Genomic DNA, 72,089 nt, shown 5'->3' with positions numbered 1-72,089 from the left:
AAGGAAGTGACAGATACACGTCTTACTATGTGAATAAACTGTTGTGTCCAACCCCTAAACTAATAGTACGCTTCAGGGTCCATGACCGGCAATCCTTCCGCATACTTTCCTGTTTGTAGGGTTTCTAATTTAATCAGAGCAGGGCCCCCCATCCTCATCCTCCTCCATACTCAATATCAAACACCTAAAAAATGTTTGATTTTGCAAACCAGATGCCTTGGGACCCAAACTGGAGCATTATGTAAAATGTACATTACTTGGCTCATCCAAACACTCTTTAGTTGGTTCAGCCTGCCAATGACTGGGGTAAACTATGCCACATCTTCCCCTTAAGTTTAAATGTAGGCCTAAGGGATTCGAGGCAGGAACATTCACGTCCAGATATACTTTTTTTTTTTTTTTTAAGCCTTTTTTGCACCTCAAGGGAATATCATTTTTGTCTAACTGCAGGGATTGGATGTCAACCAGTAAAATTAGTTTATTTCCCAGACCTGAGAAGGTGCCAAACTGATATTCTCCATTGTATTCCCTGAAAATGACCAGCGTCTGCTAAAAACGGAAGCATGTCCTCCACTTACAAGGCTAGTTTCTCCTCAGTTATCCCTCGCCTAAAGTCCTGACAACCAACGTGTGCCGTAATACACATTGCTAGTGGCTTGATGGAAATTTCAAAGAGCTGAAGAGATGAGGCAACCCAGCCATGGGCTCCTTCCCAATGAGATTGCTCGCTACAGTACATCATTAACTTCTACCACTACCATAGAGTAGTTATGCTGAAGACCTGCATCTCCCATCGCCTTGTGCATCCCCGGAGGAGGACCAATCATGGCCATAGTCACCACTGCCTTCCGTAGTTCTAGACTTGGAGGGGTCGCCATCTGGCCTTGTTCTTCCTGTGACAGTATCAGGTGGTAACACCATCCAGATAGGAGGCTCAAAGCTAATACTGCATATTGCCAAAAGAACACCATACCCACAGTGATGCATGGTGGAGGCTGGATTATGCTTTGGGTTTTTTTTTGTTTTTTTTTTCTTTTTTGGCAGCTGTAACTATGGCTTCAATCAAAGTGGAGGGAATTTATGAACAGTTCCAAATGTGAGTCAAGTCAATTTTGCAACAAAACCTTCAGGCCTCTGCTAAAAAGATGAAGATTAATCTTTTAAGCATACCTCTAAATCAACAAAAGTATGGCATTGGCAGAAGAAGATAAACCTATTGGATTAGACCAGACCTGGATTCAATTGTTAATCTGTGTGAGACCTGAAGAGGTGCTGTACATAGGAGATGCCCTCTGAACAGATTTGGAGCTACTTCAAGGAAGTGCCATGCTTTCTGATAAAATCCTACCCAACAAAGACTGAATGCTGTCATAAACTCAAAGGGTACTTTAAAAAAAAAAAAAAAATGTATGTATGTTTTCTACCACCCGAAAAGATTTCCATTGAACTGTAAAGATTATGGGTGACATTAAAAGTGGAAAGTTCTAAAAAATATTTTTTAGTGTGTGTGTATATATGTATATATATATATATATATATATATATATATATATATATATATATATATATATATATATATATATATATATATATATATATATATATATATATATATATATATATATATATATATATATATATATATATATAATTAATTTATTTTTACCTCCACGACAAACCTAGCAGCTCAGGTGGACTGTGACAAACACTTAATATCTCTGCTACATATCTGCTTTTTTTGTGTACGTCTTTTGCATTTGCTTTTTATACATCTTTTATGGTTAGGTCGGCAGCAGCGTCATCATCCTCAGCATTTGCTAACGCGAGCACCTCGGCAGGTTCTTCATCAGCTTCATCTTCCTCTGCTTCAGTGCCCAGTAAGCATTCTTATTACTTATTCTTACTATTAGATCTTATTACTTTTGACTTTTCTTTCTTACAAAATATACAGCATTTGGCCCATGAGAATGTTGCCTGTGCTGATTTCTGCTTGGAATATCTGCAGAAGGTTTACAGTAACAGCCATATGAAATCCTCTCTGAACTCTGCCACAACCACATGCAGATCTTCCTGTAGATTTGCAGCCTGAAAAATCCACTGCTTGTTGACCCAGCCTTTAAGGTTTTTTTTAAATTATTTATTTTTTTAATTACGTTTTTCAAATAAGTTTTAAGTTGGCCAGGTTCATGTGATAAGTCTGACACTTATTTGGATTTATTAACCTCACATTAAAGCATCAACCTGACTATGACTTGAATTATTACTGAGGACGATATCTGATTATCCCAAGGATAGCTTGTCCTTTTAATGTACAAAAATGTAAAGCTTATCAGTCACTGCATTTTATTTTTTGATACCTGCAACTTTATGACTTTGAAAAAATCTAAATGGTGTTTCTGGTGTCTTAGACCTTCCAGGTTTTTACTATGATTCTGAAAAGAACAGATACTTTCGCTTACTACCAGGACACAATAACTGCAACCCCCTGACCACAGAGGGGATAGTGAGGAGGGTAATGGAGGTGAAGAGGCTCAAGCACCTGGAAGAAGATAAGAATAGGAAGGTGAATCTTGCTATCATTGCTTTATACTTGGAAGATAATTCATCTGTCTTATATAATGTTACATTTCTACACTGGAAACGCCTCTTGGATTCAGACATTATTATTTTTTCTTCTATCAGCAGGTTTTTGTATCCTAATCTGAGAGCAGCATGATGTAGGTGCTGAGACTGATTCCATTGATGTCACTTACTGGGCTGCTCGGTGCAGATTTGGTAAAATCCGTTTTCTCAGCTGCAGATCTCAGTGCTCTGAATGCTGAGCTGTGTATAACCCTGCCCACACCCCTGATTGACATATTGTCTTCAGTGTACATAAAGATGCCAATCAGTGGTGGGGGCGGGTTACTGGGTAGCTGACCAGGAGGCACGAGACTCCTAGTCCTGCAGTGATGATCCCCTGCTGATAAAATACTGATTTTTATTGAACCTACAACACACAGCCCAGTAAGTGACATGACTGGAATCAGATTCTGCCCCTGCATCATGCTGCTCTGATTACATGGCAAAAACCTGCTGACCGATTCCCTTAAACTACAGTAGTGTTGGCCACATTTCAGTTCTGTAAAGAGCCATAATAGGGATTTTATTGACTTGCATAAGCTCATAATTAACCTTAATGTTACTTTTAGCTTGATACAAAGGGGTAATTTTTTATTTTTTTACCTTTTTGGAGGGTAAAATTCCAAGGGGGCAACTTCAGTTGTTCCAACACTGTACAAAGGTGGATGTATTGGCTCTCAAACAGCATTACTTTATATATATTTTTTTTACTATCTTGGTAGTTGTACTAGTTAATTTATGTGCCTGAAAATGAAAAGGTTTTTTTTGCCTATATTGCCTAACATCTGGTATCATTCCATGCAGAAATCGAGCAGACTTGGATGTAACGCCTCATTGCTACTTCGTAAACAACAGATTGGTTTGCTGCCCTCTACAACCTACTGCAGGTGTGAAAAATCTGTATAAAGTCGCCAAACACATTATTATAAACCATGAGCAAATCTAAGAGATGCCTCTAATTGGCATATACCAGCTGAGGCATCTTCACATCCATACTAGATTATACAAGGATGATAAAAAGTGACCGTGCTTCTTAATGAATTAATATCAGATATGGTTCATAATATATGGAAGGAGACCACACACGTGCTTGGTGCAAAAATAAGTCTGAGGCCCTCATTCACGTGTGTTTTTATTTCACCCAATTCATTTTGTCTCCCTTTAAAAGTTTTTTTTTTTTTTTTTTCTGTGTGGGCGGCGTATAGTGATTTCAGATGTTTTCACTTCATAAGTTACGAGTTTTAAGCAAATTGTAAACGTTGCTACAGTCCTCTGTTCTGCCAAGTTTAACACTCAGGTTCACATACGGCTTTAAAGAAGACAACCCCTTGCGATATAATGCAACTCTATTTATAATGGTTGATTTTAAAAAAATAACAATTCTTAAACCTCATCCGTCTGGAATATCAGAGAAGCAATCACCAAGACGGAGAACCCCTGGAAATATCACAACACTGCATGGGCAGGTATCGCATACAACACTACACATCAGTGCAGGTACAAGGCTTCTGTCTCAGTAATATTTCTCTGGCCTTATATAGTGAATGTACACTAGGTCTAGTTCACCTTTCCCCCAACAGTGGCCAACCGTCAGGAAAAGATAACTCAGATACCGGCTCTCACACAGACAATGGTGGGCAATAAACCAACAGCATTGAAAAGCTATTGGTGGTCACATAAGTAAAGTAAATACAAAGGTTAAGTAAATCTTCATGCTTTACAATAACAAACTGCACTATTTGAGAGTTGAATCTTACAGACAATGTGAATAAATAGTTCTCAAGATTTTGTTATTTAGGCTGCGTTCACACATTGCGTATTTGCGCGCACTTTTTCAAAATACGCGATGTGCCTTGTGTCTGCCAGCAAAGTGAATGGGAAATTCACTTTGCCGTTCAGACACTGTGTGATTTTACGCAGCTGCGTCCTGCGCTTTCTCCTATTGTGCCCATTATAAGCGATGGAATTACGCAGCGGTGTTCACACACTGCGTAATTCCAGCGCTTTTTTTATGGAGGCGCAGGAGAAACTATGGATACTCGCCTATTCGATGGATGGGAGAGCTGTCCTGTCCCGCGTTTCCAGCATCTGCCGGTGAAGCGATCAGCTGTAAGCTAACAGCTTGTAACCGGCTTCTGGTCAGCTGATTTACAAGCCGGTCACGTGACAGTCAGCTGATTGCTTCACGGCAGATGCTGGAAGCCACGGGACCGGAGCAGACGCCTCTCCCATCCATCGGGTAGGTGAGTGTCCATAGTTTATTTCTTTTAAAGCAGTGTGTATGTACTGCAGCCAGAAGCTGTCTGTACATACACTGCTAGGGGGACACACACACAGACACATACATTACACATGTCACACTTCATTTCGCTCTGCGTTTTTTGCTGTGCTTTTTTACGCAGTGTGTGAATGGAGGTGCTTTTTTTTTTACCTGCGTAAAAAAACGCAGGGAAATACGCAATGTGTGAACGCAGCCTAACATTGTCTTGTGCCTAAACATCAAGTAAGGCTACAATGGAATGAGCATTACCTATCTGTGAATATGACCAGACCAGTACTGGTTTGAATGCATTCTGTATATTTCCATATGGACTCAAAATATCCATTTTTATAATCACACTACATCCTCCCCTAGTGTATTTGAGTTCACCAAAACTTTGGTGGAATTTTTGTGACTTGGAGCCGAAAGCCATCAAAAAGTCAATTTTTTTGCTGTGCGCCATTTGATGAATATGGCATAAAAAAGGCAACCAATACCACAAGACAAAATAAAGGGGACTTAAAAAATAAAAAATAAAAAAAAATACAAAAGATTAACATGGGCCATAACTTAGAGAATAGTATGCTTCCATAATTTGTATTGCTGATGTACTAATTATGAGGAAACCCACACTAAGTGCATAGTGCACCCACCCCGAGGAAGCAACAAATATACACGTGAAACGTTTGTTGGGGTTTATCTCCCTGTAACCTCTAGCATCCACCATGGGCAGGGGTGCAAAAATATATATTATATTCTTTGTCCTTCTTTTTTCTGTGTGGTTATTTCTATTTTTCATGTGTTTTCAATTAACTCCTTTTGTGTTCTAATTGAGATATAGATGGATATATATTTTTTTCTAATTCATAAGCTTACGTAGGCTTTAACCAAACTCTTGCTAAACATGTCTAGTCAACCTGATTAGACTGTAATTAAAGGGAAATTGCCTCCTATTTTTCAACACCACTTTCGGCAGCAGTCCCGTAGAGAATGAAGGGAGTTGCAGTCTAGCATACTGATGGGTGAGAGCCTCTTAATCCAGGATAATATAATAGTCTCACAGTCCATTACATAAACCCATCCACAGATTTAGCCTGTCATCACATAGTAAATATGATCGAATCGTACATTGTACCTGTACTCTTAGTTTCTTCTCCCTGCCGTCCTGTAGACGCATGCATGAGCTGAAGGTGAGCTGTATGCAGAAGAAGGACGTCTCTATCATTAACCCTGAGCCGCTTGCTGAGGACACGCACACCTGTGAATTCATTGTCGTAAGTTTCTCTTTATTGGGATTTATTGTAGATGAGGCTAAATCTAGTGACCGTTTCTGATATTACAAGCGCGCCCATCCTATGTACCCATCAGACAGACTCCTCGGGCCAAAGGTTATTTTCCGTGAACGACTTGGACAATGGATATTGTAAATACGGCCTTCTGGAACTTAACGGGCTCTGGAAAGATATCCCAACAGTGGAGAATCACGAGACTCTATTTTTCAGCAATCAGAAGGTAATGCGCTGACACTGAAATCATTTCTTTGATTTGGTAAATGGTTGAAAATTTCTACAAATAAGAAATATATTGACAAAGAAATAAAAAAAAAAAAAAAAAAAAAAAAGTCAATTTTTTTTTTTTTCTTATCTTGCCAAATAAAGTCTGCACTAAGATCCCCATGTCCAAAACCACCCAAGTTCTCACTCCCAAAGCCCTGGAGGGACAAAATAAAAATAAAAAAACTCCAAAGGGGGTTATTGCCTGAGTGAGCAGTGGCAGGCCCGTGTCGGAGAGCTTTTTTTTTTTTTTTTCGAGATGGGACTTACAAACTCCATGTATTCTAGATTAAAAATTTTAAGTGATGGGTCTCTTTAAAGCTGTAATGTATGATGTGTTTTTTTTTTTTTTTGTCCAAAGGTGATTACTGCCTGTTGGGCCTCAATGAATGTACAAGATTCACATGTTTTGTATCCTTTTACATTACTAACTATAAAATGTTTCCGGCATTGTCCTGATCTCCTATATCTGGCCATCTTACCAGTGATCTGCTGAGTTACTCATCCTTAATTGTCATTCAGAATCTGTTTTCTTGGAAAACCATCTGCCCCAGGCCGCGTCAGTCTTATCCCTGCAAGCCGTTTTGGAAGGTTTGAAGATGGTAATATGTTTTTTTTTTTTATCAACTTGTAGAAGAAAATCTCCCATTCCCTATACCTGTACCATGTGTAGATCTTAAAATTGTAAAAAGTCTGGTGGGGTCTTTAGTTACTTTTTTTAAGTTTTAGTATCTTTGTAGATATCAGTCCAGAAGTGGTGTACAATTTTCAGTTCTCGAGTGCCTGGACGTCGGCGTGGTGCTCTAACCCTCAGATGGAATGTACTTTTGCAGCAGGTTTGTGACCATCGAGCGGGTATGATCTATTCCTATCTTTAATTCTATTTTATGTTCATTTGACTTACTATTGAGGTGACTTTCAGGACTGGCACAGTCAGACAGCCGTATAAATCGGACCAAGATCGGAACACAGTGCACGGACTGGCCGGCGGCTCTACTGACCCAAGTGCAACAGCTGCATAGAAATACATGTAGCGGTCACGTTCAGGAGAGTCGCTGGCCAGTCCGAACATTGCTGTCCGATTTTTATACAGCAGTCTTGACTGCATCTTAGAAGGAATAAATCAATAAGTAAATATGTTCTTCCAGTCACAGCAGGTTGTCTCCCTATAGGCCGTGTCTGGTACTGCATCTCATCCCATTCCCTTTAAATAAAGTCTAACATTTTTTTTTTTTTTTTTCGATAATTTATATAATAACTTTTATCCCATTTAAAAAGAAAAAAGTTTAAGACAATTCTTTGTTTTTAAAACACTGGGGGATGCAGCTGCTGACACTTGGTCAGATCACATCCCTGTCGGGTAGTGGAGAGAGATTTTGCTTGACTACAATAACATGGCACTGGGCTCCACCTACTGCTGTAAACTGCACATGCCAGGGGGGCTCTGACACGAATACCAATGGCAGCACCCAGTGGCTCAGTTCAATAAAGAGCAATTTGGTTGGGATAGTATACCCTATTCTGTGGATAGAGATGACTTCTAAATTTGAGCAAACCCCTATAATTGCTGTGTTTTTTTTTTTCTGTGACAGCCCTTGTAATTTGTAACTGGTGTTGCTTTTCATTTCTGTGCATTGTTGTTTGAAGTATTGCTTTTATATGGTTTGTGTCCGACATTAATACAATAAATAAAATCTTCATAGGCCCCCAAAATATAGGATATTTAGATGACTTAATTTGTAGTGTTTCCATCGAATTAAGTGGTTATCACTAGGATACGGCATCACTTTGTGACTGGTTAGGGTCTGACCTCTAACCCCCCCCCCCTCCTCCTCACAGATCCTAAGTATAAAGGGTCAGAGCACAGATTTAACCCTGCATCCGCATGCTTAGGGGTTGGACCCACATTGGTTGCACAGTGATGGCTTAGTCAGAATTTTGCCATTACTTTAAGATGAAAAGAAGTTTCAAGTGGTTAGTCTACCTTGGACACTTATGGCACATCCAGAATGATCGGTTACCAGAGGATATGCCATAAACGTCTAAGGCAGCAATACCCCTGTAAATACAGCCATGGGTAATTTTTAAACCTACTTAACCTGCTCCAATATATATATTTTTTTTATTTCTTTTCTTTCTCTCGCCCCCTTTTTATCTCCTCCTCTTCCTACCACCCCCCCTTCCCCCGGAAAGGCCTGCAGAACCAAGTCGTGGTCCTGAACATCTATACAGACATTCAGTGCAATTTCCTAACAAACAGTGCTGTTTTGGCTCAACAGTTTGCTTCCCAGGTATGTTGGCAATAATTGAGGGCGCTTTTTTTTTTTTTCTGTTTTATGGTTGAAATTTTTGAACATTTTGAGCAACTTATTTCTTTGATTCTGATTTGCATGATTTCCTTTCCTTGTACAGAGAAGAGAAAATTCACATGCACTATAACTTTATGCCAAAGGCAAACCTAATACATAATCGCACGTCTTACCTGCAAATTCTTGATTTGTGCAGACTTCACCCTCTGCATGCTAAAATCTTCAGCAATTCGGTGGCATATTTTCTCCTAAATCAGCTAGAGCGATTGGCTATTAGTAACTTCATAATTGTAATACTGATGGCCTAAAATGTTCCCTTCCTTTTTTTTCTTCCTTAAACTTGATGTTTTATTAGACATTATACTTATGTTTTCTGATATATTAATGCTGATAGTGTTGTTTTGTTTTTTTTTTGTAACTGAAAATTATTTAACCTTTCAATAAAAATTTAATTTTGAATTATCAGCTAGAGCTACAGTTGGCTCTAAACCAGTCACACACCCATTAAAGTTATTTGCATCTTTTATAAATGGATATTGTCAGCTTGTATTTACAACAACTATTTGGCAATTTACTGATTATTATAAATTTCAGCCGTTTTTTAGACATTGACTTTTGTTAGCCTTGGTACCATCCACCACTGCTAGATGGCAGAATATTCAGTGCTTACAAGCCCTTTTATAATGAACTTGGAAGCACTGTTGTGAAGCTGGCAGGATCGCTGAAGCGCGCAGGTAACTTCTAATGCTGGACGTACTTACAAGCTACAGCGGTGGTCTGTCTCCTAAGCAACAAGCTGTTAATAAAGGAAAAGTGTTTATCTCTAGACCGGCTACAAATTTTAATAAGCAGTAAACTGCTAAAGTGCTTGTTTTTACAAGAACTATCCAACAATATAACCTGTTCAAATTCTCCATGACTGTTAGATTTTAGTGTGTAGCAGGACATGCATAGAGAAGTAGAAAAGAAAATTATCTAAAGTGTGTGTGTGTGTGTGTATAGATAGTGCTTTTACTTAAAAAAAAATAAAAAAAACTTTAGTTGGTGGGGCAGTGGCTAATAGATTTTTTTGTTTCTTTTTTTTCTCTTTCCCCATGACGGCACCACGGAGAGAGGGGATCCGCCCTTCAAGGACAGGCAACCTACAGATAAAAAGGGTGGCACCTCTCTCCCGCATCAGTTGGTTTCCTGTCCTTGACAGGGACCTGCGGATGAAAAAATCCTGAAGAAACGAAGAAAGAAGATTTTACTTACCAGGCCCAACCAGTCTGACTCAGGCAGTGGGGGTTCCCTGCCTCGGCTGGTGCGGTGTCCTGAAGTGCCACAGCTGGGGTCAGCGGGCCTCCAGGGTGGCAGGGAGATGCGAAGCTGAGCCGCGGTCTCCTGTGGCGTCGGTCCCAAGCGGTAAGTATAGGGGGTTGGAGTAGGCCTGGGCCCTGGGCCTTGTGCAGCGCGCACCCGCACGCCGAATCGCTATCCGGCAAGCATGCAGGGCGCTCCCCCACGCGCCGGAAGTGACGCAGGAGGCGTCTGGAAGTGACGCGGCCGCAGATCCCTATGGATCCCTATGTTCAAACGCGCGCGCGGGAAAAGCCTAACATGTAGGACACAGCGGTGCCCTGGCCAGAGGGGGGCGCTCCCCGCATCGGTGTTGGAGGGGGAGGGGGCGGTCCCCTGCATAGCTTAAATAGCCAGGGAAGCAATGGGAAATGCTTCCTGGCATACGTTGAGATCAGCAGTATGAGTGACCAGGAGCCCCAGGAGGTGCAGCCCCTGCGCCCCCACTCGCCATCGCCTCAGAGGAAATGCATGAAAGGACCCTCCAGCGGCCCTCCGCGTCAACATACTCAAGGTGATGGAGGAACCGGTCGGTCCGGCAGGTCTTCTCAGCGTGGCAAAGATTCCGGCACGGCATCAGCCTCGGCGAAAGACCCAGCAGCTACCAGAGCAGATTCCTCTTCGAATGCGGTATTCCCTCTCTTTCGTCTGGGCGGTAAGTGATCTTCGTGAAAGTTCACTTGTAACTTGGGCCCTCCCCCCTCCCTTTTTTCTTCTTAGGGAAGGAAGAGCACGGGGAAGTTTAAACACAGGGCCTGCGCACTTTGCGCAGCGGATCTACCCACCACATGGCAAAAGAGACTATGTAGCTCATGCATCGAGCAAACCATCTGTGAGGAGACCCCTAAGTTTGCTACCGAGCTCAGATCCCTGATAAAATCGCAAGTCGAAGATACCTTTAAATCCCTCCAAAAGGGGGGGGGGAGAAGCATAAAAAAACTAGGTACCTTTCCCCGGTGTCAGTCTAGTAAATCAGATGAGGAAGTTGCGGCATCTGAATCATCCTGTTCATCATCTGCTTCCTCATCTTCAGAGGACGGGGTTCGTAACTGTTTCCCTATAGACAGAACAGATAGCTTAATCAAAGCAGTTAGGTCCACCATGGGGTTTGTAGACCCTCACCCCAAAAAGTCCATCCAAGAGATAATGTTCAGTGGCTTAGGTCAGAAAAGAAAGAGATCCTTCCCTCTTAATGATCAGGTACACGATCTGATTAAGAGAGAATGGAAGAAGCCAGAGAGGAAAGGGTTGTTGGCCCCGAAAAGGAAATACCCCTTTGAGGACCCTGTATGCTCTTTCTGGAATAAAGTGCCAAAAATTGACGTGGCGATAGCCAAAGCCTCTAAAAAATATTCCCTGCCATTTGAAGACATGGGGGTACTCAAAGACCCTATGGACAAAAAAGCGGACTCCTTTCTGAAAGGAGCCTGGGAAGCGGCAGGGGGGGGGGGTAAAACCTGCAGTGGCAGCCACTTGCACAGCCAGATCCTTGATGGTTTGGCTGGAAAAGCTGGAATCTCAGCTAAAAGACAAGGCTTCAAGGGAGGATATTATAGGGGCCATCCCTGTGATGAAAGGCGCAGCGGCTTTTCTGGCAGACGCCTCAGCCGACTCCGTCAGACTGGCAGCCAGAGCAGGGAGTTTTTCAAATGCAGCTAGGCAGGCCCTATGGCTCAAATGCTGGCCAGGCGACCTCCAAACAAAATCCAAACTGTGCTCCATCCCGTGTGAAGGGGAATTTTTGTTCGGATCTACCCTGGATGACATCCTGGATAAAGCCGGGGATGACAAAAAACGATTTCTGGTCCTCTCCAGTTCATCATTCAGGGAAGGGTTTTCGGAGCAAAAAATTCATGCGAAGGAGGCCCCCCAAAGATCAGGATAGGTGGGAAGATAGGAGACAGAGGAAGGCCAAGGGATTTATGTTCAACAGGCCCCTTAGTGACAACAAGAAGCCCGCCCAATGAAACGCAGCCCCAGGTGGGGGGAAGACTGCTCCATTTCCTCCCAGCCTGGGAAAAGATTTCAAATGTGGGCTGGATTTTGGGCCTGATAAAATCTGGGCTAAAACTCCACTCCTTGAGGAAATTTCACAGTAACCCCCGTAAGGTCCTCAGTGGTAGAGCAGTTGACTCTAGAACAGGAAGTCCTAGACCTTGTGGACAGAGCAGTCCTGCAGGAGGTCTCAGCTCAGGAGGCAGGCGAGGGTTTTTACTCCCCCCTATTCCGCAGGAGAAAACCGGACAGTACACTCAGGACTATCGTGAACCTGAAGAAATTGAACAAGTTCTTGAATATACAACCTTTCAAGATGGAATCAATAAAAACTTGTGTGAAATTACTGTTTCCAGGCTTTCATGACGGTCTTAGACCTAAAAGACGCCTACTATCATGTCCCCATTCACAGAGACTACCAGAAATTCCTGAGGGTAGCAATACCAATAAGGGGCACAATCAGACACTTTCAGTATGCGGCTCTTCCCTTCGGGTTAGCAATAGCCCCAAGAGTCTTCACGAAAGTGGTGTCGGAAGTCATGGCTCATCTGAGGGAGAGGAACATCCTGATAGTCCCATACCTAGACGATCTACTGGTTATAGGCAACTCGTTCAGCCACTGCAAAGACCAGCTAGCAGTAGTCATGGATTCTTTGACGAGTTTGGGATGGCTTCTAAATCTAAAAAAATCCAGATTGGAGCCAGTTTAGCTACAGGAATACTTGGGTATCCTGTTAGATTCAAGGAGTCAGGAATGCCGTCTTCCGGAAGGGAAAGTCCAAAATATGATAGCCCGTGTCCTATGTGGAAAAGCATCCGGTTATGACACTAAGGGGAGCAATGTCCCTCCTAGGTTCTATGACTGCCTGCATCCCGGGTGTCCGCTGGGCTCAGTTGCACACCAGGGTCTTACAATGTGAGATCTTGGGGGCGGAAAAATCTCTAAGAGGGCACTTAGAAGGTTGACTGACCTTATCCTCAAACTTTACTTTCCCTAACATGGTGGACAAAGGAAAAAAATCTAGGCAGGGGCGTCCCATGGACAATATCGGCACCCCAGATTCTGACGACAGATGCAAGCCCCAGGGGGTGGGGGGGCTCATCTAGACAACCAAGTGGCTCAGGGGGTCTGGGCAAAGGGGGTGGAAGGTTCTTCCTCCAACATGAAAGAACTTCTGGCGGTGAAGTATGGCCTCTTGGAATTTCTAAACGTGTTTTAAAAGGTCACCACGTGAGTGTTCTCAGACATCCGGGTAGTGGTGGCATATCTAAATCATCAGGGGGGTACCCGGTCCATCTCCCTTCTTGAGGCGTCAAGCTCCATCCTCCACATAGCAGAGAGAAATTTAGAGTCCTTATCAGCTCTGCACATAAAAGGGTCAATGAACGTCACGGCGGACTTCCTAAGCCGGACCCAGTTGAGACAGGGCGAATGGGAGCTGAACCAGCTAGTGTTCAAAAAGATCACGAGGGCTTGGGGAATCCCATGTATAGACCTATTTGCCAACTGGAAAAACAAAAAGGTGGACACGTTTTGCTCGATCGACCCCAGGGGGAACCCAGTAGCACTAGACGCTTTTTTGATTCCATGGGACCACCAGCTAGTATATGCCTTTCCTCCGATTGCTCTCATTCCGGCAGTTCTGAGGAAGATCAGGGAAGACTAGGCGAATGTGATCCTGATCGCCCCCTTCTAGCCAAGAAGGCCTTGGTTTTCCTGGCTGAGGATCATGTCCGTCTCCGACCCCTGGGTCCTTCCGGAAGTTCCGGACCTGCTGTCTCAGGGTCCAGTACTCCACCCGCAGGTAACAAACCTGCACTTGAGAGGTCACTCTTGAGGGATAAAGGGTTTTCCCCCAATCTAATCTCTACCTTGCTGCAGAGTATGAAACCTGTAACTACTAGGCTCTACGGGAAAACTTGGCAGAAATTCCTTTCCTTTGCGGGTACGGATATAGTAGGGGAGGCCCCCGTGGTTACCATCCTGGAGTTCCTTCAGAGGGGGTTGGAGCTGGGGTTGGCCATGAGCACGCTGAAGGTTCAGGTGGCAGCTCTGGGAGCCCTGTATAACTTTAACCTGGCAAGGGATAGATGGGTCTCCAGGTTCATCAGGGCATCTCATAGATACAGGCCCATCCCCTCCCGGAAGGCTCCTCCGTGGGATTAAAATCTTGTTCTTTCAGCCCTGACCAGAGGCCCCTTTGAACCACTAGGGGAAGCGTCCCTTAAAATCTTGTCCCTTCTGGTAGCCCTCACCTCGGCTCGCCGCATTAGTGACATCCAAGCATTATCCGCGGGACCCCTCTTTACGCAGATTCTAGACGACAGTGACGCTTAGGATCGACCCACCGTACCTTCCTAAGGTGGGATCCCTTTTTCACAGGTCACAGGAGGTCACCCTCCCTTCCTTCTGCGCAGCCCCAAAAAAACAAGGGGGAAGAGGCCCTTCACGCCTTGGACGTCAGGAGGTGCATTATGCAATATTTAGAGGCCACACGGGAGTGTAGGAAGGACGGGGCTCTTTTTGTGTGCTTCCAGGGATCTCGGAAGGGACAGAAAGCTTCCAAGGGAACCCTGGCGAGGTGGATAAGGGAAGCCATTTCCCTGGCTTATTCCTTAAGCGGGGATACAGCGCCAGTGGGCCTAAGGGCTCACTCGACGAGGGCAGTGGCAGCCTCCTGGGCGGAGAAGGCCGGAGCTTCAATCGAGCAGATATGTAGAGCGGTGACCTGGTCTTCTCCCTCCACGTTCTTTAAACACTACCGGCTGGATCTAACATAGTCTTCAGATCTTACCTTTGGCAGAAGGGTTCTGGAAGCGGTGGTCCCTCCCTAATCTTCACTGCTCTGCAATCTCTCCGTGGTGCTGTCATGGGGAAAGAGAGTAGTTGCTTACCGGTAACGAAATTTCTCTGAACCCATGACGGCACCCGTACATTCCCTCCCCCTTTTTTCTTACACATGGGTGTGCACAATCGTTACTACCTGTTTTGTTTAGTCACAGGGTGTGTCTGGAAAAAAAATAAAAAAAAATAAAAAAATATATAAATAAAAATGCCATATTTGGTGTTACTAACCTGGCGGTCCTCTCGGTGCTCTGTAAACCAACTGATGCAGGAGAGAGGTGCCACCTGTTTTATCTGTAGGTTTCCTGTCCTTGAAGGGCGGATCCCCTCTCTCCGTGGTGCCGTCATGGGTTCCGAGAAATTTCGTTACCGGTAAGTAACTACACTTTTTTTTTTTTTTTTTTTCCCCAACCTGCTTGTTTCTAGCTCACGCTACTGATTTGTGGATTCTTCATATTTTACAGCTGTCATGGTTCAAAAAGAAATGATTCAAGAGCAGTTTCTTTACTTTTTAGACTTTATTGCTTTATAATGGCTGTCGCTCTGGAGAAGTGTTCTCTATTGATCTTCGAGTCCCCCATAAAAATTGGAAGAAAGGGATATCTTTCTCGCAAAACTCCAGCATCTCATGTCTGCGCCTTCTCAATGATGAGAACTACATGGTGGTGTCTGATATGTCTGGGCAGGTAAGAAGTGGCTTAATATTTTAAAAGTCCTGTCTAGTCTTGAAATAGATGGAGAAGGGTCGCCAAACACTTGTTTGTCACTACAAAAAACAGTAGCACATTGCCCATTTGTAAATGGGGAATATGCTGCCAGTAACATGATTCTGATTAATACGATGGTTCTATCCTCATTCTCCCTATAAATCTTCTTCCCCCTGTATGATGCTGACCAATCATAAGCGGGCAGGAACACTCAAAGGAATGAACTCCTATTAGATAATATCCGTGGTAGGGCAGGAAAGAAGATTAAAGCTATTTCACTTGTCTCATACACTGAGAAACATGCTGAAAGCTATTGTGGGGGCGTGTTCTTTCTCCAGTGTGTTGCTGCCTGCTTATGATTGGTCCACATCATACAGGAGAACAAGTGCATGCCACCAGTGAAAACTGTCTAATTACACGCACTTGGACTTAAACTAATCTTTCTTATTAGGTGCCAAATACTTTGATTGCTTGTAGCCACTACTACATTGTGTATCCAATTAGAAAGGAAAAATATGGTGAAGGGTCCTCAAATAACGTGTATAAAACTTCTTGCAAATAACTTGTTTAGTTCTAAGCAATAGAGACATCTTGTGTACTATGGATCTTAGAATAAGGGAGTTTTACTGTTAATTTTAATGTGTTAGATTTGTAAAGAATTTTGTAGGTAATAAAATATAAGGATTAAATTGCAGATTTTTTGTTGCACTCTGTAGATTAAGCTGTGGGATCTGCGGATGGTAAAGCCTGTGCGGAGCTATGAAGGACATGTTAACAGTTATGCTTGCCTACCAGTGCATGTGAATGAAGATGAAGGGTTGCTTCTTGCAGGTACAAAACGTGCCCAAAATATCTCAATTCATATAGTTCTAAGTTTTAAAGGGCTGGCTTGTGTGGACAACCTTTACTTCTAATATACTTTTCTCGTCTTTTGGCATTAGCATGAATCTGCTGGCTGATTCTTTTTTTTAAAAAAAAAAGTTTCCCACGGAAGGTTAGACATTATTCTGATGTGAAATGCACAAAAGTGAAACAAACCTATATATTTTTATTTTATGCCTGCACCTCCTGGTGCAATTTTTGGTACTTTACATCTGCCATACAGTTCTAGCGACATGAACCTTTTTTATGGTGAAGGAAAAAATTACAGCTTCAAAAAAATTGCAAACTTAATTTTTTTTTTAAAAGAATACTTTTTTTTTTGGTCTTTAGCAAGGGGGTGGTGTTCATAAGGTAATTATGCAAAACAGTCTAAAGACACGCCCCAGAGGATCCTGAGAGTCACACAATCATTGTGCCCTGTTTGGTGGGGATTATAGAGATCTTAAATGTACAGTATAATTTGACACTCCTGCAAGGGAGGGGCCTGAGGGGCAGGGAGTGACATACCTCACAGCAGCTGTGAGCTGTACAGGACTACCTCCTGTGGACTCCAAGCAATGCGGTCCTTTGTGTCAGGTATTATAATTCAACACAGAGTTATGGGAACATGATACATCCCAGTGATACACCAAGTATATTTTTGGAAACCTAAGAGAATGGTGAATGTCACCCTGGCTTTCAGCACCGTCCAGCGCGTAGGGAAAGGGAGATGTGCAGCACAGCCATGCGGGAGCCTCTAAGGGCCCAGTGCTTGGTATCCATGCGTAACGGGGGCCCGGCTGGATCCGATGACACCAGAACGACTCATTAGGACCGTCCATTAAGGAGGTATAGCCCATTTTAGCTTTTGGGAGTTTTTAGCTGAGTGACCAGGGGTGGAGATTTCGGTTCAGCCAGGAGGAAGGAGTGTGAGTGGCCCAGAGGGATAAAGAGCCCAGCTGCCCTGGCTCCATTGTCTTTTTCCTTTTGGAGGCCGTGACAACACGTTGTGTGGGAGAAGACCTGCAACAAAGAGAGAGGGCCCCACAAGCTTCCCATGTAGCAGCCCTTCCCCTGAAAGCCAGGCCAGCCATCTGACTGGTAACTGACTCTTAACTGCTTTATATCTTTTGTACCCTTACTATGGTGTTTGCAACTCTGACCATTGTGTATGTATAACCCTTATGTATTTAGTACATTGTCTAGTGTGCCCCTAAGGCGATTAAATATAATTGAACGTTGGTCTGCTCTTTTATTTCGATCCATGAACTCGCGTCCATTCGGTCCAACGAACCCGCTACCAGGCTGGTTTCTAGCCCGATGTAATTCCGTAATATATAAAAGAAACTGGCAGCTCGACCAGACTCTGCTTCACTGGAGCTAGTGAAGGAGCCTCTCAGCCTGACAGGGGTGTGAGCGAGTGTGGTGCCACATCAGTGACTGAGTGGACCTCCTCCTCTCACTCCCGGGTACCTTCCTGTACCCATGTGAACAGGGGCTGTCTGTGTAGAACTGTACCAATCTGACCTTGCGTGTCCTCAAGGGGGTGCAGAACGTCATGTTGGTGCAAAGGGCAGATCCGTGTCACGTGATGCCTCAGGTGGGTGGGGTGTGGATCAATCACATGTGGTGGCAGCAGTGGGATTCTGCGGGGTCTCTGCTGCCATTTCTTCACACACCCCATTCAGTAAAGGCATAAAAATTGGCATCAAACCCATGTCTAGAACCGTATGGAGGATTAAAAAAAAAAAAAAATGCAAGAGAGCAATGGGAATAAAATGAGGGCAAAATTGGAAGATTTTGACCTGGCCAAAAATATTTTACAACGAACCTTTTTGTAGCGTTGAAAAAAAATTAACATATGCTGGTTGCAGGGCTCCAGACTTCAATGCATTTTGTTTGAGATCACTCAACTTAGATGCAGAAAAGTGTAATTTATTGACTTATGCAGTGTTATAAAGGGTGAACATGCTTTGGTTAAATGAGTTGCTGCTCCCAATCTGCAGTTTGTCCAACCCTGAAAATCTGAATTTAATGCATTTTGAAAAAACAAACTTGTAGAAGCGGAAAATGTTTTTTAAAGGAAAAGTTAATTTCTAGTGTTGAGCGAGTATGTTCCGTCTGAGTATGCTCGGGCCGAGCTCCGAGTATTTATAGCTGCTCGGTGATCTGGTTGAATCGCTCCCGTGTGCATGATTTGCAACTGTTTGACAGTTTTATTACATGTGAGGAATGTCTATTTCTTAACATGTAATAAAGCTGTCAAACAGTTGCAAATCATGCACACGGGAGCGATTCAACCATTTCACCGAGCAGCTGTAACTACTCGGAGCTCAGCCTGAGCATACTCCGCGAAAGGGTTAATAGAACATACTTGCTCAATACTATTAATTTCCAGTTCACATGTCCAATGTAAGTGTTCTGGGCACTCTTAGGGACTGCAATTGGCTGATTTTTATTAACTTTCCATATATAATGTTAAATACTTAGCCAACAATACAACTAAAGTTGATGCATTTTGCTTTGCAGTTGGACAAGATTGTTATACAAGAATATGGAGCTTCCAGGATGCCCAACTTCTGAGGTCAATCCCATCACCGTATACAGCCTCCAAGGAATTTATACCAAATGTGGCATTCTCTGCCTACCACGGCGGGAAAAGACCTGTACCTGGATTACTTATGGCTGTCAAGACAGAATTGTATCACTTTACTTACGACACCCGGGACTTTTAATACCACTGCAGAACCTGTTTTGCAGTGACTTTAATCCAGTTTATACTTCAGTATCTTCCTGATACCGGACAGCCGAGCGTTCTACTTTTGGATAGAGCATACCGTATGTATTTTAAGCAGCATAAATCATTTAATTTCTGAATGATTTTTAAGAGCTTTTCAAAGCTAGCTATTAAAATTATATTTTTTACTGTATTTGATGTTTTTTTGTGCTTAACACTATCTTCATGTACAGCAACTTACACTGCTAGCAGTTGGTTAGAATATAAGTAACTTGCCTTTGACATGGGGTGGGGGGGGTGGCCGCCACTGGAAGTCAATGGAACAGCTTAAAGCTATGGATTTGAAGCAGAAATTTCCTGAGCGTTTCTGCATCTCCTTGGCGAGAAAAACGCTGTGGAAATTCCACACTTTTTTTCTCCTCTCTCCCGCATCAGTTGGTTTCCTGTCCTTGACGGGATCCTACAGTCCGGAGGAGGCATACCTGCGGGGTGCCAGAAGATGGACGTCGTGGGATGCCAGGCCCAGCCAGTCCGATCCAGGCAGCGGGAGTCCCCTGCCGCGGCTGGTGCGGTGTCCTGATGCACCATTGCTGGGGTCAGTGGACCCTTAGGGTGTGCTTAGGGGGGATCCGGACGAAGAGGCAGGGCCTGTCGGGGCCGTTGAGGACTGTGCTGGAACCCCCTGGTTGCGGAGGTGAGAGCGCGGCCCGGCGGTGTGCATTTCAACTTCCAGGTCTGCCGCGCGGCACCGCAATGCATGATTGGGTGGCAGGTGCAGGGGAGGAGGGGGCGTCGGGTCACCACAGGCCCTATGGGAGGGATTCCCAGTGCCTTAAGACAGCGAAGGATGCCAGTAGTTGCTCATCAGAGCTCTGGCACGCTATGTAAAAAAAAAAAAAGTGTAATAGGGAGCAAGAGCTACCTCCTCAGTCGCCACCGCCAACCCAACGAAAGAAGAGACCGGGCACCAGGACCGGAACAGTGGAAGCGGGCGCTCCTGCAGATCGTCGCAGCAAGGACTCCACCTCGACATCTTCCAGGAGGACTCCGTCTACAAAGATGACTCCACCTCCTGAACCGGTACCCGCTCTTCCATCTGGTTGGTAAGTGAGCTTCGTGAAAGTCCACTTTGTAACTAGGGGCCCTTGCTCTCTCTCTTTTGTCTCCTATAGGTAAAGAGTACAGGGAAAACAAAAAATAGGACTTGTGCACTATGCACTGAAACCTTGCCCACTACTTGGGATAAGAGACTCTGCAGCTCCTGCATTGAGTAGACTATATGTGAGGGAACCCCGAGATTTGCCTCTGAATTTAGAGATCTGATTAAATCGCAGGTCGAAAACACCATTAAATCTTTTCAGGGGGGCAAAGGTTAAGGAAAACTAAAAACATATCCCCCAAGTCCAGGTCTAGCAGTTCTGAGGATGGCGGAGATTCGGACACTTCCACCTCTTCCTCCTCCTCATCTACAGATAGAGGAGGATGGAGCTGTTTCCTTATTGTGGAAACAGCCTCCTCAAGGCTGTCAGATCTACCATGGGATTAACAGATCCCCGGCCCAAAAAATCCATACAAGATGTGATGTTCAGCGGTCTAGAACAAAAAAGAGATCTTTTCCACTCAACGAACATGTTCACTCGCTGATTAAGAGAGTGGAAAAGACCGGAGAGAAAGGGCTTCCTTTCCTGTAAACGAAAGTACCCGTTTGAGGACCCAGCATGTTCCGTTTGGGAGAAAGCACCAGAACTGGATGTCGTCATAGCCAAGACCTCAAAGAAATACTACCTTCCATTTGAGGACATGGGCGTCTTAAAAGACCCCATGGATAAAAAGGCAGACACCTTCCTAAAGGGTTCCTAGGAAGCCACTGGGGGGGGGGGGGGGGTTAAAACCCGCGGTAGTTGCCACGTGTACGGCCAGGTCACTAATGGTCTGGCTGGATCAGCTTGAATCACAACTGAGGCAAAAAACATCGAGAGACACAATCCTTGAATCTATCCCGATAATGAAAGGGGCAGCGGCCTTCCTGGCTGACTCCTCGGCGGACTCGAAGTCAGGTTAGGTGCTAGAGCAGCAGGGCTTGCTAACGTGGCTAGATGAGCCCCCTGCCTCAAATGTTGGCCCGGGGATCTGCAGACTAAATCTAGGTTGTGCTCCATCCCCTGTGAGGGTGAGTTTCTATTTGGGCCTGCCCTTGATGATATCTTGGATAAGGCTGGGGACAAGAAGAAGCGGTTTCCTATCTTGTCTAACACTACTTGCAGGAAACCTTTTCGGAGTAGAAGGTTTATACGTAGGAAGCCCCCTAAAGAACAGGATAGGTGGGAAGACCAAGGGATTCCGATTTAACAAGCCCTCCAGTGCTAACAGAAAGGGCCCCCCCCCCCCATGAAGATTTACCCCGGGTGGGGGGAAGGCTATCAAGTTTTCTCCCGGCCTGGGAGCTAATATCCGACAGCTCATGGATTCTGAGCCTAATACAATCAGGCCTGAAACTCCAATTCCTCAAATTCCCTCAGCAAAACTTTGTTATAACCCCCGAAAGGTCTTCAAAGGAGGAGCAACTGGCCTTGGAGCAGGAAATCCAGGGACTGGTAGGGAAGGCAGTCCTTCAGGAGTTCCCGGGGGGAGGGGTGGAGAAGGGCATGGGCTTCTATTCTCCATTATTCCTGAGAAAAAAAAACAGATGGGACATACAGGATTGTGAATCTAAAAAAACTGAACAAACTGTTGAAGGTGGAAGCCTTCAAAATGGAAACAATAAAATCTTCAGTAAGAATGCTGTTTCCCGGTTGTTTCATGGCCGTCCTGGACTTAAAAGACGCTTATTATCACGTCCCGATACACACCGACTACTGGAAGTTCCTCAGGGTAGCAGTTCCTATGGGTGGAGTGGTCAAACACTACCAATATACAGCCCTCCCATTCGGCATCGCCATAGCCCCAAGGGTCTCCACCAAAGTTGTTGCAGAGGTGATGGCTCATCTAAGCGAACAGAACACCCTGGTCGTCCCATACCTAGACGACTTCCTGATAGGCAGCTCCTTCCTAGACTGCAAATCCCACCTGAAAAAGGTCATGGATTCCTTGACTCGCTTAGGATGGCTTTTGAATCTTTAAAAGTCCAAGACAGGAATATCTAGGCATCGTGCTGGATTCAAAAGGTCAGGAGTGTCGTCTCCCCAAAGGGAAAATTCAAAAAATCTTAGGCCAGATATCACGGGCAAAGTCCCACCCGTCTATGTCCCCTCGGAAAGCCATGTCCCTGTTAGGTTCCCTGACAGCATGCTTTCTGGCCGTCCAATGGGCTCAAATACATACCAGAACCCTTCAGTGGGAAATCCTAGAGGCGGAAAAAGCCCTAAAAGGGCGTTTAGAAGGGCTTTTAACGCTATCTGCAAAAACCACACTTTCCCTAGAGTGGTGGGGGAACATAGACAATCTAGCCTGGGGGATTCCTTGGACAATCCCAACACCGCAAGTCTTGACCACAGATGCAAGTCCTGGGGGCTGGGGGGCTCACCTCAACAATCTGGTAGCTCAGGGGATCTGGACAGAACGCCTAAAACTAATGTCCTCAAACATGAAGGCGCTCCTAGCAGTAGAGCAGGCACTCTGGGAATTCATGCATACACTACAGGGACATCACGTGAGGGTCTTTTCAGACAACCGAGTAGTAGTGGCGTATCTGAACCACCAAGGGGGGTACACGGTCCCATTCCCTAATGCAGACTACAGAGGTAATCTTTCACTTAGCCGAGGAGAACTTACAATCCCTATCCGCTCTACACATAAAAGGGATAGAAAATCGCACCGCAGAGTTTGAGTCGGACACAGCTGAAGCAGGGCGAGTGGGAATTAAGTCAAGCAGTTTTTCTGCAGATTGTACAAAGGTGGGGCCGGCCCTCCATAGATCTGTTCGCCAACAATCAGAACAAAAAAACACGCTCTTTTTGCTCCCTAGATCCCAAAGGGAACCCCCGTAGCCGTGGATGCCTTCATGATCCCATGGAATTATCCTCTAGCTTGCGCTTTTCCTCCGACTGCTCTGATTCCAGCTGTTCAGAGGAAAATCAGAGAAGAGGAAGCAAGGGTAATCTTGATAGCCCCCTTTTGGCCAAAGAGGGCATGGTTTTCATGGCTGAGGAGGTTATCAATCTCTGACCCATGGGTTCTTCCGGAGCTCCCGTACCTTCTTTCTCGGGGTCCGGTCCTCCATCCTCAGACGTCAAGCTTACACTTGACAGCCTGGAATTTGAGAGGGCTCTTCTGAAAGACAAAGGTTTCTCCCCAAATCTTACAGTATCGCCACACTACTTCAAAGTAGAAAAACAGTCACCACCAAACTGTATGGGAAAACCTGGAAGAAATTCCTTTGTCTCAGGTTCCAGGTTGGGTGGGGAGGTTCCATTGACAGCCATCCTGGAATTTTTACAGAGGGGGTTGGAGCAGGGCCTGGCCACAAGTACCTTTAAAAGTTCAAGTTGCGGCCCTGGGAGCGCTCTATAATTTTGACCTGGCTAGGGATAGATGGGTATCTAGGTTTATTAAGGCATCAGCTAGATCCCGTCCCATCCCATCCCGAAATAATACACCCTGGGATTTAAACTTGGTCCTTTCAGCTTTAACGGAGGCCCCCTTTGAACCCCTGTCGGAAGCATCCCTAAAAATTCTGTCCCTAAAGACAGCACTCTTGGTAGCTCTCACATCCGCACGTAGGGTTAGTGATATTCAGGCTCTATCGGCAGGCTCCCCCTTCACACAAATCTTGGAGGATAGGGTTACTCTGAGAACTGACCCTGCCTACATGCCAAAAATGGCGTCAAGATTTCACAGGTCCCAGGAAATCGCCCTTCCTTCTTTCTGCCCTAACCCTAGGAACATGAAAGAGAAGGTCTTGCATACACTAGAGGTCAGAAGATGCCTAATCCAATATTTAGAGGCGACACAAGGGTGTAGGCAGGCTAGTTCTTTGTTTGCTTTCTGGGTCCTCGTAAGGGGAAGAATGCTTCTAAGGGCACGCTGGCCAGATGGATAAGGGAGGCCATCACACTATCTTACTCCTTACGGGGAGAAGCTGGCACAGAGAAACTGAAGGCCCACTCAACAAGAGCGGTGGCAGCCTCCTGGGTGGAGAAGGCCGGTGCTACGATAGAGCAGATATGTAGATCGGCAACCTGGTCTTCCCCCTCTACCTTCTTTAATCACTACCGGCTACACTTAACCTCTTCTTCAGACCTTACTTTCGGGAGAAGGGTTCTGGAAGCTGTGGTTCCCCCCCCTTAATGAGTCACTTCTCTGTAATTCTCTCCGTGGTGCCATCATGGGGGAAGGAGAAAGACGTAGTTACTTACCGGTAACGGGATTTCTCAGAGCCCATGACGGCACCCGTACATTCCCTCCCTTCACGTGTGGGTGCGCACACTTATTAGTTACTTGTTGTAGCCACGTGGTGTGTCTGACGAGGTCTTAAATTGTAAAATTTTGTATTACTAACCTGGTGGTCCTCTCATGCTCTGTAAACAACTGATGCGGGAGAGAGGTATCGCCCTTTTATCTGTAGGTTTCCTGTCCTTGAAGGGCAGATCCCCTCTCTCCGTGGTGCCGTCATGGGCTCTGAGAAATCCCGTTACTGTTAAGCAACTACGTCTTTTTTGTACATAATCAATGAGTGCTTTTTGGCGCTAAATAAAATTATTTGGTGGGACATTGCTTAAACCTTGGATTAACATCAGAACTGGGGTGAGTATATTGGTTAATTTGAATGATTAAAGAATGTGTCTGTTGTATTTCAAAAAGTGTTTACTCTGTGTTTAACACTTTACTTTAATTGGGTTTGGTCATGAAAAGGTCTGGCCCCTTTTCCACACCAAACAAGAGCTAGGTGTCAGCTAATCCTATACACCTAGTCTTCATTAGCACTTCTATTCATGTGATTTATGCAGTAGCTGTGAGCTGCTATTTTTAGCCTAAGAAGGTGCCATTTGCAAACATGGTCCCTGGCTATAATTAACCGCTCACAGCTGTTTCCTTAGCCACTATGTCATGTGTCCCCCCCCCCCCCCCTCCCCTCCCCCGATCAGCACTCAGCAGATCTTTGGAAGAAGCACATTTTTATTGCATCCAAAACGCTGTGTTCTAATTCCACACTTTTGTTGTCAGTACATGTGAAGCCACCACATTATGACCCTTCAATCGGTCAAAATCTGCAGCGGAGACTAGCGTGTCTGCTACAGAAGTTGACATGCTGCAGGTGAGTTTGGGTACGTGGCCACAGTCAGGAGCTGCTGCAGGTTTGATGCCGAGTGTTTAAACAGCGTCAAACCCGCAGCGTCCAGATGTTACAACATAGTGGATGGGATCTCAAGAAATCCCACGTCCACTATATGTGCATCTGAGGCTGCAAATCACCTGTGGACACTGACATGTAGCTCTTCTTTCATGACCGCAGTATGTCAAATTCTCTTGTGAACTTTAGTCTCTAACAGAAATTTTTTCACTAGAATGTATTGAATTTGGTAAATCCGCATGGTTCAGTGAACACATGTGGATTTACCTGCGCTCAATAGAATGCAATGTTTTGGACACAGCAAAAATATGCATCCAAAGTGCTGCTAAGTCTGAATCGTGGGCACAGAGCCTAAATTTATTTATTTATTTTTTTTAACAAAAAAAGTGTGGGCTCCCATGTCATTTTTATAACCAGCTGGGGGCTGATATCAGTAGCCGTGGGAAGGGGGTCATTAGCCCAAAAAAATGTTCCCTGGCTATTAATATCAGCCCACAGCTGTTTGGCTAGCCTTTATTGGCTAGATTACTGGCGGAACGCAGAAAAAAAATTGATGTGGGGTCCTCTTATAATTTCTAAACTGACAGCTATGGACTGCTATTAATAGCCAGGGAAGGGGCCCATGAATACTAGCCCCCTCCACAGCTAGTAATATCACCCCGCAGCAGTCCTAGAAATGGCGCATCAATAAGATGCGCCAAATCTGGCGCTTAGCACCCGCTCTTCCCACTGCCCTATAGCGGTGGGGTTGGGGTTCACGTCAGCCTTGTATTGGCGGCTGACGTGAAGCCCAGGTTAGTAATGGAGGGCGTCAGTAATGGGGGAATCTTTTATAAACTGTAGTAAAGTGGTCGCAGCTTTTAAAATAAATGCACGGCCAGAATAAAGTATTTTAATGGGGGGGGGGGGATACATTTCTTGTACTGGGTCCGCAAAGCCATCGATCTTCTGAAAAAAATAACTAAAAATATTCCTCACCTGACCGCCGTCACAACACAGTCCACGATTACCGCCAACTATTGTCCCTCGGCGATCCAGGTCACTTCTATAGCGGTGACATCAGCAATCACTGATGTTACTGCCGTAGAAGACGGCAATGCATACTGACAGTGTAAAAATCACTCCTGTCAGTATACATTGCTGCTGCAGGAGGTCCCTGGGGTTCATCAACTGATCAGCCCCGGTGACCTCTCGCTACCATCACCCTGAGAACATTCTTCAGAATTTTCCCAAGGGTGATGTCACATGAATGATCAGCTGCTCGCTCACGTGACCGCAGGTCCTGGGAGCGAGCGTGCTACCAGCAGTATGCCGCCTGGGAGAGAGCAGCACCGGGGACCAGGAGGACAGGTGAGTATAAGGCTGTGTGCCCACGATGCGTTTTTTAAGCGTTTCCGCAGCGGCAACGCATTAAAAATGCATGGTAGAAGGTCTACCATGTTCCCCAATCATAATCCGCATGTGCTGTGCACATGCTGCGGACATTTCCGCTCCGGATTATCATTGCGGAAAAAAACGCAGCACTACCAATTATTTTGCCATAGACTTGCATTGAGCCGCTTCAAATCCGCAAGTATGTAAAACTACTTGCAGAATTTTAGTGCATTTGCTACGATTTTGGAACACAAGACCGCAACTAATGGGAAGTGACCTCATGCTGGGATATTCCTGCCATCCCAGACCATCCCACAAATCCAGGAAGACGAGAATCCCATACCATTCCAGTCTTCCTGGATCATGGCTGAGCATCTGGGGTGGTACAAAAGGATGGACCTGAATGTCCCGGTCATGATTAGTGTGCGGGCGCTCTGTGCGGTGTCTCCGTGCAGGCAGACATAGGCCGATGTGACACTACTACTCCCATCGGCCTATGTCTGTCCCCTGTCCACTAGTGCCAGCAGGATCAGCTCGATGGGAGTAGTAGTTCCCATCAGCCTGATCCTGCTGTTAAAATTGCCCTAATGTGTCCTTTAAACTGCCCCCATAGGTTTATATTTTGCCCATATATCTTTTTTAATTTCTTTTTATGCCCCCATATTTTTTTGATTTTACTTATTTATTTTTTTTATAAGTTACAGTCCCCTTTTTTTTTTTTCTTTGGTCCACAAATTTTAAAAATTTCATTGGTTGCCTAAAATAAATTTAGTTTATACATTACCTGTCCCCACCGATCGCCACCTAAAATAAAGTAAAAAATAAACTACACCTAATTCCCCAAAGCCATCGATCTCCTGTAATAAACTATAAAATAATAAACCACAAGAGTATCCTTACCCCTCCGTAGTAGTCCACGAGTGTCCCACAAAGATCTCCAGTTTAGAGCAGCCACATAAAATGTGGCCGCCGCTACAATGACGGGGCCGTAAAGCAGCCCCGTCATTGCATAAGCGAGTTCACCGGAGTTCAGGCAGCGCTGCTCCGGTAAGCTCCTTTACGGCCTTGCTGACCGTGAGAAATTCCCACGGTACAGCAGGGCCGTAAGGAAGGTCACCGGAGCTGCGCTGACTGAATGCACTCCGGTGACCTCGGTCAGGGGCTCACGCTGCCGGGAGCGGACGTGTTCCCGGCAGCGTGAGCTTACAGCAGCCATGCACAGCTGTCACCATCTCCAGATGTGACAGCTGTGCATGGGAGATCAGTGCAGGAACGTGGACAGGTAACTATTTTTTTTTTTTTTTTTTTTAACTCTTTGTAGGTTAGTAATGGGGGGTGTCTTATAGATACCCCTCATTACTAACCTGGGCTTCATGGCAGCTGGCGCTGACATGAACCTCACCATTATTACCCCCTGCCACCGCACCAGGGCAGCGTGGAAGAGCGAGGCTAAGCGCCAGATTTGGCGAACAAATATGATGCGCCAAATCTGGGGTGGCTGAGGGCTGATATTATAGCCTGGGAGGGTGCCTATAACCATGGCCTCGTTATAGGCTATTAATATCAGGTCCCAGCTGTCTGCCTAGCCTTTGCTGGCTCCAATTTATAGGGGGACCCTATATATTTTTGGCTTTTTTTGGGGTCTCCCTGTAGAATGGGCAGTAAAGGCTAAGCTAACTGCTGCGGCCTGATATTAATAGCCTAGAGAGGGGCCATGATCCTTGGCTACTTCCCAGACTATAACATCAGCCCTCATCCGTCTGCTTTCCCTCTGCTGGCTATTAAAAATATGAGTGAGCCAACCCAATTTTTTTTTATTTTTAAATACATTGAAATGTAAGATTATTATACAGCGTGTGCGTGACCAAGCATACATTGAAATGGGTCTGTGTGTGTCTCTGGTATGTGTGGGAAAAAGTCATCACCACTTGTACCGGAGATTCTGATGTGTGAAAGAGCCTCAATTGGATATTGGGGGGGGGGGAGGGGTTGCCCATGTGTGTAGGGGTTTGACTAGGAAATGACATCAAATTGGCCCTTTTTTTTTTTTTTAACTTTTGTAAGCTTTTTTTGAAGCCAAATAAACGCATGAAAAACACATCAAAACCGCACATAGAATCCGCATGGGTTTTCGGGCAAGGAGATGCAGAAATGGTCAGGAAAATTTCTGCATCGTGGGCACATAGCCTTAGAGTGTGTGTGTGTGTTGGGTTTTTTTTTTTTTTACACAGCGTGGTAGATTGGCTTGGTTGGTAGACTACTGCTCCTCTCAGCTGTGCTGCTCTCGCTGTTAGCAGTGGCAGTTGGATGAGGAGTAGTGGGCCTCCTCTCCCAACCTGGGTACCACCTGCAGCGTTTCCCCTGCGAATTTGCGGCCATTGGCTTTAATTGAAATGCATCAAATCTGCAGGTATGCATATACCTGTGGATTTGATACGGTTCAATTAGTCAATGGGCATGAATTTGCTGCAGAAACACCCGCACAATGGTCATGCTGTGTTTTCTACTGCAATGGTAATCCTAAATGGAGATTTCTGCATCATGTGCACAGCACATCAGGATTACCATTGCAATACCTAGCAGACCTATTTCTGCAGTGGAAAAAATGCAGTGAAAATGTATTAAAAAAAAAATGCTTCATGTGCACAACTTGAGGGAGGTGTTTTTTTGTGTCAACCAGATCGTGCCTGCTGTCAACAGTGTAACAGATTAACAATCTCAACAATATAATAGTTCCTAATTAGAGCCTTTTAATTTCTAATCCATGAACACTGGCATCGTATTGTGCTACAACGCATCTAAAGCAGGGATGTTTAACTTAAACACAAAGATAACATTAAAAACTTGAACAAAGTTGCGGGCCAACCAGCATACAAAGTAATGGGCTCCATGCAGAGTAATGGGCCCCCCTAGCGGGGTGGCGGTTCTGGTGTCACAGGCCAAATCTAACCACCCTGTGGCCCACATTTGGCTTACAGGGCAGAGTTTGACATGTATGATCTAAAGCTTCTAACAATGGTTTAAAAAAGTGTAAAAATCAGATGCACATACATGTGTAGTATGGAGCTGCAACTGACAATCAGTGTGCATGAAGCTTTAATGTGTTGTCCAGTGAAACAATTAAACTTTTTTTTAGTTACCTTAACTCCAGTATATCTCGAATGCATATCAATCACATTTAGTGTACACCATTTATTACGATTGTCCAACATGAAAGGAATAAAGCAACTTAATTTTAAAGTTGTAATTATCATTTAGTGTCCTTATTGTACTAGATGCCAATTGGCACCCTTTCTGACAATTGGTGTAGCTGCTGAGGCCATCATGGGATAATCAGCTGAAGTCCCCATTATCTTCATCTTCAGCTAAATATGTGAAACCCTAACAAGCTCACAGAGGGAAAGAAAAAAGGATTTTTTTAGCTGCATACATGCCTCAATTATTAGGCTTTGAATCCACTAATCCAGCATGTTATAAATCAGACTCCGCTTAGAGCATTATAGTGAAATTGCCAGTGTGTAATAAAGTTACAATTCATACCAGGAGCAGCAACTGCACGGAGTCATTATAGTAACACACCCCTCAGTGTTGGCTGAGTTAAAGAAGCCCTCCCATGAAGGCTGTTTTTTTTTTGGGCTATATATAATCTATATATGCACATAGTGTAGGGATCCAGCACCATTCTGCTCCGCTAGTTTCTAGTGCTGCTAGTTAGGTGGCATCCTTGTTCCAGATGCTGGGGTGTAACTATCACGGTCACAGCGGATAGGACCGTGAACAGTTCCGTGTGGGAGGGGGGCCCACCAGCGCCTACTACAGTGGAATGTGTGTCCAAGGAAGCACATTGAGCTGAAATGTATTGCTGTGAAGAGACCCGCCAGATCCCTGCACTGCAATACACGCTGCCGGCCAATCAGAGACCAGCAGCTAACATCATGTCAGTCACTAGCGGCGTATGGCAGTGACACCATGCACCTCCTGTGCCGAAACGCTGAGCTCCGCTATAGCAGAGGATGCTGCACGTCCTGGGAGCGGAGGAAGGTAGAATTATTTGGGTTTTTTTTGTGTTGCAAAACATCAGGATGGGTAATATTATACAAGGGGGTCTAGGATAGGAAATAGATAGGGAGAGGCTGAGGACAGGAGAGATTATACCAGGAAGGGGCACAGGAGGGGAGAGATTATACCAGGAAAGCCTAGTATGAGAGACATTACAGGATGGGGGAGATTATTACAGGAAACAGCCAGGCCAGGGGACATAACATTGGAGGCAAACATAGGATCTAGAACACTACAGGAGCCCATACATCCGACAAACATGCAGGCAGGGGCCCATCAGACTCTATCACTTTACTTCCATGCACTGGTGTAGCTAGAGTTGCTTTATTGCTGTCATTAGTACAATATAAACTCCTGAGCAATATGATCACACCTAGAGCTGCAACTTTGCTAAACAGGAGTCTATATATAATTCTTGCAGTATGTTCAGTCATTAGGCATGTGTATTTAATCTCTGAAAGAGAATCAATTACTCTATTTTTCACTGATCACAAGGTTTACATTATTTAGCTGAACATAAGATAATGGACTTCAGGTAATTATGCCATGTAGCCGCAGCAACTGCACAGTAAGTGTCAAAAAGGCGCTATTTGGTACCTGTTACAATAGGGATACCATATGATCATTTTTAATTTTGTTACATTTTAACTCCTTTTTCACATTGAGCAAGTTATTACTTATCGCCTATCCTGTGGATAATTTCTTGATTGGTGCGGATCTCAGTGGTCAGACCCCCACCGATCGGCAGGACGGGGTATGGAGCTGCAGTGCGCAAGCTCCTTCCACACCACCATAATCGGTAAATGATCACCACCTGGGGACAGAACATTAGAATGGGTTGTCCACTTAACCTCCCAAAAAAAAAAAAAATTAAATATTTTTTAAGGACTTTGGTTACAGCAGCTCAGATCGGATTCTATGTTTCCTATTAGTGTTGAGCGAGTATGTTCTATTAACCCTTTCGCCGAGTATGCTCGGGCCGAGCTCCGAGTATTTACAGCTGCTCGGTGATAAGGTTAAATCGCTCTCGTGTGCATGATTTGCAACTGTTTGACAGCTTTATTACATGTGAGGAATTTTTATTTCTTACACATTCCTCACATGTAATAAAGCTGTCAAACAGTTGCAAATCATGCACACGAGAGCGATTTAACCTTATCACCGAGCAGCTATAAATACTCAGAGCTCGGCCCGAGCATACTCGGACAAAATATACTCGCTCAACCCTAGTTCCTATACATATGAATAGAGGAAAGGAAGGTGGAATTAACTAGAAACTAGACTTTTTTATCATAAAAGCATGACCTGCAGAAGCCGCTAATAAATCCAGAATTGCTAGAATAAAAAGCATCCCCAGATTGCCCAAAAAATAGAACTTGATAACAAAAGACAAATCTATAAAGAGAAATCAACTGCAGCATTTATGAAGTACCGCTGAAAAGAAAACAAAAAAAAGCTTTTTTTTTTTTTTTTACAAAGTGGCAAAAAGGCACTTACAGGAAAAATAATTTACTAGTTGCTAGTCCTGTATGTTATCATACAATAAATTAAAACAAAGCAACAATTCAATCACTTAACAAATACTATGTTCGCATGTTCCCCCACCCCTCTTGGAGTAAGCAAAAACGACTAATAGAACTCGGGTATATAATATATATTTTTTTTTTTCAAGATAACATTCTTTGTGATTAAAGAAGAGAAAAAGACACCTAAATCAAGGATGGATTCATAAGATTCTTGTGACACGGGCAAAGGGCTGACATCCATGATCAACACTACTAACAGAATCTGTAATTTTTCTATGCTATGGATTAAACCCTCTCCTGCTGCCAATGTGAACCATGCCTTATTTCTGGACTAGAAGACCGCATAAGCCATATTTTAAAAACATTTTGTGTACATAGAAGATAGGAAGCCGGATGAGAGTACAGTGTCCGTTTAATCTCAGCCGCACAATCCTCTGTATCTGCCCTGCAATGTTGTCACGTGGCCAAATGACACTATATTGCTGCTACGTTGCATCATAATGCAGGTGCAGGTGGTCGCAAGAAAAAAAAAAAAAATGCAATTGGTTAATACTTTGTGAGACTTGTTTGTGGGAGCCAGAATACCTTGCGGGTTGCAATGCGTCCCCAGTTCACCTGCATTTACAGAGCAATGTATGTTTCACCCAAAATCGCTGTGTGGCCCTATCCTAAAGGAGTTGTCCAGGATCTGAAAACAAATGCTTTCAGCCATAACAGCATCGATTGGTGCATAGCCCAGCCGTAATAAAATGAACGGGATCAGGTGGCATAAGATACATCTGTGGACAGTTGTATGGCGCTTTATTTGGAAAAAGGCCGCCAAGAGTTTCTTGTACAACCTCTGTGTCCCGTCGAAGAAACACCATTCAACATCAGTTATACGCCTCTTTGCTGGCATTTTTTTGTTTCCCCAGATATATTGATTGCCTAGTTTTAGGATAAGTCACCAACATTCACTTAATGGTGGTATCTGACACCTGGCGCCCCCACCGATCAGCAGATACTTGGTGCTGTGGCTACACCATTCATACACCATGCACGGAGTAGACACACCGCAGCTCTGGACAAGGTTTAATGTCTGTTCTCAGGTGCTGCAGTCCAGATCCCATTCACTTTAATAGAAACTGAGCTGCAATACCCCCCCAAAAAAAGCTACACGATGCATGGAGCTGTGGTGTCATTGCAGTCCCTGATAAACCCACTTAAAGGGAAGCGATCATCACAAAAATGGCCCAGTAAGTCGCGTTTTTGTGTTACGTGTGTTCTTAAAACATTTTGGATTTTTTTTTTGTCAGATCACGGTTTTTATTACAAAATTAATTAAGTAGTCTTGCAATTTTCACAGTGGCCACTCTGTTTTTTTTTTTATTTTAGACTCCTAAGAAGAGTTTTCATCAGGCTCCTTATCAGCAGAATCAGGATTACAATGACAGCTGATAACACAGAATCCACCAATCACAATGGGCGATGTCACAGCTCCGCTGCTCCTCCTCCCCCTCCCTTCACACACAGATTAGTGGCTTCAATAATAAAAAAAGATAAGGTCAGAATCTGTTGTCTTTTTTGTGAGAGGTTTTTATGGTTTCTGAAAGCATTTAAACTTTTACTAACAAATACATCAAGTTTATGCAAAGACTTAATATTTACAGTGTTGCTCCTTATTTTTCAAGACTCCTGCTCTTCACCCTGGGTGAGGGCTTTTCATTCATGGAGGGGAGTACACTCGTAATTTAGCCTAAGATCACCGCCATGAATAAAAACACTGAAAAATAAGGGTCAACGCTGTAAATATTGAGTCTGTGCATAGACTTCATGTATTTATCAATAAGAGTTGAAAAACCTATTAAACATCTGACTAAAAGATCTAAAACCCCTGAAGTAGTAAACTTTGTGAAAACCAAAACTTGTCAGTCTTGAAACATTTGACTACGACTAAATAAGCTTCAGTGTAAAAATTGCAAAATTCCTAATTTATTTATTTTTTTTTAAATAAAGATCGTGATATTGTATTAAAAAAAAGGCTTTTTTTTCTCACAACTAATACAAAAATGTAATTTTAACAGGTCATTTATTTCAATGATCGCTTCCTTTTAAGGCCTCCAGTACTGTAGAACACTATGGAAGCCGTTGCGTTCATTGTCCAAAAATACATTAAATTGATTTTAGATATTTAAAACAGGGGATAAAAATGGTTCATGTAGAAGCAGCATTACATATATAATTTTTTTTTTTTTTTAAGATTTATTACTGATATTGAGATATTGTGGAAAGCTGACGTTATAGTATCGGCTCATTATTTTAAAAAGTGTGACATTTGGGTTACACCTAATATTCCGTACGACCCATGCTTATAATAAATGGTGAAGTGACTTTTATAGTGAGAAAAAAAAAAAAACATTTTAACAAATTTAAAGAGTTTCACATATAAATTAAACACACATCCACTTAGTTTTAAGTAGTACTAGAGCTCTTCTTATGATTAAAAGTTGGGGAAATGCCCCCTCCCCCCCATATTGAAAAGGTGCTAAAATAAAAATATGCTCCGGTAGGTAGAGAGGTATCTTTAGCTTTCATACTGAGAAGGAACTGCAGAAAAGATCCTGAAATAAAAAAAAAATAAATAAAAAAAGAAGAATATCCTAATGTGGTGGAGCAGCAAGGTGCGTACGAAGTTGATTTTTATTCCAACGTTACAAAGTGCAGATTATATGCTTTCGGGATCTCCTAAACAGAGTGCAGTTGGTGCCATTTTGTTTAATATGATAATAATGGTAATAATAAAGAGGATGACGATGATAAGAGAGCACAGCTGCTAGGTCAGAGCATGCATTGGTAAAGAAGCCTATGGATGAAGATAGGTTCCATTATTATCTAGCCCTGAGTAGGTACTGAATTGTGAATTATGGTATTGGGAGCATGGTTATAGGTCGCCGGGTTTCTTATTGCAGGTAATACAGACACGCACAGGATGATCCCATCCCCGGGATGGTACTGGTCTGTTATCACTAGAACATTCGCCGCAGAAGCCTTGTCCACAAGCCCGACAGTGGTGTTTGGAGAGTTTGATGTTAAATTCTTTCCTGCAGTTGAAGCAATGTGTGATCTCGTGGTCTGGAATCCAGTACGTAGGTCTCGCTGCGTCTTTCATTAAGCCTGGAATTCAGCATTGAAAATAAAAAGTATAATTATTGTAAAAAAACAAAACACATGGATAATAAATGACATTTACCTGCAGTATTTATAAAGGTTGATCACCTAAAGATGGTGATGTGATATGAAAAAAAATAACTGTCAAAAACACAAAGAACTGATTTGAAAAATAAGTCATTTTCTGGTGAAAGATTCCCTTTAAGGATTGTTATTTTTGGTAAATGAAGCACATTGTCACAGGAAGGTGAGAATAAAATGGGGAGGGAAAGCATAGTCTGCAAGAGAACAAGAGAGAAAGAACAAAACGAAAAGAAGGGGCCGAGAGAAGACGGGGGGGCCGAGAAAAGACGAGCGATCAGTCTCCTCAGGTGGCTTCTCCTCTTCCATGGGGACACGAGATAGGACATGTCGAAATTCAAAATGCCTGACCTTTCTATCCCCTCTATATACTGGTAGCCCCTATGCACATAATCTAGTCAGCTGATCAGTGGGTTTTGCGGACACGGACATCACACCTTTAGTATTGTCCTACTTCTACCTAATACACTTTATCTATACGTCATCTTACCTAAAGGAATGTCGATGGCTGTTGCCACTGCTCCTAACGTGTTCTGTACGGCTTCACCAACTTTTCTTGCGATGACAGTACCTCCTTCATCATCTTCACTGCCATCAGCTAGAACAATGCAAATACAAAGCAGTCACTCAGAGATCAATAGTAAGGTGTTCTCCAGTAATCCTACAGCAGGAGCTTTCTGCATTATCCAGTAAAACATACACTAATACATTACAATATTGTTGGCAATGAAGTGTGAAAACTTTGTGGGTATTCCAGTCATCTTTATATAGAAAGGTCATCACATGGTGCTGATTACAGGTTTTATACGTCTATAAGCCCCCATACACATTAAGGTGGCTTGGCATGCTGATATTGGTAGGATCGCCTCCTGATTCTCCGGACAGATGATGTTGGGGGAGATCAGAATCGGCAGCCATTGCATGACATGGCCAACTTTAGGCTGAGCTTCATTACCAATATAACAGTGCAGACCATTTCATTTGACATGCAGGGACAATGAATGACAGTCTTACCGACGTGTGCTCCTCCTCTCAGGTCATGGCAGCAGTCACACACACGAACTGGGGACAGTCCCCAACCTCGTTCAGGCACGGGGCGGCTTTTCGATGAACAGCTGTCACAGAAGCCCTCTCCACAGGCTCGGCAGTGATGTTTGCTGTCATTATCTTTAAAAGGGGTTCTGCATTTTGTACATTCCTGTAAAGGGAAAAGGCCATATAACCAGGAGCATGAATGGGGAAAACCCCTTACATCACCTTCTGATAGGATTCAAGCTGATCGGTTGGGGTGCCAGTTTTCAGACCTTCATTGATCTACTATTGATGACCTGTCTTGCAGGTAGGTCATCAATAGAATATGTCTAGACAATCCCTATAAGCCAGTTTTTAATGTAGATGCATTCAAAAATATGGCATCCATGACAAAAGCCATATGCATTATGTCTGAGCACCTTTTTAACAAAAATTTAGTGCTGTGTCCCTTTCTAATTTTTCCTTTCACGGCAGCGCTCACACTAAATAAGCCGCAGCACGGCCCCTGGTAAATGCACATGGGGGGCCACCACACAGGGAAAAACCTTGAACTGAACACAGCACTAAATTAAGATTTTTGGTACTCACCGTTAAATCTTCATTGGGGGGACACGGCACCCACCCTTAGTTGCATTTACTTTGGGGTTTTTCTCAAGGTGTAATTGTATTATTTTCTTTTTCATGCTCTAAAGAGGTTGTCCACCACTTTTACATTCATGCCCTATTAGTAGGATAAGGCATCAATGTATGATCGCCCAGGGTCCCGCACGCGGCACCCCTGCCGATCAGCTGTTATCGGTGCCGGCGGCTGGAAGTGCTCACCTGAAGGGGCTCTGCCGTCAAGTGGTAGTGGCCGCCGCGGTGTACTGCACATCTGCTTCATATTCAATTCAATGCGGGACCCCGGCCGATCATACATTGATGCCCTATAATACGGATAGGGCATCAATGTAAAAGTAGTGGACAACTTCTTTAATTCTTTTTGCTTCTCTCACTAACCTGAGGAGCCCGGTGCTAGCAGGAGAGGTATAGTCTGCCGGGGAGGAGCCCATTTTCATTTAGGACGTAATAATAGTGTCAGCCTCCAGGGTGGCAGCAGACTATTGCATGGTTACTATGTCCCCCAATGAAGCAAGTTCTGCAGCACTTTCTTTCTAGGGGTCAGCACTGTGCAGATTCTGCAACTTTCACCGACCTATAAAAAGATGGGGCCACGGTCACTTGGGCCACGGTCACTTTGGCCACTTCCAACCAGATGCGTTCAGAGTAAATGGCACAGATGTAGTAGCCCGTTTGTTTCCCTGAGGGCCACCACTGATCAGTACATGATGGTATACAGCAGTGATACGCCAGCTCTTACTATTGTTGAGTTAATGGACTGACTCCATAAGAGCCGAAGTACACTGGTAAGCTTTATAAAGCCCTTTAGGATCAAATAATGCATTTAGTTACAAATCAATCCAGTCTATGAGTTTAAAAGCAAAAAAAAAAAAAGCTGAATAATCACAATTTTACCAGAATTTGTGAGTTAGGTTTCCAGTAGGCCGGAGCAATCTGATCAGTCAACCAAGATGTCACTGCTTTTGTGGGTCCAATACTTAGTTCAGTCACGGACTGGGCCATGAAGTTCATACCATCCAGTAGACGCTGTGCGGCATTGTTGTTATCCTTTAGGAATCCATCAGACTAAAGAATTGAAAACAAATTAACAGTTAATTCAGGAGTTTTGTGGGGAGAGGCGTCATCCTAATTCCGTCTTGGACTCGCAGCTCAGAACTTTTGGACCATGTAATTCTGATACTGTAGTAAGAGGAAGATCAAACTGTTCTCAGCAAGATTTCTACCTGCTTATAGATCATGCATAAAACCCGCACAACCGCAAAATCTCCTGTTTATTGGCAAAAATGAGATGCAGCTTAATGGCATGGCTCAAACATTTGGGGACTTTTTTAATTATTATTATTTTTTACTTACAGTAGGTGTATGTAACTGGGGCTAAAAAGAGTTTTAGCTTAAAATTTTGCACCGTTTGCCTTCTATAGTCTTTGTGTTATGCTATTGCTGGCTACTGAATGAGATAACTGAGAATCTGTCAGTGAGCTCTTTATGACTGTATGACTCGGAGATTGTAACTCTTAGCTGTCTTTTTCTGAGCTCCTCTCAGCTGATTTATGGTCACAGATCACATTGAAGTTGAATGTGCAGGAAAACAAGAGCATGTAAAAGCCGAACGGTGTAAAAAATTTTTTTAATGAAATCCAATTGCAAAAATTATTTGTAGCCCCAAATACGTGCATTTAAAAGGGGCTGTGTGGACCTCTGTATATGACTGCAGACTTGTGAATCCTCACAGTGCGCACACTGTGACGGCATGTATGCAAATCATATACTTGTGGTTATGCGCCCACCCGTTCCTGGCGACGGCACATCCTCGCAGTGTGCACGCTGTGAGGATTCACAAGTCTGCAGTCCCTAAGTCCAGACAACTCCTTTAAGAAAAAAAAAAGGTGTCTCCAAAGGATGAATGACTCACATCTGGCCAGACATGTTGTATCTCTGTGCGCACAATGGTATCAACCGGATCCTGATTTCCAAACCAGTACTGGCGACTACGGTAGATCACCCCACAGTCTGGACACTCAATCACATACCTAAATGTAGAATAAAGAACATGTACAAGTAAGAAGACTCATCTCAATTAAACATTGCAACTAATCGTCTAACGAGAGGCAGAGGACATGACTTACCCAGACCAGGCATACTTGGCAAGCCCCAACCATGGGGAGTCTGTGGATGCAGAGGTCTTGGGTACCACATTCATCTCTCTCCCACTTTCATAGCAAGCCTGAAAAAGGGGAACGCAATGATTTGGATCTAATAGACAAAACCAAAATCTAAGAGGTCGTCTCTGCTCCTTGTGCAACCTTGATAGGCTCATAATGGACCTGAATATGAGTCAATGGGGTCCGGTCTGGTAACTGGTATACTTCATTAAGAGGCGCACGACACTTCGATGCATCTTATTAGCTGCATGTACCTCGCCAGAAATGTTACTCCAGTCAGAGACTGGAGTAACATTTCTATCATAAGAAACACCACGGCTATTAATATATTTGAAGGGAGCGTGTTGACAGGTCTCAGCCTTTCCCCAGTTCCCCCCATTTCAGCGGAGCTGCATGAAACTTTGGCGAAGTTTCAAAACTTTTGCACATTTTTTTTTAAAAGTGTTTTACTTCAATTTTTCTGGCAAAAACACTTTGATGAATCGCTCTCTAAAAGTGCTGGAACTGAAGAGGCAGAGAATACCCGAAGTCTGTTAAGATGATGATACTGATAGCAAATAAAAGATGTTCTGTGATGAGGTCCGCAGGGTGATATTAAACTTCAATGGATTAAAGTGGAGGACGAAAGTAGCCAGGAAAAAGTGCAGAATATAAAATGTACAGGGTCTCTGTACACTTGAAAAGGGAGTCCCAAAACGCGTCGTATTGTGAAATTGTACATTTTACATTCATTTAATAAAGAAGCCATTTTTGTTTGAGATCTTCTACATCTCAGCTACTAATCTGATCTTAAAAACAATAGATAGAAGACCTCCTTGGGAGCACTGAGGGTCTCAGTCGTCAGAATTTTGTGACCTGCCTATTCAGTAGGAATGTGATTAGCACGGTAATGTGAGCACCTTCGGTTATAGATGTTGTGGGGAAATCCTTTTCGGCGTGTGGCTTTTCTGCATATTTACTACAGCAGATATTCAGCTTCATTTTGGACGGAACATAAGACGCTAAAGCCGTATAGACGGATTGTGGTGTGGGGTAAACACAGAGTGACCAAAGTAGGTCCGAGGAGGCAGGACATCGAAAGGAGGTCCGATACTCTCTGCAGAGTTACATCGATGGGGACTTTCACCTTTTAGAAATAAATATAGCTGCTAGCGATCCCACTGATTTTCTCACTTACCTTACAAGTGAAGACTCTGTTGTCGAATTGGTGCGAGTACCGGCAGCGTCTTGACGCTTCGTGAAGAACTCCTTCCTTGCAGTGATTCATACTGTTCTTACATCCTGCTCTGGAGGACACGAGATGGGAATAAGACCGCGCTAACAGGAATAAGACCGCGCTAACAGGAATAAGACCGAGCTAACAGGAATAAGACCGAGCTAACAGGAATAAGACCGAGCTAACAGGAATAAGACCGAGCTAACAGGAATAAGACCGAGCTAACAGGAATAAGACCGCGCTAACAGGAATAAGACCGCGCTAACAGGAATAAGACCGCGCTAACAGGAATAAGACCGCGCTAACAGGAATAAGACCGCGCTAACAGGAATAAGACCGCGCTAACAGGAATAAGACCGCGCTAACAGGAATAAGACCGCGCTAACAGGAATAAGACCGCGCTAACAGGAATAAGACCGCGCTAACAGGAATAAGACCGCGCTAACAGGAATAAGACCGCGCTAACAGGAATAAGACCGCGCTAACAGGAATAAGACCGCGCTAACAGGAATAAGACCGCGCTAACAGGAATAAGACCGCGCTAACAGGAATAAGACCGCGCTAACAGGAATAAGACCGCGCTAACAGGAATAAGACCGCGCTAACAGGAATAAGACCGCGCTAACAGGAATAAGACCGCGCTAACAGGAATAAGACCGCGCTAACAGGAATAAGACCGCGCTAACAGGAATAAGACCGCGCTAACAGGAATAAGACCGCGCTAACAGGAATAAGACCGCGCTAACAGGAATAAGACCGCGCTAACAGGAATAAGACCGCGCTAACAGGAATAAGACCGAGCTAACAGGAATAAGACCGAGCTAACAGGAATAAGACCGCGCTAACAGGAATAAGACCGCGCTAACAGGAATAAGACCGCGCTAACAGGAATAAGACCGCGCTAACAGGAATAAGACCGCGCTAACAGGAATAAGACCGCGCTAACAGGAATAAGACCGCGCTAACAGGAATAAGACCGCGCTAACAGGAATAAGACCGCGCTAACAGGAATAAGACCGCGCTAACAGGAATAAGACCGCGCTAACAGGAATAAGACCGAGCTAACAGGAATAAGACCGAGCTAACAGGAATAAGACCGAGCTAACAGGAATAAGACCGCGCTAACAGGAATAAGACCGCGCTAACAGGAATAAGACCGCGCTAACAGGAATAAGACCGCGCTAACAGGAATAAGACCGAGCTAACAGGAATAAGACCGAGCTAACAGGAATAAGACCGCGCTAACAGGAATAAGACCGCGCTAACAGGAATAAGACCGCGCTAACAGGAATAAGACCGCGCTAACAGGAATAAGACCGCGCTAACAGGAATAAGACCGCGCTAACAGGAATAAGACCGCGCTAACAGGAATAAGACCGCGCTAACAGGAATAAGACCGCGCTAACAGGAATAAGACCGCGCTAACAGGAATAAGACCGCGCTAACAGGAATAAGACCGCGCTAACAGGAATAAGACCGCGCTAACAGGAATAAGACCGCGCTAACAGGAATAAGACCGCGCTAACAGGAATAAGACCGCGCTAACAGGAATAAGACCGCGCTAACAGGAATAAGACCGCGCTAACAGGAATAAGACCGCGCTAACAGGAATAAGACCGCGCTAACAGGAATAAGACCGCGCTAACAGGAATAAGACCGCGCTAACAGGAATAAGACCGCGCTAACAGGAATAAGACCGCGCTAACACCAAACTTGTATGGAATAATAAATCAGAAATATAAAAGGAAATATAAAAGGAGAAACATTTATGGTTTATTACATCATTGTAACTACCCTAAAAGATCTTTTATAAAAAAATGAGACGTCTCACTTATTAGGCCAAAAACCAAGCACAGTTACATCATTATTTTATTTAACAGCATGGCTTTTTAAAAGAGTTTTCCCATCCCAGCTATAATTGCGTTCCGCGGGAGTCAGAGTTGGGATCTACATCCATCAAAACATTTTTTAGACAATTCGGTGAATAAGCCATACATGTATGAGATTGGAATACACCTTTAAAAGGGGGTTGTCCGCTACTGGCGACTTTTACTTAAATACATGAAAATCAGGGTTTCATAAAAATGTTGCCCCCTTTGCCTTCTCTAGCCTCTGCACTGCACTTTTTATTGTTGGCTGCAGAGTGAGTTGACAGAGTCCATCAGTGAGCTCGCTATGGCGTTCTGATGGGGAGTTTGTAAATCTCATTTGTTTTCTATGAGCTCCTCCCAGCTGATTTATCACAGACCACATCAAAGTCTGATGGGCAGGGAAACAAAGAGCTTGTAAAAGTTAAAGGCAATCTGTCAGTAAGCTTTTGCTATGTAATAGGAGAACAGCATAATGTAGGGACAGAGACCCTGATTACAGTGATGTGTCACTTACTCGGCTGCTTGGTGCAAATTTGATAGAATCCCTGTTTTCTCTGATGTAGATGTAGCAGTGTTCAAATACTGAGCTATACATAACCCCGCCCACACCCGATTGGTAGTACACTGTCAGCAAGCTGCCAATCAGTGGTGGGGGGGCGGGGTCACACAGATTAGCTAGACTGCCTGGCACCTGACACCTAGTCATGCAGTAATAATCTCCTGCAGATACTGACACTGATTGTATTGAACTGACAGCACACAGCCTAATAAGTGATGCATCCCTGAAATCAGGTTCTCTGTTCCTACCTCATGCTGTTCTCAGATTAAATAACAAAACCTTGCTACCAGATGATCTTTAAATGATGCAAAATTTTTAATAAAACCCAATTGCAAAAATTATTTTTAGCCCCAAATACATACATTTAAGAAAGAAGAAAAAAGTGCCTAAAAATGGACAACCTCTTTAAAAGATGACATGCTGCTTATTCTCTAATGCTACAAATTGTTACAGAGGGGAAACTTACCCACAGCTAAGACACAGGGCAGAACAGGTAAAATACTCATCAGGGAAGAAACAGCTATGTGCCATCTGGTCATCCGGGATTTCACCACTAAAGCGATCGCTCAGTGCCTGGGAAGCAACAATCAGTCACGTATCATTCATGTACACAATAGATTACGTGTAGACAAAGATTCAGCATGTACAGACATCATATAAGCAGTGATCTGCGACTGCAAAACAGCGGCCCCATCACACCGAAACAGAATATGCTTCCAATAAAAGAAAAAAACTCTTGATAGTAAAAATATACATAAAAAATATGAAAAGTAAAAAATGTAGAACGACCGAGGACATCTGCGATCTGAAAAATCCTGATCCTGGGAACTTTGACGAAAATGCTTCTCAGCATGCATGGAAAACTACTAATGTGACTACAAATTTTTTAAGGCACATATCTTCCCGTTTTTTAGGGCACATATCTTCCCGTTTTTCAGCACAGTTCGCTTGACGAATGCAACTTTTTGAGTAAATGGTTTTTTTCCAGCTATTTTCACGTTTTTCTCACCTATTTACCAGATTTAGAAGCCTTTAACCCCTTCCAAATGGTAATGTTAGTCACGACATGTTTTAGTTTTTAGAAAAGTATATAAAAAAAAAAATGCAAAAATATAATGTTTAGAGCGAAAATGTCAGCAGGATTTTGCTAAGTAAACTACAGGCAGTGTCAGGTTGGAGCTGTTGCACTGATTAATATGATACCTGAGGTGAAGAAATCTGTAGTGTGGTTCTTGTGTAACCAGTGTTTGCAGTGTTGAGTTAATGAGATGCTCGTGCTCTGGGGCCAGACTGTAGGCAGAGTCTTTCCTGGAGCATGAGCATCTCATTAACTCAAACTGCAAACACTGATTACACAAGAAGCGGTCACGGGTGTGTCAGATGTGACAGACAGTTGCCCTGCAGTTGGTTGCAGAAGATCTCTTCGTTTGGCATTACACACACCTTCTTAGATCTGTCTCACTCTAGGACCCTGCGGCTACCTCCCTCCTGCTAATTGACACCCAGGCCTGGGTGTTTAAATACTTTCTGTTTGCTACAGGGAGGTGTTGGTGATATTCACATGTTCCCTTGTGAAGGCTTGGAGCTATTGCAGTCTGCTTACTTCCCCTCAGGTGCTAGGAGGATGTATGTGTAATCTCTCTGAAGTCGGCACAAGCTAAGTTACTTTCCCTCGTGTTTGTCTCCCTTGTTGTCTTTAGTTATTAGTGGGGACTGACTAGTGCTCATCCCCCTTCCCTATCCGGGGCCAAGCTCTAGGGAAATATAGGGTTTAGGTTCCTGTGCGGCGATTGGTGAGGAACAAATATAGGGACGTTAGGGGAGACAGGGTGATATCAGGTCAGCCTAGAAGGTCTCCACACCCCCTTTTCCCTAGTGTCTGGGCTCCATTTCCCTCTTCCCTTCGTGTTGCACATAGTCTTTCCTACACCTTGAGTGACAGAACCACAAGATGGATTTCTTCACCTCCGGTATCATTTTAATCAGTGCAACAGCCCCAAACTGACACTCCCTGTAGTTTACTTAGCAAAATCCTTCTGACAGGTTCGCTTTAAAGGGGGTTGTCCCTTTTCAGGAAACTTTCTTGTACAAACTGTGGTAGTCATAAAAAAAAACAACAAAAAAACAAACAAACAAACAAAGTATTACTTACCCTTCCCAGATCCAGTGACGTTTTTTGTTGTTGCTGACTTGTCTCTGTCTGCAGCAGCACTAAAAGCACTTCAACAGTGCTGCAGCCAATCAATGAACTTGTGTAGTCTTCTCAAGTTAAGCCGCTGACCTCGCTTACTGGCTGCAGTGATGTCGACGTGACATCAGCGCTGCAGACAAACACACAACAGGCAGAGGCGGAGAGCAGTGCTAGATCCAGGGAGCAATTCTCAGGTTTTTTTTATAACAATATATCATACTTTTTTTTGCAGTCTTTAAATGAAGAATCAACTCAAAAGAGGTTATATTCATACAGTGCAGAATCACTGTGGATACTCAAGTATCCGCAAGGATGTCCTGTTAGGAGAGAAGGAATCGCCAACAGGGGTATCATCTTTTTATTATTCCATGTTTTTGGGGAATTTTTTTTTATATTCTTCACATGATATTTTTGTTGTGAATCTGCAACAAACTCAATAGTATTGTACTTTACTGTATATTAAATAGACCCTAGTTATGTCTATGGGGGAAAACTGGCCTTAAAAATCACAAGAAACACCGAAGGGAAACGGATTATGCTGTGGACTGAAAAAAATATATATGAAAAATGTATAACAACTGGGTGCGATCTGGGTATCAGACGGACAGAAATGAGTAAACGGTGACACCTAATGGTCAGTAAGCTTATTCCTCACGAAATATACAATATACCCTCCCGGCGGAGGTTGGTGCCCTAGATGTCCCAATCATGTCCCTGTACTTGGAGGGCCAATAGTAAGGATGGATCAATTATAACCATCACTGCCTGGTTTAACATCGATACTTGTTTTTAAAGTAAGGATTTTTTTTTCTTGTGCATGCGAGATAATTTTTGTGAATTGTCCCATGATTACTTAGTAAATTATAATTGTGAGCCTCGGACATCATGTAAAGGTAATACAATTTTATAAGATGCAAACACTTAAACTAAGTGCACTGTACGCCATTAACCCTATAAAAGCCAGGCCATTGTGGAAAAAGAAGATCATTTGCTGCATACATTTCACCTGACTGTAAATACTAATTGTATCTGTTACTGGGAAGGTCGACCCAACTGCAGAGACACGTATAGATTAATGGTGTTCGTATAACCGATAATGCATTACTATTGACAAGGGCTTCATGCATTATACATGGCACCTCATCTGGAAATGGACAGCCACAAACATTACAAAGTAAAACACATTGCTTCTGCGCTTTACAAGGGCGATGTCGTGATGGGCTTTACTCTCCTAGTTTTCTTTACATCTGATCATATTCTCGTCTTCCCCTCCCTGTGCAATTCACTGACTGTTACTGAACGCCGGCTGAGACCACTTATTACAAAGTGTGATCTTATTTCATATTCCTATGATAATTCATACAGGCGTAGCGCGTCCCAGAATGGACGCAACAACGCAATATTTCCATCTTACTCAGCATGGAAACATTTTTTTTTATTTATTTATTTTTTTTATATCCTATAAATTTAGATTTAAAGGGTTATGTTGCAGCCAGTCAGAAGTCATATCTGCTTTACTTTGTCCTTGCTATACAGTTGTGGCCAAAAGTATTAAGACTGACAAAAATTTTGCTTTTCACAAATTTCGCTGCTTCAGTGTTTTCAGAACTTTTAGTCAGATGGTTCTATGGCTACTGAAGAACAATTGTTTCTATGGCTACTGGAGAACAACTGTAAACATTTCAAAAAATTTTAAACTTTTGTTGACAAATACATCAAGTTTATGTAAACAATCAATATTTACAGAGATGACCCTTATTTTTTAAGACTTCTGCAATTCCCTGGAGGCTTATGGGACAAATCCTGACTGATGACCGCATATTCTTGTCTAATCAGTGCTTGGGAGTTTATCACAATTTCTGGGTCTTTGTTTGTCCATCCGGTTTTGGAGGATTTAGCACTGGTCCTCAATGGGATTGAGATAGGGAAGTTTCCTGGTCATGGTCCCAAAATATCATTGTTTTGTTCACCGAGCCACTTACTTAGTTATCAGTTTTGCCTTGTGACATGGTCTCCATCATGCTGGAAAAAGTATTGTACATCACCAAATTGCTCTGAACCATTCAAAGGTTATGGCTACAGCTCAGCCACCTAGTGTCAAAGGTGTTATCCGGTCTTGCGCTACAAGTCTGCAGTCCCTTGTGAATCTTCACATCACGCACACTGCAAGCAGTAAGGATTCTCCGATGCAGTCGCCGGGAAAAATGTTCATGTGACCAAAAGTATGCGATTTCCATACTCTCTGCCACATTCAGATTAGATGGGTGCAGCCTCACTCAATGCAAGTGCATTGAGCGAGGCTGGAAACAGTCTAGTCGGAATGTGGCCAGGAGTATGCAAATCACATACTTGCGGTCACATGCCCACCCGCATCAAGCGCCGGAAAATCCTCACAGCGCGCAGTGTGAGGATTCACAAGTCTGCAGTCACATAGAGTGATTGCAAACCTGTAGACTAAGGCTGTACAAACCCCTTTAAATTCTGGCTGGGGTGGCCCTTTGAAAAGCAAATGGTGGAGCGACGTCCTATTATTAATGTTCTTTTACAGACCCCCCTCCTGCAACTCCACCATTTCATTCACATCACCCCAAATCACACCCACATACTCCTACAAAATCCTAAGAGGTGCATTTTTACCCTGCTGTACACAATGTAATGTTAGCAACATAATAATCACTGGAAAGTCAAATAAAACTATAAAAAAGTATAAATATAATAAAGTAAAAGGGTGCATTTTAGATACTATTTGTTTGCCAAATGCTACAGATTAGGCAACTGCCGGATCAGAGCTAATAGCAGCTACCATTTCAGAACGGACCATCTACCAGTTGTATACTTACCTTTAAAGCCTTGTAGATGACCCCGGGGTGACGGGAGGAGCGTGTGGTGTTGTTCTCCAGCTGAAGCTCGATTGAACGTCTAAGTCCTGAGAAGTCAGTGGGTGGGTTGTAGGTACGAGTTCCCTTATAATGTATGGAGCTGAAGGCTTCTGGGAAACGACCGAGCTTACGGAAGCGATCCTGAATGACCTTCTCTGGGATTTCAGAGGCCTTTTCTACAAGAGGAACATTAAAAAGTAGTAAATTAAATATAATGTGTATGACAACTGTCAAGAGATAACCAACCCACCCAGATCTCCGCAAATAAGAACTCCCGTCATCATAACTGGTTTCAGAAGAAAGTCTAATGTATGTCATTTAGCTTTAATAGTTAGATACAAGTACTGAAGAAAAAAAAAAAAGAAATTCGGTATTTGCAGCTATATTAGAGGCAGTCACGGTCTATATGGTCTGTAGAGGCGATATGGAGGATAAGAGGTGATGTTATAGGACTCGTTCTTCGTTCGGAGACATCTGTGGTGTAATGCACGTCTAAGGTTTGGGGGCCTGATTAGGCATAAATCTGTACGACGAGGGGCTGGGTTCATGCCGCTCAGTACGATTACAAGATACAGTTGAGATTTAGTAAAATTGAAGCTAAATCATTTTATAAATCAGATCACATTTATAGAAAAAGAAAGGAAAGCGAGAAAAAAGGAAAGCGAGAAAAAAGGAAAGCGAGAAAAGAGAAAAAGACAAAGGAAAAAAAAGAGAAAAAGAAAAAAGGAAAAAGAAAAAGAAAAAGAAAAAGGAAAGAGAAAAGAAAGAGAAAAAGGAAAGAGAAAAGAAAAGAGAAAAGAAAAACAAAAAGGAAAGAGAAAAGAAAAAGGAAAGAGAAAAGAAAAAGGAAAGAGAAAAGAAAAAAGGAAAGAGAAAGAAAAAGGAATGAAAGAAAAAGAACAAAACCAAAACAAAGAAACCGAAAGAGTAAAAGTGAGCAAAGAAAGAAAAAAAATTAAAAAAAAGAAACGCCAACATTATTTTCCATTTTCGAACCAATACTGTGATACTGAAAAGAACAAACGGTAGGTTTTGATAATAAGGTACTGTACAACAAACCAGCTGCCATTTGTCCACCTTTTAGGGCTTTTTTTCTTCTTTTTTTTACTTAAAGAAGTTGTGCACTACTTTATATTACCCCCACCCACCCCCCCAATGTATCCCCCCGGGACCCCTAAGACTTTTTGTAAATACCTTGTGTTGCAGATAATGCCTGCGAGTGGCGCTATCCTTGGCCGCTCACAGGCATCACGTGACCCCGCGCTGACGTCACGACAAATGAGACGTGACTCAGCGCTGGGGTCCCTGCGGTGGCAGCTGGGTTGTGGGCGGGGTTACCCCCTGCGTCACACCCTGCATCCATCGCGCAATTTCACAATGAATAGGGAGAGGCAGAGGGCGCGGTGGATGCCGGATGTGACGTGGGGGGATAACCCTGCCCACAGCCTGGCATCCACCTGGAACACGGAAGACAAAGATCCCAGGCTGCTGCCAGCACTTGTTGTGACGTCAGCGGATGTCAGAGCCGGCTGCAGCCGGGGGTCACGTGATGCCTGTGAGCGGCCAGTGATAGCGCCACTCACAGGCATTATCTGCAACGTAAGGTAATTACAAAAATCCTTAGGGGCCCCGGGGGGATACATGTGGTGGGGGGTCAGGGTAATATAAAGTACTGGACAGCCCCTTTAAAGTACATGTATTTGGGACCTAAAATCATTTTTTGCAGTTGGGTTTCATTAAAAATATTGCACAGTTTGGATTTTACAGGCTGTTTATTTCCAGGCACATTCTACTTTGATGCGGTCTGTGGCCATAAATGATGGGCTGAATGATGGATTCTCAGTTAACTCGTTCAATAAACAGTGAAATACAGTGGCTATAGAAGCAAAATTTGTAATGAAAACCAGCAGCAAATATGATTTTTAGTCCCAATCACATGCATTTAAATGAAATACAGAAAAAATGTTTTTGAAGGTGGACAACCACTTTAAAAGGGGTCCAGAGAAAATGGTAAGAAAGGGAGAGGCCATTAGCTATTCATAAGAACATAGGTAAGGGAATCCAGACAATTTAGGTCCTATTTAGTAAAGAGGCACACATGGCCACTTCTGCCCGATCTGGGAGTAGAATTCTGGATGACAAGTCCGGTTTATCCAACCAAGCCCCCCCATATAGGCTCAAATATATGTATGGCATTTTTTTTTAGATATATTCTTTTCCCCTACCACAGTTCTGGAATGGTGGAAGACCGCGGTTTAAGTCAGGGGTTTACGGGCCTAGAAAAGAACTCAATTATAAATGGAGACTCTAGATTTATCCCGTTGCCCAACAGTCCCAAAATACAGCTCCTTGGGTCCGCTTTCATCTTTTCTGAATATACCTTATCTGTGTACCTTCTTCCAAAAACTACCAATACAAGGACATTCCCATAACATATGCATGAGATGGGCATCCTCGAGTTTGGCCCAATTCCCACCTTATATAAAAAGCCAGGTTACTATACAGTCTACAGAGCGAGAATAGATGTGATAGACGCTAGGACTCACTTGGAGACAACCTTGGAGTCATCTCCAGTACATCATCCCACGGATCCTCAGACACGGATCCAACGTCTGCCTACCATCTAGCCTTCGTCGTTATAGGGAACGTGGAGCTAATAACTTTTTACTTTCCGCTCCAATGAGATAAGTCTGGCTCAAAGAAGAGAAAGGGGGCTCAGGAGGACCTTCTATAACATCCGCATTTGTGAAGATAAATTTGGGGACTATGACGATTTGTATGCTGCAAGAACTAGGGGTCAGATTAAAAATAGCTTGAGACGCAACCCGGACAGGAGGAGAGGAGTCCTTAAACCACTCGTACTAAGCCAGACATCACGTAAGCAAATGTTCCTCCAAGACAGCGATGGTTACACTCATATAAAGCTATGCCGTCCTGATTAGTAATATAAGCCTTGATTGACAGGTAGGGTGTGAGAGTGTTGTAAGTTGTATGGCCTCAGCACATTAAGGGTGCAGAGGATGTCGAGCCATCTCCAAATTCTGAAGATGTGACAAAGAGACAAATGTTTGCAACACATTTTAGGCTGCAACAACAGCATGGTGGTCCTAGGGAACCAAATGTGGCCCTATGGCACGTACCCACTAAACAAAAATCTGCGCTAAACTCCCCTCGAGATTCTTTATTATTGGAAACTAAAGGTTTATAGTAAGGGGACAGACAGGTAATGATTCAAGGTAACATCACAGGTCAATGAATAACAAGTGACACAGACAGCCCAGAATGTGGAGACAACGTGACACCGGACAGGAAAGTCAGGTCCATGTAGAGATCCTACAAAGAATGACGACGCGCCTGTGTGTTACATGTGCCGATGATCACTAGTCACAGCTATTTTTTTTAAAGGGTGTGTATATAAATTGGAAAGGAGATGGAAGAGCTTCCTAGTTTCTTACACAGTAATAGGGTATGACCCACAGCCACAGAAACCAAGTAAAGATACTTTTTATTTATTTTTTAACTCCTAAGAGGGGGTTTCTGGGATTAAGGTATTGAAGACCTATCCTTAACACTAGAACTACTGATGGAGTCATTTTGACTCCTTTCGTTTTTTATTTCTCTTCTGTGACTACATTTTTCAGAATTCCGGCTTGAAACTCGGTGACTTTTCCTCAAATATGATGTGAAAAAAAGATTTTGTGAGAATAAATAATTTTGGTGAAAAATTTGCGCGTTTTTTTCAAAATTTACCAAGAACTACTGAAGGGAGTCATTTTGACTCCCTACTATATTTTGAGGTCCTTTTGTCACTAAATGTTGCTATAAAGTTTTGTGCATAATTTTTTCACTCTGTCTTATTTACCCTGATGTTCATATAGATGTAGTTCAATTTACATGTCAACTTTTCACATTTTCCTTGTGTTTTACCTGCTTGTATTACTGTGTAATGCTGAACAAAATAGCTTGTTTACTCTAGGCTCTTATCTTATGCTAATGAAGGGTGGTGTTTTTCTAAGGTCCTAGCAGGAGACAGTATTCTGGATAGTAACTTTACTTTCAGTTCAGCTGAAGAGACAAAGAGAACAGACGCAGACATACGAGCTCTGAAGACTCATACAGGTATGAATTGTTATGAAATAGTTTAGCTGTCTGTCAACTGATTCAGCCCACCTACTTTTGAAGGTGGCAGAACAGTTATTATTTCTTTTAGTTTTCATTTCATTTCTATTTTTCAGCAGGGAACTATATAGAATTATGGAATTTGTGAGGAATATGGAGAGAAGACGTTTGATAAAGCCTCAGGATATTCTGGCTACTTTGCAATCCATACCGGAGTATGAATCGGAATCCGAATTGCAGGAACATGTATTTGATTCTGACAGTGATGAAGATTTCATTCCTCAGAACATATCAAGTGAATCTGAAGACTCAGAAGGAACAAATCCAGAAGGTAAGTAGTTATGTGTATTTATTTGTTCTTCCACACACTGAGTTAGGGCCTGTGCACACTAGCAGAATTCTGGCTGAATAGCCATCTGGATATTCTTGCCGCAATACAGGCCGTACCTGCCCGCTCATGCCTGAAGCTCCGCTCCGAACCCCGGGCTGGAGCCGCTGTCAGGGACAGAGCAGCGCTTGCTTACGCGCGAGCACGGCTCCGTCCCAGACAGCGGCTCCAGCCCGGGGTTCGGAGCGGAGCTTCAGGTATGAAACTCCGCTCTGTACCTGAGCGGGCAGGTACGGGCCGGATTGTGGTGAGAATATCCGGTCGGATATTCCGCCGCTAATCCAGCCAGTGTGCACGGACCCTTACAAAACAAAAATTCTAAATATTCATCAACTTTTTTCCAGATATTCCAAGCACATCAACTGGGGATCGGGCTCATGCAGTTATGTTGCCTCGTGACCATCCTCCTGGTCGTGGACAGAAAAAATCAGCAAAACGTCCCAGAAATGAAAGAACAACAGATAACGATGGCGGCGAAGGTAATGCAACAACAAACACCAGAGAAGGCGAATCTGAAGGAATACTAGTTTCAGCGGATGGTATTCAATGGAAACCTGTTGAAATTGGAGAACACTTGCCTGGTAGGCGTGACAGCCAAAATATTCTTCGAGAAGCACCTGGCCCTACAGGATACGCCAGAAGAAATATCATTATCGATAGTCCTTTGAGCGCATGGCGTTTATTTTTTGATTCATATATATTGACACATATAAAGAACTGTACGCTTGCAGAAGCATGCAGGAACAATAATTTACAGTTTACTCTATCTGATGAGGAGCTAGATGCATTCATTGCGATATTCTATGCTCGTGGAATATCTGGCACGAACCGTCACTCGATTAGCAGTATTTGATGTAATGACTGGGGAATACCGTTTTGCAAAGCGACAATGTCTAGGGACCGCTTTGTTGAAATTATGAGGTTTCTCAGATTTGATGAGAAATCTACTCGATCGGAGAGACTGCAAACGGACAAGTTTGCTCTATTTTCTACTGTGTGGGACAGGTTTATTGAAAATTGTATTGCGTGTTACAAACCTGGCCCATACATAACGGTGGATGAGCAACTTTTCCCAAGCAAAACTAGGTGTCCATTCACGCAGTACATGCCTTCCAAACCAGATAAATATGGCCACAAATATTGGCTAGCTGTTGATAAGAGGAGCAAATATCTGGCAAATGGCTTCCCTTATCTAGGCAAAGATGACACACGCCGTGCTGAGGACCGTTTAGCTGACCATGTGGTAATGAAGTTATTGGACCCGTTTTTGAAAAAAGGTCGCAATGTTACAACCGATAATTATTTTACTTCAGTACAATTAGCTAAACAGCTAAAAAGCAAAGGAACAACCATCGTGGGAACACTGAACAAGATAAGGCGAGAAGTGCCTAAAGAAATAAAATCCATGAAAGAGGAATTGTACAACACTAAAGTGTTTAGAAATGAAGACAATTTTACACTTACAGTAGATCAAGGAAAGCCCAACAAAAATGTTGTCATTTTGAGTTCCGTCCATCCAGATGTTGTTGTTGCGTCTGATTCCGCTAAAAAAACTCCAGAAACGGTAAAGTTTTACAATGAAACAAAATATGGAGTAGATGTAGTGGATCAGATGGCACGAAAATATACCACACGAACATGCACAAGGAGATGGCCTGTTCATGCATTTGAAAATGCCTTAGACTTTGCGGGTATAAATGCATGGATAATATTCAAGGAGATTACCCACCAAAAAATGTCACGCAAGGCATTTTTGCAAACGCTTGTGAGAGAGTTGAGTGGTCCTTATGTCACAGATAGGGAAAAGGGTTCCACGTCCCAAGTTTCTACATGCTCAGAAGTGATGGTTCAAACAAAATTTTGCCAGATCAAAGAAAAGTGCAAGAAAAATAGATCTGTCGGAAATTGTAAGACTTGTGGTAAGTCTTTGTGTGGGCAATGTACTGCCATAAATCAAAGGCAATGCCTAAAATGCAAAACACCAAATGTTTAGAAGGTGAATTCTGCGCCATATTTTCATTTTTATGCTCCTCCACCTACATTTTCTCTGCTTTTTGTTCTTCAGTTGTTGTTTATATGTGTGCACTTGAATAAAAAAAAATGTTTGAAAAACGTCTATTATAATTATTGTTATTTTCTGTAGAAAAATAAGAAAAGCAGAAAAAAAACAATCAAAAGCATTACTGTTGGATCTCACAATAATAATACATTACAAAAAATATAATTATTAATAAATAACCACAAATGAAACTCTAAAAATAAACGAAAACAAGCAAGGAGTCAAAATGACTCCTTTCAGTAGTTCTAGGCGGGGTCACGAGTCCAGTAGTCCTAGTGTTAAAGATAATCTGTCAGCAGGTTTTCACCATGTAATTGGAAAGCAGCATGATGTAGGGACAGAGAGCCCGATTACAGCAATGTGTCACTTACTAGGCTGTGTTTTGCGGTTTCAATAAAATCAGTGTTTTATCAGCAGCAGATTATCATTACAGGACTAGGAGTCTCATGCCCCCTGGTCTTCCTTTTCTGTATTATCCCGCCCCCATCATTGCCAATCAGTGGTGTGGGCTGGGTTATACAGGGCTCAGCATTCTGAGCTCTGCTAGATCTGTAGCAGAGAAAACTGTGATTGTATCAAAATAACAGTATGTAGGCAAGCAAGTGTCACATCACTGGAATCAGGGTCTCTGGCCCTTCATCATGCTGCTTGCAGATGAACTAGCAAAAGCTGCTGACAGATTCCTTTTAAAATAATCAATATTGGATCTGTAGGGATCTGACACTAGGCACTGCAACTAATCAACACCAACAATAACCGGATGTAAACAAAGAATGGAGCCCCGTTCACTGTGTACTGTATTTTCTCATGTACTGTGGCTCAGCTCCTATTCATTTAGATAGGCATTGATCTGCAGTACCTGAGAACGGCCACTACACAGTGTATGGAGCTGCATTCACCGTTTACATCTAGCCATCGTCGGTGCTGAAAACTGACGATTGGTGGAGGTGGTGAAGTGATCCGGTATTGATGACCTACTTTAAGAATAGGTCATTAGTATCCAAAGTTTGGAAAACCCTTTTAGGCAAAATAAAAAAAAGCCTCTTACCTTGACCTATGCCATGTGTGCTACAAGTTTATGCAGATGCAAATATGTCATCATAAATATATTGTTGTGTTGAAAACTCCCTTTTAGACAGATCTTAGAATGAGATTGCTTAAGAATTCAATTTATTTTTGGACAAAATAACAGACGGCAGCAAACCCAGCACAGAAGTTATGGTTGGAAAACTGCCTTCCAACAATGCCACGCAATTATGGATCAAAATGTTTATAGTGGGAAAAAAAAGCACAAAAATCATATAAAAGACTGAATTACAGAATATAGGGGGTTGTTCGACCTTCCTCGTCCTTATGGCCCACAGTCTCTAGACTCTGCTCCATACACCGGAGCGGAAAGAGGGTCTTGCCTATGCGGACTGGAGCTGCCCATGTGTCATATGGACGGTTATTTACCCGAGTGGCCGCTATATGAAGTCCACCCTTGCAAGCTCGTACAAAGGCCATCTGAATAAGATTTGTCTTATTGAGACAAAATATTAAAAAGTAATGTTGGTTTTTACAGAAAACAATTTGTGCCATTTTTGAAGTAATATTTATGATAAGAACATAAAAATAAAAATCATTATTCTGGTTACAATTCTGACCACTAGAGCAGTTACAATGATTGCACACTTCTGATTTAATTTTTCACTTGTCGCTTTGCCGTATGACTGGGACAGAACCAGCAAAGTCGTCTCATCAATGAAAGGGAAGGCGAGTTTTGGAATCTTGGAGGCCCAATATCGCATTCACACATCTGGATGTCATTATCTGAGCACGGACAGTAGGGGTGCATGGACTGTCCGAGAGTCTCTTACTCGAACTTGACAGAGTCGTACATGTCTACGAGGCTGTCATATTCGGGTCGAGAGTTCTGTGGTGTGCTGAGTCCATGACACACGGATGTGCGAGTGCTGCAAGTGGATTCTTTAATTGTTCCCAATAGTCTGGGCTTATAGGTGATCATTCCTGCCCCGCTGATATGCTGCCCTTACATGAAACTGAAATGAACGATTATTGAAGGGATCCATACATTTAGTAAACAGGCCTTAAGTAAAAGATCAGGTTAGGTGACAACTTGGTTATATAAACTCCATGCTGATCTGCAGGACACGGCTGGGGCAGTGTGAGTGCCTGTGGGTGGGGGTAGGGTGGTCCAGTCCATGAACCCGAGGGAGCAAACACTTCGCCCACATGTAGTAAAAGGATATCAATGTCAGATCAGATGTCGGTAGAAAGTCTGATTTTACAGAACTACTGTACTATCCGCAGTTGTACTCAGATAAAACAAGCACCTGTTGGAGGACATGGACGCTACGTCATTATTCACACACTGGAGTAAACAAGCTGCTGTTATTTATTACTAACATACATCTATAATTAGTCACTTCCTTTACAGTCAGTTGTGAAACGTCATCAGATCACTTGTACAAAGAAAGCACATGATTAAATCATTAAAAATAAGGTCCTGTACTCCTCAGCCATGAAGGTATCCAACAATCTATTCAGTCATCACCACTACTGGGCACGGGCCGCTCAGTCCAGTGATTGGCTGCAGTGGTCACATGCACTGTAGTCAGGACGTCACCACTACAGTCTGTCAACAAACACTTGTGCTGTGTCAGAGAGGCAGGGCAGTCCTGAATTATTGCTAAAATATATATTTGCCAATAGATTTTTTTCTTTGGGAGGAGTTATTCCTTGACAACAGAGGAGTTAAAGGGGTTATCTGGGACCATTCATTTTTATTATTACGGGCCTAAGAACTAGCAGGCAAGTAGTTGCTAATTTACTGCCTGTTGTGCCCAGTGCCGATCTCTGCTGGCACAGAGCAGTCCCAGATCGCACCTGCATAGCGATTCAGCAGGTTCCACTGATGTCACGCTGACAAAGCAGCAGCTTCTCTTCCGATCTGTTGACATGGCGTGTCTGCCGACATCATGCTGATTGACAGCTGGCTCCCCACTGCCTAACTGCAGGGAGCCAGCAGTCAATTAGCATGACGTCAGCAGTCACACTCTGTCAACAGAGCAGCCCAGAAGAAGAAGAGCTGCTCTGTTGATGTGGAGCAGCTGAATCTCTGGCAGGAGCGGTCCGTGCACACTCACTGGGTAGAACAGGAAGGTAGTTACCTCTGTTAGCAACTACCTGCCTGTTTTTTGTTTGTTTGTTTTTTTACTATGGGCCTAAACACTAACAATAGTTCTGAAAAAAAACCTTTAAACCTCCAAGTTAGTTTGTTTTGCCTCTAAGCCAGCATTTCCCAGCCTACAAACCTGGTCATGGGTATCCCATAAGTTAGCAGCAGGAAGACATGTCACGTTAAAGCTATGTTCCCATGGTGCATATTTGGTGCGTTTTTGATGCTGTTCAGCAACATTTCTGCACCAACTGATTAATTTATGTTACTTGCTCTTTTTTATTGCGTTTAGTACATTTTTATATGCATTTTTGTCTTTTTGAGGTCATGTCTTAAACAAACCTAATTTGTTTTGGAAAAGTTTTGTTTCTTAGTTTTAATAAAACTTCATTGATAGAGTTAAGTGCGAATTACATGTGTTTTATATCTGTGGATTTTCCACACGTCATTCAAGTCTATGGGGAAAGTCCGCAAATAAAGTGTCTAAAATGCACATAAATGACCTACACCAGGCGGATTGTTCATGTATTGTACGATTAGCAAATCTTTGTGGATCTACTTTATCGCATTAAAAATTACCAAGTAATAATGATGACCACGATGGTGACCCAGCCCAGACGCAAGGTGGGCACGATGGTGACCCAGCCCACACGCAAGGTGAGCATGATGGTGACCCAGCCCAGACGCAAGGTGAGCACGATGGTGACCCAGCCCAGACGCAAGGTGAGCACGATGGTGACCCAGCCCAGAATTAAGGTGAGCACGATGGTGACCCAGCCCAGAATTAAGGTGAGAACGATGGTGACCCAGCCCAGCTGTAAGGTGAGCACGATGGTGACCTATCCCAGACCTAAGGTGAGCATGACGGTGACCTAGGCCAGACCTAAGGTGAGCACGATGGTGACCTATCCCAGACCTAAGGTGAGCACAATGGTGACCTATCCCAGACCTAAGGTGAGAACGATGGTGACCTAGGCCAGACCTAAGGTGAGCACGATGGTGACCTAGGCCAGACCTAAAGTGACCATTCTATAAAATGAGCAAAGCTGCAGATGATTCAGTGATTACAGTACTTTATCTGGGGTAGAATTACTACTTACCTGATCCCAATAGTTTGGTGTGTACAGTTTCATGAAAGATGATGACTCCAGGTCCCAAAGTGGATAGTGGTACGTCTAATCCACAGCGCGCAGTGGTGGCTTTCAGTTCTTTAGTAAAATGTTTCAAGTAGGCTTCAGAGGCGTCACCGAGGAACTTGAATAGATCATTGTGCAAACGGTCTGCGTGAGTCCTATAGATCACTAGATCTGAAATTGCTAAGACTTTAAGGAGCAACCGAGTCCTCTGACTCAGGTTGACCGTAGCTCCGAGAAGTCCTTCCGTGTCGATGACCACAACTTTATGGACAGGATCAAACGCTGCCCAAACACCAACTGTGCAAGACTCCTGAGCAGGAGAAGTTTTGAAAACTTCACGTCCGTAGAAAAACGTGTGATTAAGAGTGTGAGATTTACCATCGCCGGTATTTCCGAAAATTGAGACAACTTTTACCAAATCTTCAGGGCTGCAATCCAGTTTTCCCAAGAAGTCATCTTCATTTTCCACCTATAGTTTCAAAAAGATTAAGAAAAGGGGTCACAAGCAGTAATAACCAATCAGAATGCTACTTTAATTTTCCAAACAATTTCAGAAAAATTAGAAGAGAATTTGTATCAGTTGCTATGGGCCATTCATCGACTTTTGTTCGTTTTTGTTTCATCTTCTACCCTCAAATGTTTTTAAAATTCTGATTTACTCATCTGATACAGTAATAGAGGTGGGAGACCCAAAGTTCAAGATACCCCTCTAATAGGAAAAGTTGACATGAGCTGAAGAACGAAGCTCTCACCTTGCCTGACCCTGGACATATTTGCATTACATGGGTGTCCCATGGATTTTAATAGGCACCACAAGACCTTCTCACCCTCCTTGAAAACCACTGATAATGGAGGTTTCCAGCAACATACACATCAGAGATCATCTTATCACCAGATCTTTCAAGTAAAATGGGTGGAAAATCTGTGAGATTCACCTTGGTAAACTTTTAATGCCAGATGCTCTTATTACGAACTTGAGAGGTGCTAGGGATGTGGCATCTGTCAGTCACTTGTCAAGTCTTGTGCATGGCCAGCAGGTATCGGGCACCCGTATAAAGGATTTAGTTAAAATTACGATTTTATTTTATTCTAAGGGAAATTTTCAGGTGACTCAGGCTGCCCAAACCACGAGCACCATGAATCAGACCCTGGGCGCACAATTGCTGACAGGTGTGGGTTTTGCTGAAACCCTCAGGCGTTTCAGAGAGAAGTTACTTTTAAGATCCACACACCGCTCTAGTTGATTGACAGGTCTCTCCTATGTATTTACAAAAGAGAGATCTGACAATCACCTGGAACGATGTGGTGAAAAGCTGGTCGGGGACAGCACCAGACTGGTCCAATCTCTCCCTATGAACCCTGGCCGGATCTTCAAACAACAGCCCCGATTCATCACAGCTTTTGTAAAAAAGCTCTTTCAAGAGAGTGTTGAGCAAAAATTTTGCGATTTTTTTGGTGTTTTAAAGCCATTTTTGCCCAGTTTAGACAAAAGTGGGCAGATCTGGGACCCCCATTAAACAAATTGATGACAAGCAGTGGCATCCCTTATGCCACAAGTCTTACTCCAGTCCTTACGGGATTCATAATGTATCGGGAGCCTCGCACTCCATTCCACCCCCTCATCAAAACTAATGTGAACAACGCCAGTCTTGATGAATCGGGGCCTATGTCTTTTTCCAAAACACTAGAGGAAAATACACATGAGACAATGGAGCCTCCATGGCAGATCAGTACAAAACACCATACAAAGGCGCACAGCAGGTGCCATGCTGGAAACCAGATGGATGGCGCCGCTGGTAAACAGCATGCCAGGGATCCGGCATTTACTATATTATACTTGTTCTCCTCTCTTGACTGAATCGCAAAACTTAAGTGTGAAAAAAGCCTAAGGTCTCGTGTACATATTCTGTTTACCGCATTTTTGGGGGAAATCGTGGCAAATAAAAAAAGAACTGGGAATGCATTGTGTGAGCATCACCTAAGGAGTGGTGCAATTTTATCCAGTCTGGTATAATACATTGTAACAAACTTTCAGTGAGATATCTGTACTTTCTGGTGCAGCTGGATTTAGCTTACAGAGCATTGTCTATAGCCTGGATACAATGTATCCACTTCTAGGCTGGGAGCAGGACTGCAGATCTCTTAAAAAGTTAAGGAATGAAACAACATAAAGTTACAAAACTTCATCTATATCACAATTAGTGGGACCGTGGACCCGTGTTGTCTCCCACTTCCCTCAATGGTCTGTAGTTGGAGAACAAAAGAAAGCAGTGGGCACGTGATCCCGTGTGCACGTCGCTACTGGAGCGGTCACTTAAGGAGTGCACAGTACTAGGATTCGGCATGTTACATTATCAAATTCTATAAAATGTACCTTTAGGCTTAAAACCAGAAAACCTCCATTCAAAAAATACAAAAAACAAAACTTCCCAATTGCGTGTGTATTTTAGAAGCAGTAGAAATGGGGGGGATTCCGCTGAACTTTCCCTAGCACATAAACCTAAGGGAACTTCCTCAGTCCTATTTAAATTTTAAAGGGGTTGCCATATGTTAGAAAAGTTTTCCTACAAGCTGCATCAGTAGTAAAAACAACCCAAAGAAACTCTGTTTGACGCATCCTCCCCAGGTCCAGTGCTGAGTGTCTGCTGCTCCTGTTACTATTGATGTCAGCAGCGCTGCAGCCAATCTCTGAGCTCCGAAGATATGCCGATGTAGAAGAGCACGAGTCACTGAGCTCACTAACAGAAATCAGGAACAGCAGTGGTGGAGACTCAGCGCTTTATCTGGTGAGGGTGAATAAAGGACAGTTGTTTTTTTTTTTTACCAACTATGGTGATTTGTGGCTTTTTTTTTGCAATTTATACGTAAGCCTACAAAAATTGCAATTGCTTATACAGGAATTTGCATGGGAAAAAAAAAAAGATTAAGTTCAGACAAGCGATGAACTTTGTGGACATGACTGACCCTGTGAGCTCTGCACAAAGCAGACGGTGCAAGGACTGCCTGCTATTTACAAGCACTAGTCTGGTTTGTATATTGGACCAGAATAGTGGGTGCTGCGGGTCCGCGTGCAAATTTAGCCCATCGTGCACTGTAAGTGTGCGCTCCGTAACGCTCACAGTGAGAGGAGACTCCTGCGCACTGCATGATTAGTGACTGTTCACACACAGAGCCGTTTAGGGCGGATCCAATCTTAATAAATACCTTTATCTGCAATCTACTTATCACGGTGGAGCACGGAGGAGTTATTAAGCCCCAGAGCCTGCACACATAACAACCAAACAATAACTGTGCTGTACCTGGGGGACATCTCACCAATGTGTTTAATATCGCCATTCATCATAAATAAATACAAGTGCAACACTACAGGGGTTTTCTGTGATTTCCTGCTAATCGCCTATACTTAGGATCACTCCGATTTGTGGCCTATCCGAGAAATAGAAAGCAGAATCTGAGCTGAAGGTTTGGGTTCCTTCATTACTTTCTTCATGTCAGGTTCAATAGCCCAGTTACCTGAATAAATAAAAGTCACTTATTACAAGGGTGGTCCGATTGGTCGTCTGGAGGCTACGTCCCCCGACTCAACATGCCTTTCCCCTCATATCTTCTGTCCGGGGAGAGTCAGACAATGCCATACACCGCAATCTTCGGCTGTGCAACCTCGCTCATGGAAAAAGATGCCATATACGGTATTTGTTCTACCCCCAATATTCACTGGCTTTAAAATTATTCTGAAACGCCAGTGTCAAGTGGCACGAATGAACAAATATCACTTACTGGGTGAATGATTTTTTCCCTATGGAGACTGTATGAGTATGAAGGACCTGTCCGCACTCAGTACTCCGCTCTTCAGTGATCACATCTAGTGCCACCCTAAGTAATCTGGGGGTCTCATAATGCCCACCGGCTGTCTCTTTCAGACCGTGACACCCTCATCTGTATCGAGTTAGAAATAATGAAGCTTATATGTATGCATGGTACCTCTGCTGGAACATGTAGCATCAAGCACAGGAAGCATATCTTTAGGCATGTGACATCGCAGCTCATGAGATCATCCCATGACGGCACCGAGGGCGGAATCCTATATAAGTGAGGGTGCAGATAAAATTACTAATTTCTTTCCAAATCATGCCTAAATTGGTGTGTGAATGCCCATTTGATCTGATTGAAATTTCTTTTATCCGCTGAAAAATGTGTTTGTTAAACGCAACGATTGCAGAGTGTGAACAGATACCTGAAGGACACTCCATCATCTGTAAGATTGGTCAGTAGTCTGTGCGTGTAAATACAGCTGAACAAGTGCAGACTCCAGGTGGGTTCACTTCCAGGGGTCCACGGCTCAGTGGTTTCCGTGAAGTGCTGGGGTCCTATGATTTAATCTAATCCAGGGCAACATCTACATCAGGGAGGTCAAACTCAAAACACACAGAGGGCCAAAATGAAAAACTTGGACAAAGTTACGGGCCAACCAGTATACAGTATAATGGGCCCCGACACAGTCCTCCATACAGTATAATGGGCCCCGACACAGTCCTCCATACAGTATAATGGGCCCCGACACAGTCCTCCATACAGTATAATGGGCCCCGACACAGTCCTCCATACAGAATAATGGGCCCCGACACAGTCCTCCATACAGAATAATGGCCCCACATAGTCCTCCATACAGAATAATGGGCCCCCACACAGTCCTCTATATATATATATATATATATATATATATATATATATATATATATATATATATATATACACACACACATACACACACATACATACATACATATATATATATAATCGTCTTATCCCGTCCGTCCGTCTGTCTTGGAAATCCCGCGTCGCTCATGGGTCCGGCAGCGGCCAATCAGCGCCGCGGGATTTCTGAAAAAAGATGGCGGCCGTTAGCGGCTCATCTGCGGGACGGAGCTCAGCGGCGATGCAGCCGGGAGATGACCGGCGCGAGGCGCTCATCTCCCGGCCGGTACCAGCAGAAGGACCTCGACCGCCGGACCCATCTGCGGGACGGAGATGCAGCCGGGAGATGACCGGCGCGAGGCGCTCATCTCCCGGCCGGTAGCAGCGGAAGGACCGCCGGCGTCGCTGACCTCCATGCGGAAGGGAGGACCGGGGAGCGGCGCTGCAGGTCGGGATACTTCTGCTGCGAGCAGTCGCTCATCTCCCGGCTTCTCGCAGTGAAAGTAGCCGCACAGGCAGCGGCGCTCCCCGGTCCTCACCAATACGATTCGCTGATTGGTCGCGGTCTCCGCACCCGACCAATCAGTGATCTTGGGGCAAAATTTAAACAACGCTGTGCTGATTGGTCGCGGCCGCTGCCCGCGACTAATCACCGATTTTGCCGCCACATTTAAATAGCGGCCGCGACCAATCACCCATTTGTGCGCCACATTTAAACACTGCTGCGCTGATTGGTCGCGGACGCCAGACGCGACATTGGCGCAAAATTTAAACAACGCTCTGCTGATTGGTCGCGTCTGGCGTCTGCGACCAATCAGCCACATTGGCGCCAAATTTAATCAACGCTCTGCTGATTGATCGGGGACGCCAGACGCGACCAATCAGCAATTTTGGTGCCAAATTTAAACAACGCTCTGCTGATTGGTCGCGACCGCCGGCCGCAACCAATCAGCATTATTGGCGCCAAATTTAAACCCCGCTCTGCTGATGGGTCGCGTTCGCTGGCCGCAACCAATCAGCATTATTGGCGCCAATTTTAAACCACGCTCTGCTGATTAGTCGCGACCGCCGGCCGTGACCAATCTGCGATATAGGCGCCAAATTTTAACACCACTTTGCTGATTGCGCCCGGTCGGCCGCATACATATTCTAGAATACCCGATGCATTAGAATCGGGCCACCATCTAGTACAGAATAATGGGCCCCCATACAGTCCTCCATACAGAATAATGGGCCCCACATAGTCCTCCATACAGAATAATGGGTTCCACATAGGGGTGGCAGTTCTGGTGTAGCGGGTCAAATTACCCTGAAGGCCAGAGTTTGACATGTACGATCTACATGGAGATCACTGCCTTTTCTCCACTTTTCTGGAGCGATTTCCTCCTTTAGGCTATGTGCCCACGATACAGAAATGCTGCATATTTTTTACGCTTCTCCCTGGCATGAAAAACGCATGCGTTTTTTACATGCGTTTTTCCTGCCAGGTAGAAGCGTAAGTGAAGCGTCTTTGCATGCATTTCTGCATGCGGGTTATCAAGCGCTTTTCCAAGCGATTTTAGCATCACTTGGAAAAGTGCTTGACAACTTGTTCACACTATATAAATCCATGCAACCGGCATGGATTTATAGTAGTGTGACCAAGTTAGTTAGAAAAAAAAAAAATAAGAATGGTAAAAAATAAAGTTTATACTCACCGTCCGTTGCCCTCCTGGTGTTTTGTCTGCTCCGTCCGATGTGTTGGGCAGCTCACGGTGGTGTGAAGGATCTGCAGTGACGTCATTGAGCCATGTGATGGGTCACATGACTCAGTGACGTCATGGCAGGTCCTTCACAACAGCGGGAGCATTGCAAGACACCGGACGGACAACGGAAGATGAGTATAAACTTTATTTTTTATTTTAAATTCTTTTTTTCACAGTTTCTATGGTACCCAGGTCTGGATGAGAGTCTCCTCTTCTCCAGACCCGGGTACCATCCGCACATAGAAACGCATAATATCCGTGTATACAAATGTACTGACAAGGATATTATGCGTTTCAATGCAAGTCAATGGCGGCGATTACGCTGCGTGTCCGCAAAATTAATGGACATGCTGCGGATTTTTGAGCGAAGCATAAATGCTGCGGAAAAATCCGCAACATGGGAATTGACATTGCGGCTTGTCATTGGGGACCATGGGGGGGGGGGGCGGATTACCAAGCATTTATCTATTTGAGCCTTACGCGCTATACTTTTTGCGCCACTTTTTTTACTTTTCTAAGTCTTTTCCGATTTTTCCTCAACAACTTAGCTTATCCACATAAATTAGACAGATTAATGAAATGTGAATATTACCAAATAAATCATTTTTTTAGTCCTTGCCTGGAGTTAGGTTTTTGGCAGAGTTTTCAACTTGTCTAAAAATAAATGTAAAAAAAAATGACAACTATGCAACTTTTTACATTGTTGGCAACTTTTGGTACTAAACGGTTAAACGCAAAATTAAAAGGGCATCTTTTATTGTGCACCAAATCAAAACACGTGAGCCATTTTGAAGAATTTGGTGCAAAAAAATCAGTACAATAAGACAAAAAAAAAAAAGTCACCAATGAATTACAAATGATGAATCGCCCCACAAGTCTTCTCCCTTTCTTGAGCAGCTCATGACAATGTACACTAATTTCCTCCCACAACCAAAAAAAGTACCTAAAAGATAGCATCAAGTAGTGTTGGCCAAAACTGGGAAATTAAGACTTTTAGCCCATTGGGGACAGAACGTGATTGTAAACTGTGTACTGCGCTACAGCATAGGATGCTGATAGAAAAGTAGGAAGATATAAAGATATAAATACCTGAATTTGCTCAGTTTCATCCACAAGTAGGAAACTGATCACCTTCTCGGTCATCTTCTTCCGGGTCTCGTCATCCACTTTTGGACATTCTGGAGGTTGGGGGCTCTTTGTAGTTTGGTAAAAGGTGACTTGATGCTTCCGCTTGTTCCCTCCGGAGTGAGTCCGCTTCTGACAGTCTGCACAGAGATCAATTTTGCAGGAGAGACACCTTACGGCCGCCCGAGGTCTCGCTCCTGCGGTGCTGCCATTGTTTGCCCCCTTGCACGAGGAGCAATGGGGGACGTAGCCCGGTGGGATCCGAGTCCGCTCGTGGCTCTGGAGTCTCTCCTGCTGATGCAGAACCTCCTCGCACCACTGGCACTGCAACGTCTTACACTCATCACACTCAAACGCGGCTTCTTCGCTTCCAGAACATGCAAAATTTTCCTGGCACATCAAAGCCGTCATGATCGTTTTGTCACCCGCCGGGCCCTGGCTACTCATCTTCTATCTAAAAAAACTAAAAGCCAAAAAGGTCCTTCTAAACGGTAAAGGCTATGGATAAAATTACAGCAATGTTGTTCTAAAGGAAAACTAATAAAAATATTATTTCCTAAGGCTTGAAATGAGGCGCAGTGCATTGAATTCCCATTATAATTCAATCAAGGCGACTCCAAAATTACCCCGTATTCAGGAAGGTCTATGGAGACACGTCATTATCAAGTGGTCAGAAAATCTGAGATGCCTCCCGGGGTGCAGACCACCATATGTACTGTATGGTAGGCGAGGAGGAAAAAAAAACTTCTCTATATCCTACTGGCATGTAGCAAAAACAGATCTGGTAAATAGAAGTGTGCCAAATCTTTGTCCCTTGAGATGCCACTGCCTGGCGTCAGGACGGGTCACCGATTGGCTATGCCACCGTGACCATAAAGAACAATAGTCATCCGCCCTGACCCGACTATCCAGCGTAAACAGGGAGAGATGCAAAATAAACTGAAGGATAACAATATAAAAACTAGTGTATTATTACTATTGTGCCCGGGGAATCGACAGGGGTCGTCCTCAGTCACGCCGGATCGACAGGGGTCGTCCTCAGTCACGCCGGATCGACAGGGGTCGTCTTCAGTCACGCCGGATCGACAGGGGTCGTCCTCAGTCACGCCGGATCGACAGGGGTCGTCCTCAGTCACGCCGGATCGACAGGGGTCGTCCTCAGTCACGCCGGATCGACAGGGGTCGTCCTCAGTCACGCCGGATCGACAGGGGTCGTCCTCAGTCACGCCGGATCGACAGGGGTCGTCCTCAGTCACGCCGGATCGACAGGGGTCGTCCTCAGTCACGCCGGATCGACAGGGGTCGTCCTCAGTCACGCCGGATCGACAGGGGTCGTCCTCAGTCACGCGGTATCGATAGGGATCGTCCTCAGTCACGCGGTATCGATAGGGATCGTCCTCAGTCACGCGGTATCGATACAGATCACTCGGTAACAGTAGGGATCGTCTTGTGGCTCGATGTTCGCAGCGGGAATGGTTTGCTCTCCCTGATCCGATCAGTGATCTGCCGCAGATCTGTAGGGATCTTCTGGGATCAGCAGTCCTCTCAGGGTCCCGCTCTGGCTCCTCAGCCCTCGGTGCTCCCGGGTGACAGCCTCCTGTCCCCGCCGTATACTGTGATGTCCGGGCTCAGTCCTGTCCGGTCACTGCGGGTTGGGCTGGATGTGACGCAGGACTCCGGTACCGGAGCGCAGGTCGGAGGCTCCGGGCGGACACCTCAGCCACCTATTGTTTACACCACACGCCGGCATCCGGCAGTGACTCAGGGATCACACGGCAGCTCCTCCCGGGCCCCGGAGCGCTCCACAGACGGGACCCACGGTGTCCACCGGGAGCAGCGGAGAGTGTGCAGATAACGGGGACTACTCCGCTCCCGGCTCCGCTCCCCACCGTCTCCTGATACGGTCCTGCCTAGAATGGAGTTGCTCCCGGTAGGAGTGATGACGTAGGAGTCACGTGTAAGCAGTGGTCACATGACTTTACTGCAATTTCCGCACTGGGCCTGCGGGACGGAGCTGTATGGTCACCGTGTAGTAAACAGTGTGTTGTACGGGGCCGGGACTGCGAGGGTTAACACGGGGGATTATGGGAAATGGATGGCGGAGTACAAGTGACTGCAGCCCCCGACATCACGCACAGCTCAGGCTACCCAGAGCCCCCACTAGGACAGCAGCGATTACAGGACGATTTCTGCCTGTATGCCCCGCCCATTTATACAGGACACGCCTCCAGCGTACAGACTTAGAATCATGGGGAGCAAAGATGTCCCCTTCATCCAAGTACAGACCACCATGGACACCGCAACCCCAAAGAAATCTAGCCTCCAAACCAGGCCCCCAAATAAATGTAGAGCCCTACTCCCAATAGAAATGGGACCCTCAGATCAGACCTCACCTATTGTATAGACCCCTCATTCTATAGAAACCAGGTAAGACCCCCCATTCTATAGACACAAGACACCCATTTATAAAGACCCCATTCTACAGACACCCATTTATAAAGACCCCAGATAAGGCCCCATTCTCCAGATATCAGAACCCCATTTATAAAGACCCCAATTCTACAGACACCAGACCACCATTTATAAAGACCCTAGATAAGACCCCCATTCTACAGAAACCTTTTTATAAAGACCCTATACCCCACATTCATACAGAATAGACCATCCCATTTATAAATACCCTATCCCGACCCCTATTTATACAGACCCCGACCAAGCCCTCATATTATATTGTCCCCACTCCTAAAGGGTTGTCCCGGAGTAGAAACCTATGCCGACTTTTACTCGCTTCCAGGGCTGTGGAGCCGGAAGTCAAACCCCCAACTCCTCAATTTCCACGACTCCGACTCCCTCATACATGGCTCATGTTTAAGTGATAAATTTACTGCAGCACAGATTCATCTCAGCTAAAAGTCTAGACCAGTGTTTCCCAAACCCCATCCTCACGGCCCCCCACAGGTCATGTTTTCAGGATTTCCTTAGTATTACACACGTGATTGAAGTATCATCAAGGCATCAGGAATTCTCTCACCTGTGCAATACTAAGGAGATCCTGAAAACATGACCTGTGGGGGGCCGTGAGGATGGGGTTTGGGAAACACTGGTCTAGACCCTTAGATCAGGAATAGGACAGACATTTATAGGACATTTCATAACTTTCCCAAATTCTTATGAAAAAATATTCCCCACAAACTGCATTGAACTACTGTACCCAATTTATTATATATTTTAGGAGTTGGAGTCAATCCATTTTATACCGACTCCAACAAAATGGGCTCCGACTCCACGACTCCGACTCCACAGGAGGCAAGTACTAGTGACCCCCATCACTTGAACCGTCAGGTGATGGGGGTCGATTCTGTTAGGGGGAACACTTTGGTATGTTCACTAGTTGCCTGCTCCTGGCCTAATGGATATGATCAAGTGCATGCAAGAAAGAATAACATCAGACACACACAGTGGGATGTAAGCTCTCCTTGATCAGCTATGGCACAGCTCCAAGTGTCTTTATTCAACCCAAACATAGACTTATATAGATTGTAAATAGGGCTCGGTTAACCCTAGAATGGGAGTAACCAGATGTATTCATTGGTTAGCCAATGGGCAGATCCATGATGTCATCAGGGGGTGTAGTCCATGAGGTCATCAAGGGTTGGTCCATGAGGTCATCAAGGTGGATTAGTCCTTCTATAGAATGCAGCTTCCTCCCAGAACGGAGCATGGTGTGATGAAACAGGAAATGGCAGCCATCTTTTAATCTAAACAACCTTATGTAAGGTGAAATAATACACTTTTTGGGTCTTTTTTCTCAATCTCCTATGTCTTGAGATTAATTAAGTATTTGAGCCTATAGCTCTCCTCAACAGTCCCCCCTAAATACTTTATTAACCTTCTGTCCCTACTGTGGGTCCCTCACCCATCAGTGTTAAGTGTCACTATGACATCAGAGGCTTCATGTACACCTACTCTGACTGCCTAGTTGGGGACTGTAAAAGACTGAAGGGGGCCTAGCTGTTGTATATCTGCAGAATAACTAACCTCTTGAGCTAGGAAGGTGGGCACTGATGTTTCTACTCCTTTCTCGATCATCTTCCTAACACAAGGAAGAACGCAACAAACGATAATAGCTGCAATAATTAAGACGACAAGGATAACCACGCCTATCTGAGCTAGCCACCTCTGCCATCCATTCATCCACGAAAAGTATTGGTCCCAAGGATCTTCTACACCTGAATTCCTTTTTAATTCTTTTTGTAGAGAATTTAGCTTTTTTATGGCTACTGTAACCTTCCCGGTGGGACCTGTATTATCTGGAATATAGGTACAACATGCAGATTTCACCATTTTGCAAACACCTCCTTTTTCTGGTAATATCATGTCAAGGGCCATTCTGTTCTGAAACCCATTATCGATGTAGGGCCTAGTTGGTCTGCTAAAACTTGAAGAGCTTCTCTAGTGTAATTGACAAATCTCTAGATTCTCTAGATGTAATTGATCCAGTCTACATTTTTATTCATGGTCACTAGGGGTACGATAAATGATTCGAAACCTGCTTTGACTTGATCTCTGGCTTTAAATTCATCCGGTACCCCCCTTGGAACACCTATAGCATCGATATAAATGTGGGGGTCGAAACTGCCTTTTGGTTCCGAAATGGTTTCCCTTTTTGTTCTGTGGAGATCTTCTGAAGTTAGGGCTTCCCTACCTTCTGCTGCTATGTAGAAGGGCATTATGGCTTTGGCTAGTGTACATTCTCCTATCTATTCTCCTTCTAAATGAGTTCTGATCTTCATGTCTCCACATATCCAGAAAACATCAGAAATAGACTGGGTTTGGTTGATCAGGTCTCCTCTGGTTGCATTACTATATCTACTGCAATATCCCTTTGTGAAATTACCCAAAAATGTGCTCCCTTCGGTACTGGTATAACAGGTGTATTTTCCCGGGTATATGGTAATGCCTTGACCCGGGTTAGATGTTTCTGTGACTATGGGGTACTTCTTTTTCCAGTTTTCGCAATTCATTCCGTCAAGGGATTTGTTAGAGAACAGACTCAGAAAACATTTTTCCACATCTGAGGGTAAGTCTAGAGCAGGGGTCTCAAACTCGGCTGGGTATATGGGCCGCACATGGAAAAAATTTGAATTTGGGGGGCCGCATTCTTTGTTCAATGTGACATTTTTAGTGATACCATTTTTTTTTTGTATACACCTTTTGAACATTTTTTCCGTGTTTATTTTTTTATAGCTTGGGTCGTTATGGATGTGGCGATAATAAACGTGCACTTTTTTGTGTTTACTTTAGTTTACATATAAAACAGCATTTTTAGTGCCCAATATTTTTTCATGCTTTATTTTTATTTTTTGGATTTTTACAATTTTGTTTCCCCCAATTGGCCACATTCAGT

At 43.9% G+C, this 72,089-nt stretch overlaps 2 protein-coding genes across 3 annotated transcripts in view; one reads left to right on the top strand and one right to left on the bottom strand.

Annotated features, from left to right (window-relative positions):
- The window catches only part of DCAF4 (DDB1 and CUL4 associated factor 4), a 22,728-nt gene extending 3,308 nt beyond the window's left edge, over positions 1-19,420 (top strand). For both annotated transcript variants that reach the window (XM_073638876.1, XM_073638875.1), the window contains 12 exons: positions 1,786-1,877; positions 2,409-2,563; positions 3,427-3,509; positions 6,054-6,156; positions 6,251-6,394; positions 6,797-6,846; positions 6,958-7,037; positions 7,176-7,271; positions 8,629-8,726; positions 15,438-15,608; positions 16,346-16,460; positions 19,020-19,420. In XM_073638876.1, the coding sequence (XP_073494977.1) occupies positions 1,786-1,877; positions 2,409-2,563; positions 3,427-3,509; positions 6,054-6,156; positions 6,251-6,394; positions 6,797-6,846; positions 6,958-7,037; positions 7,176-7,271; positions 8,629-8,726; positions 15,438-15,608; positions 16,346-16,460; positions 19,020-19,225 (1,393 nt within the window). In that variant the 3' untranslated portion in view covers positions 19,226-19,420. The remainder of the gene's footprint in view (positions 1-1,785; positions 1,878-2,408; positions 2,564-3,426; positions 3,510-6,053; positions 6,157-6,250; positions 6,395-6,796; positions 6,847-6,957; positions 7,038-7,175; positions 7,272-8,628; positions 8,727-15,437; positions 15,609-16,345; positions 16,461-19,019) is intronic.
- A 15,276-nt stretch (positions 19,421-34,696) lies between these two features.
- ZFYVE1 (zinc finger FYVE-type containing 1) lies at positions 34,697-68,642 on the bottom strand. Its single transcript, XM_073638874.1, has 11 exons — positions 66,647-68,642; positions 59,082-59,586; positions 48,196-48,410; positions 43,631-43,737; positions 40,696-40,804; positions 39,483-39,580; positions 39,269-39,386; positions 38,251-38,421; positions 36,718-36,901; positions 36,194-36,301; positions 34,697-35,628 (listed from the first exon to the last, which is right to left on the bottom strand). The coding sequence occupies exons 1-11, from the start codon at positions 67,127-67,129 to the stop codon at positions 35,396-35,398; spliced, it is 2,331 nt and encodes a 776-aa protein (XP_073494975.1). The 5' UTR covers positions 67,130-68,642; the 3' UTR covers positions 34,697-35,395.
- Between the last annotated feature and the right edge of the window lie 3,447 nt (positions 68,643-72,089).

The sequence above is a fragment of the Phyllobates terribilis genome, unplaced genomic scaffold (assembly GCF_046119375.1).
Source record: "Phyllobates terribilis strain yellow unplaced genomic scaffold, ASM4611937v1 Scaffold_7__3_contigs__length_470593459, whole genome shotgun sequence".
Lineage (NCBI taxonomy): Eukaryota > Metazoa > Chordata > Amphibia > Anura > Dendrobatidae > Phyllobates > Phyllobates terribilis.
The sequence above is the reverse complement of the archived record's forward strand: the minus strand, read 5'-3'. Positions and strand labels throughout refer to the sequence as shown.

Bases quoted from the DNA above. Each gene is read 5' to 3' on its own strand.
- ZFYVE1 (XM_073638874.1), bottom strand. From the start codon at position 67,129: ATGAGTAGCCAGGGCCCGGCGGGTGACAAAACGATCATGACGGCTTTG. The intron at 59,587-66,646 runs GTATTTATATCT...TTGAAACTATAG, and splicing joins ATGAAACTGAGCAAATTCAG to GTGGAAAATGAAGATGACTT. The intron at 36,302-36,717 runs GTAAGACTGTCA...GCATTGTTCTAG, and splicing joins GAGAGGAGGAGCACACGTCG to CTGATGGCAGTGAAGATGAT.